Source organism: Bidens hawaiensis, unplaced genomic scaffold (genome assembly GCF_021521415.1).
Source record: "Bidens hawaiensis isolate Kalapana, Puna unplaced genomic scaffold, B.hawaiensis_p1.1 tig00001575_1, whole genome shotgun sequence".
Lineage (NCBI taxonomy): Eukaryota > Viridiplantae > Streptophyta > Magnoliopsida > Asterales > Asteraceae > Bidens > Bidens hawaiensis.
Genome location: NW_027491088.1, coordinates 1,662,875 through 1,730,523, shown reverse-complemented (window position 1 = coordinate 1,730,523; position 67,649 = coordinate 1,662,875). Strand labels below are relative to the sequence as shown.

The window sequence follows — 67,649 nt, the reverse complement described above, 5'->3', positions numbered from 1 at the left end:
CAAACCATCATTCATTCCATCTATTTTCTAACACTCCAAGACACACACCACACACCAAACACCGCTGGCCGGCCGAGGAGAGGAACGGACAGAACCGGGAGAGAGAGAGAGAGAGCGTTGGTTGTGATTAAACAAGTAAACGAGATCCAAACAAGCTCAAAAATGTATGATTCTTGATCTTTGAAGTTTAAAGATCCAAGTTTTATAGTGTAGATACGACCGAAAATGGTTGGGTTGGGTGATGTCGAACCATAACAAGGGTGTTAAAATCGCCCAAAATGCTGGACAGAAATCAAAGCCGTGGCTTATCTGGGCAACTTCGCCTGCAACTGGGCAACTTCGCCTTCAAAGTGATAACTTCGCCTTCAAAGCGATAACTTCGCCTTCAAAGCGATAACTTCGCCTTCAAAGCGATAACTTCGCCTGAGGCCAAGTTCGCCTAATTGATAACTTCGCTTACGGCCAAGTTCGCCTAACTGGTAACTTCTCCTAAAGCCAAGTTCGCCTGATAACTTCGCCTAGAGCTAAGTTCGCCTGAGGTTTAACTTCGCCTAAAGCCAAGTTCGCCTGATAACTTCGCCTAAAGCTAAGTTCGCCTAAGGTTTAACTTCGCTTAAAGTCAAGTTCGTTTAGAAAATAAATTAAAAATCTAATGAAAAATGTGTTAAGACAGTTAATGGAAATAAAATTTTCCAAGCTGACCTGGCAGCTCGACCCCAGCCAGGGGCTCTGCCCCTTAGACCCTGCTAGGGGCTGCCGTCCCTAGACCCCGCTGCCAGGGGCGCTGCCCCCGGACCCCCGTTCGTTGTGGGTCATATAAAGATAGAAATACATTATGAGAAGTGATAGTTAATTGATACGTATACTTGTTATACAGTCAGCCGTGCACAACTGAATAAAGGGATTACGATTAACGGTGAACGTAACCGTGTTCAGGTGAGTTTCTAGCCCCATTTATGTGTTATGTTTTCGGGGCTGTATGCATACTCGATATGTTTGTTAATACGCTTATCCTAAGAGATAAGTGTATGCCTTATGTGAATGATGTGATATGTATGAATGATTGCTTGATGGTACGTGAACGATCTTCGGATATTGCACGTACTGTCAGGTTGTAACGCTAAGTATAAGGTAAGTATGATATGTATGCTTATGTGTATGAATGTGATAAAGTTAATAAAAGAAGGAAAGGATGGTTGTATGGTAACGAAGAGGGAATCGAACCCTACTAATATTCGAGAACTAGGGAACCGAACCCTACTAATATTCGAGGAAGGAGGGTACCGAGCCCTAATAATACTCGAGGAAGGAGGGTACCGAGCCCTAATAATACTCGAGGAAGGAGGGTACCGAGCTCTAATAATACTCGAGGAAGGAGGTACCGAGCCCTAATAATACTCGAGAAATGTAGGGCGTAATGCTCTTTATAACGTAAGATATGAAAGTAAGTTAATACAAAAGAAAGTATGAAAGTAAGAAAGTATGAATGAAAGAATATAAGTTTATGTGTATTGTATAGTGTACGATTAACTAGAACTCACTCAGCGTAGCTGACTTTTAGTATGCACACAGGTGAGTAGGATGAGGCAGCTCGCTTGAGGAGACACGTGGCATCGAACAAGAGTCTGGCATCTGAAGACTTATGATGTTTTAATTTTAATGCTTTAATGTTGAAAGACAAAGGATGTTTTGAGACAAGTTATGAATTATGTAATGTTTTATGAAAGTTTTATATTCCGCGTAAATGTTTTAATTAACTCTGATATTTAGAACTGTGTTTATGAGTAAATCCAACACGAAAGTAGGGCTACCGGTAACGGGGCCTTACAAAGAGCTACTGTTGAAATATGTATTTACTTTCAATTCAATGTCAAACATTTTGTTTGCATAAACACTTACTAACATTTATTTTTGCTATTGTATTTCAATATGTTGCAGAGACACTATGGACTTTTGGAGTGTTATTGGGCTGATTGGCTGGATGGCTACTTATGGGCTTGAATTCTGCTTGGACCTAAAACCGAATGGATGCTAGCTTGGACCTAAAACCGGAGATGAGAAGGCCCAGCCCATATGGGTTTATTAAAACGAAAGTTATTTTCTATTTCGTGTAGAGTTGTTCATCTTCTTGTTTCCAATTAGGGTTTCTATTGTTAGAGTTGTTTCTGTAATCAGTTTGGCGTTTAGAACATCACAATGATGGTCTAAGTTCTTTTATTTTCTTATCTATCTTCTGTTCTTCTTTGGGCTGATTTGTTTAAGAGTGTTTGTTCTAATTTGTGAAGTTTCTCATCAATTGATAAAGAAGTATGATTTGTGACAGCTACAATTTCTGTCAACCAGTCTAGTTTCAATAACTTTTTATGCCCAACATTGTTGTTCACATTTAGTTTTAATTGGTTTTTGCCTAATATGTTTGTTCGTTGACATTCGTGAATTGCTCGTTTGCATTGTTATTGAACGAACATAAACGGAAATGAACAAGTTATTTTTCTAAACGAAGGAAACTTTGTTCATTTAATGTTCATGTCGGATTGTTTGTCGTGTTAATGTTAAAACAACCAAACACATACATTTTTCTATATACAAAAAAAACATTAATTCACAAGTCCGTTCGATTAATATGAAATAGTATCAACATGTAGGAGAAAATTTGTTAACTACAAAATTATACGGGCCATATTAACAGGCTTAAACCTTTTGTTCGTGTCAGATATAATTCATGTCTAAATTTACTCGCTTGGTGAGTTTGGAATATATATTATGCCCCGAATCGGCGTACTTACCCGTAGATGGGCACAAAATTACCACTATTGGTATAAACAAAGTAAACGCATTAATAAAGATCTAAAATAACTCGTTTGTTTTCAAAATTCAAACAAAACAATACTCAGTTATACATGTGAGTTGTGATCATAGTCCTGGATCTAAAATAATAGTAACGGACGACCAGCACTTATATTCTTCCATCAAAAGGAAAATAGCTCATTCTAAAAGCTTTATACTTATAATTTCCCTGAATAAAAAATAGTCATTTCTAAGAGGCTCAATGCTTACATTTTTCCCATATGAGACATAGCCCCTTCTAGGAGGCTCGTTACTTACATTCCCCCCAAATGAGACATGGCCCCTTCTAGGAGGCTAGTTACTTACATTTCGCGAGAGATTAGGGGTGACGAACATAGCAGACAAGATAAGAGAGTGGAGATTGAGATGGTTTGGACATGTAAAGAGAAGACAGACGACGAATCCTGTTAGATCCGTAGAAAACATTACTATAGAGGGGAGGAGGGGTAGAGGACGACCGAAATTGACTTGGGATGAGAGGATTAGGCATGATTTGATAGACCTAAACCTCTCCGAGGACATGGTTGAGGATAGGAATTCGTGGAGAAGTAGAATTAAAGTTAAGGATTTTTAGAGAGAATTGAATACCTTAGGGCTTAGACTTAAGTTATTTAGGCCACATACCATAATGGTATTTCCCTTACATATATTATTATTATTATAATTATTATTAGCTTTTATATTGCTGTTAAACTGTGATCTTATTATTAATATTATTATAATTAGTAGTAGTTTTTATATAACTGTTAAACTTTGATTTCCTTTATTTTGCTTTATTTTCCTTTATTTTGCTTCATACACATGTACTTAGAGCCGAGAGTCTCTTTGGAAGCCACCTCTTTATTTATTTGGATAGAGGTACGGTGTGCCTACATCCCACCCTCCCCAGACCCTACTTATAGCTTTGCTGTCGGTGGGAATTTACTGGGCATGATTGATTGATTGATTGTTCAATTCAAGTTTTTAGAAAACTAAAAGTTTGTTTACATGATTATTATATCTCACTCTAAGCTTATTTATAATAAAAAATTACAGTATATTACATGTTTGTCTAAAAACTACTAATTTATTTATAAAATATATTATTTACAACATTTAAATTTGTTTCTTATTGAAGTTTTTAAAGTGAAAAATAAATAAATAATGCTCGAAATCGCTCGATGTTCGATCGAAAAATGCTCGATTCGATTTTGGCTCGTTTCGGTTTTCGCTCGGTTCGAATTTCAGCCGCTTGGTTCGGTTCGGTTGTAAACGAGCCAAGCAACGAGCAACCATTCGCTCGGTTCAGCTCGGCTCGTGAACAGCCTTAATTGGGATTAACATCATCGCCCAAGGCCTATGCCCATTGGGTTTTTTTTTATTTTAATGTTGGGCCTTTTGTATCCCTTTTATAATGCTAGTTTTTATCCCCCGTATTATAGGGGTTGTGTTACATTATTCTTTTATAATATTTATATAATTTTAAGTTTATTTATTATATAAAAGTTAATAATATACTTAATATTTGATGATGAAAGGGTTTCACAAAATGAGATATTATAACCCGGTTTAAAAGTTATTTGTGTTTGGTGAAACCCATGACCCGCTTACTTTTTATAATATAAAATTGTTTTTTAATTATAAATAATATATATCTTTTTTTTTCAGAAATCATATATTAATTTTTAGTATATCCCTATTTTATATAATTTTCATATCAAATATTTGATAAGAGTAATTTTTAGTTTAATGAGATGTTATAACCTGTTTAAGGAATATATGGGTTTGGTGAGACCCATACCCGTAAATAATGGAATCTGGTGGCTTGAGAAAAATGCAGAGATCAACCAAAGAGCTTTTAAATGTTTATTTATATATATTACTAGCTTTTATCTTATTTATTACAGGGGTTGTTTTATATTATTTGTTTTTAATATTTAGATATTTTGGATTTTAATTTTATTTATTGTAAGTAAAGTAATAATATACTTAGAATTTAATGATAAAATGGTTTCACAAATAAATGAGGTATTAAAACCCGGCTTAAAAATCATTTTGGTTTAGTGAGACCCACGACCACTTATTATATTATTATAAAATTGTTTCTTAGTTATAAATAATATCTTTTTTACAAAATCATATATTAATTTTTAGTATATCCTATTTATTAGGATTTTCATATCAAATATTTGGTGATAATAATTTTTAATTTAATGAGATGTTATAACCCGTTTAAGAGCATTTTGGGTTTGGTGAGACTCATACTCGAGAATTCAGATCAAATGCATTAGTATCCTTCATTTACAAATAAAGCAATATAGTGGATTAAGATAATGTAGAGAGAAACCATAGATTTTAAATGTTTCGTTTATAAGTATTTAAGATTAAAACATGTCTACACTCTACCACTAATACTGTTGTCGGTAATTTTCTTATAATAGGCCTATTTGTGTAGGTAATCGATTGAGATTTAAGTCAATTTCTTGTTTATAATGATACAAGAGTATTCTAAAATTATGTGTTTGTTTTTGTTTTAATATCCCAATTCAAGTTATTTTGCTCAAATAATAAACCCTGAATACGACGACAATATTTGTTTCACAAATTCATCGGTATATGTGTTAAAACCATTTCGTTCAAAATACTAATTTACGTTTTCCTGTTTCATCATAACTTAGAATTAAGTAATGTTTTCGCATGTGTTCCTTATTTTTAATCCACAATATTAAGGTGGATTCACTCATTGGCATATTCTCAAATGCTGGGTTGAAAATCCACATCTTAACCAAGAATGTTCGTGACCATTGAGACTTGTTTATATATTTTGTAATTGCACATGCTTCTCATTATATATTCCCTATACTTCTAGCATAAAACAATGTGTACCTAACATACGAATCTCCATTTTTACTTCGTACATTCAACTTACTGTAAAATCTCAGTTTGAGTCGTATGAAATAAGGGCCGTTACAAGTTACATACCTAACCTCGTAAATATAATTTTTTTTAAAACTAGTAACCCTCAAGTTTTATTAAGTTACACAAACAATTTTGTAAGTTTTTAATACGGTATGAACCAATATTGTAACAAACCGATGTCGATCTAGTTTCCACATTGTCTCTCCTCTAACCCGTGTTTAAAACAACTAGTTTAAAATTATAATGACATAAATATATAATAACATGCCTTCAAATTTCAAATGCTATTAATTTTCTTAAATAACAAAAGTTAATATATCATCCATTATTTGGGTTGCCGACAATTGAAGCTCCACGGACCTTTTCACACGTCGCCATCTTCTTTAATTAGCATTTGAGGGCCCTTCTAAGATATTTTGTATAGTATAGTATGTTACTATGTTATAGTTTAGTTGTTGAGTTGATTTTTATAATACATAAATCTAAAGTTAAAACAAGACGGGTCCAATTGTATGGACCAATTTTTATAACCTTATTTTTATTTTCATTTACAACGACAGGAAAGGCCAATCAAACATTCAAATAGATTTTTCTTTTAACCTTATTCACTTAACATATTCCACTTTTTAACTTTTTCACTAGAACATGACACGAGTTTAGTTATAAACTTTTCTACAAACTTGGATATCTTATTAGATGAATTGGTGACACCAATCTTTTCATGGGCATATTAGACCATGGAATGAAAACATCACTAGTTCGGTTAAGTGTTTTTTAACTGTTATCGTTTGAACTTTGAACCGGATGGTTTTTACGCGTGACGGTTGAACCACCGAATCATGATCAGAGGTCGACCCATCATTATTCAATACTGATAATCATATCTAGTGATCTTACTCAATACAGGTTGTTGTATAAAATGCCGAGTATGATGGCAAATAAATTTATAGATTATGTATCCGTAGATCTCACTCGTATCGATCGAAGGTAGCTTTCAATCTACGTTTGTCTATGCTCATACGGCGAGTGTGTAGAATATTGACACCTTCTATGAGGCACGATGAGTTACAATGTAATTGGTATAGATGAAAGCAGAAGAAAAGAGATCAATTGTAAAATCGATTAACAGATAGAAGAAGGTAAAAGTTGTGGCGTAGAGGGGGTGCTATCTTTCCATCTAAATCAGTTTATTATTTTAACCAGCTAATATTTAATTCCATAACAGTAAGCTAAAAAAGAGTCATAACTCAAAAAACAATATAAAAAAAAACATCAAGACAGTTAGATTGATGTTTTTTTTTCTAGTATCTAAAAACTAGTAAGACAACGGATTTATTACTGGTCCGGTTTTAAAAACATTTAATGACCCTCAATCGTTCATTCGTCAACCCAATAGTCCAAAAACCGATCTCATATTCGATCCACCCTAAAGAAATTATCATGAATAACATTTAAATAGGTTGAAAAGTTGACCTTGTTAAAAATCGTAGAATCGTATCCAAATATTTGAAATATATTTATTTAAAGTATTTCTTAGATCCGTCTGAAATACAAAATTACACGTATGATGCCGACACATTGCCAAATGGACAAAGTTAAAAGATAAACCAGTGCAAGGACAACACGTCTGTCATGTGATTAATACACTTGTAGGACACGTATCAGACTCCATAAGTCCAACACTAGCTGCTGCTTCGTCAATCAAAACCCATTTTGTTAAATTTAGGGGTTTTCATGTCCGTTCACTAATCCAAAATCTGTTTCTGGGTTCCATTCAAAACCTTAAATAGAGTGTTTTTTGAACTGGGTTTGTTTTAATTCTTTGATTTCATGGTTTAAACAGCTAAATTCGACAAAACGATAGAAAAGTCAAAAAGTCAACTCCATGGATATAACGGAGGTTTCGATTATTCATCATGTGGGTATTGTGTTCTTGGTGATATGGTTGCTTTCTGCGTTCAATTCTTGCCACCCATTGGTTTACTTCATCTCTTTCATCTATCTTTACTTGGTAAGTAAGCAAGAAAGCAAGCTAGATTTTTTTATTATGTTTGCATAGTTTAATTAGTGTTCTGTGTTACAAGGTTCATGAGAATTTTGCAATAAGATTCAGAAGAAAGGTGAGGTTTGAAGAAAGAAGACAAGCCAATCAAAAAAGGGTAAATCTTTGTTTTATATTACTTTGCAAGATATTTATACAAAAAGCTTTAATGATGCTCTTAGATTATAGATAATTAATTTAGTAAATTGTTAGGCTTGTGAATTCTTTCCCTTTTTACTTGTAAATTTATTATTATTATTATTATTATTATTATTACTATTATTATTACTATTATTATTATTATTGTTATTATTTATTTATTGTAATAAGGTTAATAATTGCCCAAAAACTGAAATTTATCAAATTATTAATTCCCTTTTTGGTTTTGTGTAGGTATTATCTGATTCAGAATCGGTTCGGTGGTTGAACCATTTGGTTGAAAATATTTGGCCAATATGTATGGAAAATATAGTCTCACAGAAGATTCTCCTCCCTATCATACCTTGGTTCCTGGAGAAGTACAAACCGTGGACCGTGGTACGAATCTGATCCTAATATTATTCATTTTAATCTTGTATGATCGAATCTGCACTCTTTATAGTTTCATGTTTGTATGTGACGATATATACAGAAAGAAGCTATGGTTCAGAATTTGTATCTGGGAAGATCTCCTCCTATGATTACAGACATGAGGGTCTGTCGTCAATCTACTGGTGATGATCATTTGGTAAGTTAACTTTCTTTTTTGGGTTGTCATGAGAACCCGTTAGGTAAGACTCACGCACCCCACCTGTTGGTCTGGTAAAGTACAGCTTACGTGACACGTATCCTTCAACGGGTTAAGGCAGAAAACCAGTGGAAGCTTTATTTAAATCTGAGACCTGTGTTAGAAGGGAATCATAGACATACACTTACCAATATCTTTTTGGTGATTTCTAATTCTAATTTGGTTTCTAATATATTATGTTTAAGGTTTTGGAACTGGGATTAAATTTTAAGACGGCCGATGACATGAGCGCGATATTAGCAGCGAAACTGACCAAAAGATTGGGTTTTGGGATGTCAGCTAAAATGCATATAACAGGAATGCATGTCGAAGGAAAGGTCGGCTGTTTATTTATTAATTTTTTTGTCTTAAACTCAAGATTTACTTCTTTAATTATGTAATTTGTTTAGGTATTGGCGGGAATAAAATTTCTCCCAAAATGGCCGTTTCTGGGACGCATGAGGGTCTGTTTTGTTGAACCACCATATTTTCAAATGACAGTGAAACCGATCTTTTCTCACGGTGTCGATGTAACTGAAGTTCCTGGGATTGCAGGATGGCTGGTTAGTACTCGGTTAACTTGATCTACTAGTGAGTGTATTACAGATGAACACAATCTAATGTGTGTCATCTGTTGTTTTACTTTATTAGGATAAGCTTCTGACAGTTGCATTTGAGGAGACACTGGTGGAGGTAACTTTCTTTTGTTTGACCCATATAACGTTTTTGGCCTGATAAGGATGAACTATAACCCAAATGGTGGTTACTGTTTTTGCAGCCTAATATGTTGGTGGTGGATGTTGAGAAATTTGTGTCACCCGAACAAGGTACGAAAGATTTTTTGACTCGAAATTTACAATGAAATTTATTTCTTAACGCGTATTGTAATAAAGTTTAAATCTAATTATTTTCTTTTCTTTGTTATGTTTTAGAAACTTGGTTTTCAGTTGACGCAAAGGAGCCGGTTGGTTATGCATTAGTGGAAATTGTGGAAGGATCAGATATGAAACCATCAGACATAAACGGTAAATTTACTTTAAAAAGTTCATTAATATTCCTTGCCGTGTAGTCAACACGTGGATTATGGGCTAACCGAACCGTGTTTCAGGGTTGGCTGATCCTTACATAAAAGGCCAGTTCGGTGCGTACCGGTTCAAGACCAAGACGCAAAAGAAGACACTATCTCCAAAATGGCTTGAAGAGTTCAAAATTCCTGTCACTTCATGGGATTTGCCTAATCTTCTTGAAATTGAAGTCCATGATAAAGATCACATTTATGACGACGCCCTCGGGTTCGTTTTTATTCAAAAGTTCCTGACCATCGGTTTAAACTTTGAACTCGTGTTCATATGATTGCAATGCGCATGTTTTATACAGGGTTTGTTGTGTAAAGATTAATGATTTTAGAGATGGCGAGAGACATGACATGTGGCTGCCCCTTAAAAACATAAAAACGGGAAGATTGCATATTGCAGTTACAGTTATTGAAGCTAAAGAAGATATCGACACACCTAAGAACGAATTCCAGAAAGAAAACGGGTCACAAAACCCGCCTGAAAGACCTAATAAAACAGAAACCGATCATCTTGAACCGATTGATGTCGAAGGGCAAAGGGAGACTGGCATATGGGTTCAACGCCCGGGTGCTGAGGTGGCACAAGTTTGGGAGCCTAGAAAGGGGAAGAATCGGGTGATCAATAAAGACAGTGAGTCGGTGATTAGTAGCATTGGTTCTGAACCGTTCCCACATGAGTCGAGCAGCACTGATGAAAGTGTGGAGGAAGCCAAACCGAAGTCCAGAAACATGGTTAAGAGAGGGTTCCATAAAGTCGGCTCGTTGTTTCAAAGAAGCCCGAAACCCGAGGATGATAATAAATCAAGAAACTTTGAGAAACAAGAAGACGCAGACACTGAAATTCTGCATAAAAACGTGCGTGCGGTTAATGAAAAGGGGGTTAACGTGAAGTTGGTGATGGTGGATAAACTTGAAGTACCTGGTCGGGACCCGCAAGTCCGGTTTGAAGAGAGCCCAGATGGAAGTGAAGTGAGTAATAGTCCGGATAAGAGGAAAAGAGAGACGGTCAAAGGTTTTATGAAGCAAACCGGGAACTCAGCTCGTGGTTTGATGCATGCGGTATCACGTAAGGTGTCTAGTAAAGGGAAAGATAATGATATAGGTGTGAAGTCAGACACTTCGAGCGAGGTTGGGCCTGTTGGTTCACCTGGATACCGAGGTGACGGTGAGGCAAGCCCGAATGGTTTGTCTGGTCCGGGTCAGGTGGATTCACAAGAAGCTGGTATGAGTCCTGTCAGGTCGGGTGAAGTTAATGCGGATGATCCAGATAGAGTCAGAACCGACGTTGCGGATATAATTGATGATTCCAGAAGAGCAGATCAAGAAACATGTTGAAAGTTCACTGTGAAGGAGATAATATATTGTCTTTGATGTGGTTGTACTTTGTTTCAATGGATTTGTTATATGTAAATGGAAAGATTTGCTTGTTTATAACTCGGTATGGTGAATCTACTTAGTTATTTTGCTCTAAAATTAGATGGATTTGTGGGTGGAATTAGAGTAATCCATGAAAGGACATAAACCATAGCGGTTTTATTCGTTTTCGCTATATCAAGATTGTGGCACGTTTATTCTAAAATCAGTAATATATTAAGAACTGTGCAACCGTATGATGTACTTGTACATATTGTATATGACATAATTAAGTCGTGGGAGGTTACATGTACAAATGCATTATGCGATTCTTGTGGTTCTCAAACGCATTATATAATATATAGTTCCCCGAAACTGAGGACCCACAGTGTTTGTAGAGGAGCCTCCCTGTTTCCGGCAACATGTTTAAATCCCTAATTTCCGGCAGCGCCCAACCGTCAAGGTACGCTTTTTGATGCTTACTGATTATCTGAGATTTAGGTTTACTGATTATGAAACACATGATTCTTTTTGTTGATTTGACAATTTTTGTCGCAGAATGGAATCACTCAGAAGATGTTGTATGTAAGCAATTTCAGCGCTTATTGGTCAATCTTTTAAGTAACATGATCACTATTGTTTTATATAACTAGTCAGTTGCCCGCGCGATGCAGCGGTGTATGCGCAAACGCAACCGGTATTAGTACGTTTGTAACCTCGCAACGGTATGTGTGTAACCTGAAGGTGATATGCATTTAACGTGGCTTCAGACGTGTAACTAGTGCCAGTAAGCGCGCCACATAATGCCTATACGCGAGCAACCTGGTATGTATAAACAAAGTCATACTTAAACGCGCGTAACTGGTGGCGAAAAGCAAGAAGCAAAGATTAAATGTACAATTCAAAACTCAGTCCGTTTCGACGGACCTATTCCGACCCGAAAACGTTTTGACATGAACCCTTTCGATCTAAACTCATCTCGACATGAACTAAATTAACCCTTTTAGTATTAACATGTTCCAACCCTAACATGTTCCAACACCATTAGCCGAACCTGATCGACCCGTTGTCGGTAATAACTGATCACGTAACATGCTAGTTTTTTTAAAAATTAATAAACTATAGCAATACTATACTCAAATTAAAGAGAACAGAATGCTCGTTTTTATGGTGTAATTTTTTACAAAGTATATTAACGTGTGAAAAAGTTACGGCCGTTAAAAAGTCGTGGGGTAGGTGGTTTATAATTAGGGGGAAATGTGTAACTATTTAATATATTAACAAAACTTGATTGAAGTTGAAGGACTATTATTGTATATTATTTTGGAATAAGCAAAGACTATTTTACCCCTACATTCTTAAATTTTATGCATTGTTACTTGTATTTCATGCAACAAGAGTGGTACCTCTTAAAATTTAAGAGGTCCCTCACTCTTATATTATATATACTTATACTACTTATATAGTTAGATTAATGACATTGTTAATCCACGTATACCTCCAATTTTGTAGAGATAACTTAGGCCACACATTAAAGTTAAGAACGGAGGTGCATTCACCGGTCAGATTAGCTAGGTTTAAAGGAATCTTTATTCATTTCAAAATCATTTAATAACTCTAATATATACAAGTGATGAGCAACTTGAACATGACCGTTGGATGGCTTCCCCATATAATGTGTTTTGCAGGAACGTACAGGATGCATTTGGTAAGGATCCCGATTTGAATTTAAAGAAGCATAATGGATCAACACATCATAAAGACGCTAGGCACATGGTATTCTCTAGGTATGCTCTGTTTGTTTTTCAAATAATCCCACTAATGATGGCAATGAGGCTATAGAGTAAAACCTCACATCATCAATTTTCAAGGATCAAATAGTTATAACGCATACATGGCAACTTATTACTGATTGAAGGTAATTTGACCTTTATCTTTGAAATTATTTCAAGTTATTAAATTTTCTTTTATAGTGTTTTAATAACAAAAATGTTCGTTATTATTAATATAGGTGATCGAAAGAAAATGGTTCTATGATAAGTGATATGGATCTGGTTCATCATATAGACCACATGAATGTCCTCGTTAGTATAATGGAAAGGTCTTAACATGTTATATAAATTATATTTCACATTTTCACCTTATTGTATTTTGTGTGATATATAGGGTGAAGATTCTTGGCATGTTTCAAAATTAAAATCCATTCCAAATTCTTAAGTGTTCATCTGAATCTCTGAATAAGGTATTATGTTATAACAACATTTCATTTGATGTTTTTTCCTTGTAGTTTTTAAGTTACATTTGTTTTGAAACAGGGTATGGATGGTTTTAATAGTAATTCAGTTACAACTGTACTTGGTGCAAAAAACCTTGCTCATGTATTAGATGCAGCCCTTCGCGACCTTGGAGTTTCAAGTGTACGGTGGTTGAGAAAGGGATTAAATGTGGCCAATCTAAATAATTAAATTACATTAATATATCATCGGACGGATTTTTCTTGCTTACATTTTCTAATAATGAAGTTTGTAACTTTTTACTTATAAGTTGAACGAGTTTTACTTTGATCTTATTCAAATATCGTTTTTGATTGAGAATGCAAACAGAGATAGTTGTGCCATACTGTCATTATGACGTTAACTACCCGTCCACCGGACGGGTATAAAACTAGTTTTTTTTATTCTAAATGAATGCGTTTCTTATTGGTTTTTGTTAAATAACTCGAAAGAAACAAGCATATCATTCACTCGAAACCCCAACCCCAAACCGAATGGTGAAGTCATTCTAGTTAATCATACCACCAGTATTGTTGGATAAATCCATATATCCGTATTGTTGCAAACTTGCAATCATCTTCTCCAACCGTAAAAGTACCAACACACGTTTACTTAAAAACATAAATTAAAACAGACGGGACTACTCAATCCTCACTTATTTAATAATGTTTCTATTAAATATAAGTTTAAGTAATTTGTGTAGATGAGAATTACTACCGCATTTGTAAATGACTCGGCATTTATTATTAATACTTGGACTAAGTTGTGTGTACGTTTTTCCTATTGTATCTAGTCACTGGTTTCAGTTTTGATTTTAATATATTCGGCATCTAAAAAAACTACTATTAATACTTCAAAGGTAGATAGTTTCCCATACACCATTTAGAGGGAAACGGCAAAGAAAATTTGTGTTTATACACACAACACAATGGGACATTTGACATACCATAAATGTATTTAATGTGGTATTTTTGTAAAACCAAAAAACCTTTCGGAACCGTATCTAAAACCATGAAGAAAAGTTCAAACATGTGACTCTTGAGGAACCGACCTGTGAAACCCATCTTACCATCTGCAAACCCGAACCACCAATGCATATACAAGTTTGTTTTGGGTCTGAGATTCGTAAGAATTCGATCCCAGTTCCAGGTCGGTTGCCTAGTAGGGCCGTGTCAGAACCGGTGGCCTACAGACTACAGTTCAGCTAATTGATACCCTCGTAAATGTAAATTAGCCGAGAGCTCGCGCTTTGCAGTGGGTGTGAAATATGACACAAACTAATGTTGGTTACTGGAAATTGAAGAGTGTAACATCCTAAAATTTATAATGTTGAATAAAGAAAGTTATGTTTAGTGATTTCGCGTTATTAATTATTTAATATCGAGTAAGGAGCGGATCATGGACTTGGATTAATTGAGATGGGTTAAATGAGAATGAGCCTTAGGTCCATGGGATTTAAGGGATATAAATATCCCCTAAAACCCCAAACCATCATTCATTCCATCTATTTTCTAACACTCCAAGACACACACCACACACCAAACACCGCTGGCCGGCCGAGGAGAGGAACGGACAGAACCGGGAGAGAGAGAGAGAGAGCGTTGGTTGTGATTAAACAAGTAAACGAGATCCAAACAAGCTCAAAAATGTATGATTCTTGATCTTTGAAGTTTAAAGATCCAAGTTTTATAGTGTAGATACGACCGAAAATGGTTGGGTTGGGTGATGTCGAACCATAACAAGGGTGTTAAAATCGCCCAAAATGCTGGACAGAAATCAAAGCCGTGGCTTATCTGGGCAACTTCGCCTGCAACTGGGCAACTTCGCCTTCAAAGTGATAACTTCGCCTTCAAAGCGATAACTTCGCCTTCAAAGCGATAACTTCGCCTTCAAAGCGATAACTTCGCCTGAGGCCAAGTTCGCCTAATTGATAACTTCGCTTACGGCCAAGTTCGCCTAACTGGTAACTTCTCCTAAAGCCAAGTTCGCCTGATAACTTCGCCTAGAGCTAAGTTCGCCTGAGGTTTAACTTCGCCTAAAGCCAAGTTCGCCTGATAACTTCGCCTAAAGCTAAGTTCGCCTAAGGTTTAACTTCGCTTAAAGTCAAGTTCGTTTAGAAAATAAATTAAAAATCTAATGAAAAATGTGTTAAGACAGTTAATGGAAATAAAATTTTCCAAGCTGACCTGGCAGCTCGACCCCAGCCAGGGGCTCTGCCCCTTAGACCCTGCTAGGGGCTGCCGTCCCTAGACCCCGCTGCCAGGGGCGCTGCCCCCGGACCCCCGTTCGTTGTGGGTCATATAAAGATAGAAATACATTATGAGAAGTGATAGTTAATTGATACGTATACTTGTTATACAGTCAGCCGTGCACAACTGAATAAAGGGATTACGATTAACGGTGAACGTAACCGTGTTCAGGTGAGTTTCTAGCCCCATTTATGTGTTATGTTTTCGGGGCTGTATGCATACTCGATATGTTTGTTAATACGCTTATCCTAAGAGATAAGTGTATGCCTTATGTGAATGATGTGATATGTATGAATGATTGCTTGATGGTACGTGAACGATCTTCGGATATTGCACGTACTGTCAGGTTGTAACGCTAAGTATAAGGTAAGTATGATATGTATGCTTATGTGTATGAATGTGATAAAGTTAATAAAAGAAGGAAAGGATGGTTGTATGGTAACGAAGAGGGAATCGAACCCTACTAATATTCGAGAACTAGGGAACCGAACCCTACTAATATTCGAGGAAGGAGGGTACCGAGCCCTAATAATACTCGAGGAAGGAGGGTACCGAGCCCTAATAATACTCGAGGAAGGAGGGTACCGAGCTCTAATAATACTCGAGGAAGGAGGTACCGAGCCCTAATAATACTCGAGAAATGTAGGGCGTAATGCTCTTTATAACGTAAGATATGAAAGTAAGTTAATACAAAAGAAAGTATGAAAGTAAGAAAGTATGAATGAAAGAATATAAGTTTATGTGTATTGTATAGTGTACGATTAACTAGAACTCACTCAGCGTAGCTGACTTTTAGTATGCACACAGGTGAGTAGGATGAGGCAGCTCGCTTGAGGAGACACGTGGCATCGAACAAGAGTCTGGCATCTGAAGACTTATGATGTTTTAATTTTAATGCTTTAATGTTGAAAGACAAAGGATGTTTTGAGACAAGTTATGAATTATGTAATGTTTTATGAAAGTTTTATATTCCGCGTAAATGTTTTAATTAACTCTGATATTTAGAACTGTGTTTATGAGTAAATCCAACACGAAAGTAGGGCTACCGGTAACGGGGCCTTACAAAGAGCTACTGTTGAAATATGTATTTACTTTCAATTCAATGTCAAACATTTTGTTTGCATAAACACTTACTAACATTTATTTTTGCTATTGTATTTCAATATGTTGCAGAGACACTATGGACTTTTGGAGTGTTATTGGGCTGATTGGCTGGATGGCTACTTATGGGCTTGAATTCTGCTTGGACCTAAAACCGAATGGATGCTAGCTTGGACCTAAAACCGGAGATGAGAAGGCCCAGCCCATATGGGTTTATTAAAACGAAAGTTATTTTCTATTTCGTGTAGAGTTGTTCATCTTCTTGTTTCCAATTAGGGTTTCTATTGTTAGAGTTGTTTCTGTAATCAGTTTGGCGTTTAGAACATCACAATGATGGTCTAAGTTCTTTTATTTTCTTATCTATCTTCTGTTCTTCTTTGGGCTGATTTGTTTAAGAGTGTTTGTTCTAATTTGTGAAGTTTCTCATCAATTGATAAAGAAGTATGATTTGTGACAGCTACAATTTCTGTCAACCAGTCTAGTTTCAATAACTTTTTATGCCCAACATTGTTGTTCACATTTAGTTTTAATTGGTTTTTGCCTAATATGTTTGTTCGTTGACATTCGTGAATTGCTCGTTTGCATTGTTATTGAACGAACATAAACGGAAATGAACAAGTTATTTTTCTAAACGAAGGAAACTTTGTTCATTTAATGTTCATGTCGGATTGTTTGTCGTGTTAATGTTAAAACAACCAAACACATACATTTTTCTATATACAAAAAAAACATTAATTCACAAGTCCGTTCGATTAATATGAAATAGTATCAACATGTAGGAGAAAATTTGTTAACTACAAAATTATACGGGCCATATTAACAGGCTTAAACCTTTTGTTCGTGTCAGATATAATTCATGTCTAAATTTACTCGCTTGGTGAGTTTGGAATATATATTATGCCCCGAATCGGCGTACTTACCCGTAGATGGGCACAAAATTACCACTATTGGTATAAACAAAGTAAACGCATTAATAAAGATCTAAAATAACTCGTTTGTTTTCAAAATTCAAACAAAACAATACTCAGTTATACATGTGAGTTGTGATCATAGTCCTGGATCTAAAATAATAGTAACGGACGACCAGCACTTATATTCTTCCATCAAAAGGAAAATAGCTCATTCTAAAAGCTTTATACTTATAATTTCCCTGAATAAAAAATAGTCATTTCTAAGAGGCTCAATGCTTACATTTTTCCCATATGAGACATAGCCCCTTCTAGGAGGCTCGTTACTTACATTCCCCCCAAATGAGACATGGCCCCTTCTAGGAGGCTAGTTACTTACATTTCGCGAGAGATTAGGGGTGACGAACATAGCAGACAAGATAAGAGAGTGGAGATTGAGATGGTTTGGACATGTAAAGAGAAGACAGACGACGAATCCTGTTAGATCCGTAGAAAACATTACTATAGAGGGGAGGAGGGGTAGAGGACGACCGAAATTGACTTGGGATGAGAGGATTAGGCATGATTTGATAGACCTAAACCTCTCCGAGGACATGGTTGAGGATAGGAATTCGTGGAGAAGTAGAATTAAAGTTAAGGATTTTTAGAGAGAATTGAATACCTTAGGGCTTAGACTTAAGTTATTTAGGCCACATACCATAATGGTATTTCCCTTACATATATTATTATTATTATAATTATTATTAGCTTTTATATTGCTGTTAAACTGTGATCTTATTATTAATATTATTATAATTAGTAGTAGTTTTTATATAACTGTTAAACTTTGATTTCCTTTATTTTGCTTTATTTTCCTTTATTTTGCTTCATACACATGTACTTAGAGCCGAGAGTCTCTTTGGAAGCCACCTCTTTATTTATTTGGATAGAGGTACGGTGTGCCTACATCCCACCCTCCCCAGACCCTACTTATAGCTTTGCTGTCGGTGGGAATTTACTGGGCATGATTGATTGATTGATTGTTCAATTCAAGTTTTTAGAAAACTAAAAGTTTGTTTACATGATTATTATATCTCACTCTAAGCTTATTTATAATAAAAAATTACAGTATATTACATGTTTGTCTAAAAACTACTAATTTATTTATAAAATATATTATTTACAACATTTAAATTTGTTTCTTATTGAAGTTTTTAAAGTGAAAAATAAATAAATAATGCTCGAAATCGCTCGATGTTCGATCGAAAAATGCTCGATTCGATTTTGGCTCGTTTCGGTTTTCGCTCGGTTCGAATTTCAGCCGCTTGGTTCGGTTCGGTTGTAAACGAGCCAAGCAACGAGCAACCATTCGCTCGGTTCAGCTCGGCTCGTGAACAGCCTTAATTGGGATTAACATCATCGCCCAAGGCCTATGCCCATTGGGTTTTTTTTTATTTTAATGTTGGGCCTTTTGTATCCCTTTTATAATGCTAGTTTTTATCCCCCGTATTATAGGGGTTGTGTTACATTATTCTTTTATAATATTTATATAATTTTAAGTTTATTTATTATATAAAAGTTAATAATATACTTAATATTTGATGATGAAAGGGTTTCACAAAATGAGATATTATAACCCGGTTTAAAAGTTATTTGTGTTTGGTGAAACCCATGACCCGCTTACTTTTTATAATATAAAATTGTTTTTTAATTATAAATAATATATATCTTTTTTTTTCAGAAATCATATATTAATTTTTAGTATATCCCTATTTTATATAATTTTCATATCAAATATTTGATAAGAGTAATTTTTAGTTTAATGAGATGTTATAACCTGTTTAAGGAATATATGGGTTTGGTGAGACCCATACCCGTAAATAATGGAATCTGGTGGCTTGAGAAAAATGCAGAGATCAACCAAAGAGCTTTTAAATGTTTATTTATATATATTACTAGCTTTTATCTTATTTATTACAGGGGTTGTTTTATATTATTTGTTTTTAATATTTAGATATTTTGGATTTTAATTTTATTTATTGTAAGTAAAGTAATAATATACTTAGAATTTAATGATAAAATGGTTTCACAAATAAATGAGGTATTAAAACCCGGCTTAAAAATCATTTTGGTTTAGTGAGACCCACGACCACTTATTATATTATTATAAAATTGTTTCTTAGTTATAAATAATATCTTTTTTACAAAATCATATATTAATTTTTAGTATATCCTATTTATTAGGATTTTCATATCAAATATTTGGTGATAATAATTTTTAATTTAATGAGATGTTATAACCCGTTTAAGAGCATTTTGGGTTTGGTGAGACTCATACTCGAGAATTCAGATCAAATGCATTAGTATCCTTCATTTACAAATAAAGCAATATAGTGGATTAAGATAATGTAGAGAGAAACCATAGATTTTAAATGTTTCGTTTATAAGTATTTAAGATTAAAACATGTCTACACTCTACCACTAATACTGTTGTCGGTAATTTTCTTATAATAGGCCTATTTGTGTAGGTAATCGATTGAGATTTAAGTCAATTTCTTGTTTATAATGATACAAGAGTATTCTAAAATTATGTGTTTGTTTTTGTTTTAATATCCCAATTCAAGTTATTTTGCTCAAATAATAAACCCTGAATACGACGACAATATTTGTTTCACAAATTCATCGGTATATGTGTTAAAACCATTTCGTTCAAAATACTAATTTACGTTTTCCTGTTTCATCATAACTTAGAATTAAGTAATGTTTTCGCATGTGTTCCTTATTTTTAATCCACAATATTAAGGTGGATTCACTCATTGGCATATTCTCAAATGCTGGGTTGAAAATCCACATCTTAACCAAGAATGTTCGTGACCATTGAGACTTGTTTATATATTTTGTAATTGCACATGCTTCTCATTATATATTCCCTATACTTCTAGCATAAAACAATGTGTACCTAACATACGAATCTCCATTTTTACTTCGTACATTCAACTTACTGTAAAATCTCAGTTTGAGTCGTATGAAATAAGGGCCGTTACAAGTTACATACCTAACCTCGTAAATATAATTTTTTTTAAAACTAGTAACCCTCAAGTTTTATTAAGTTACACAAACAATTTTGTAAGTTTTTAATACGGTATGAACCAATATTGTAACAAACCGATGTCGATCTAGTTTCCACATTGTCTCTCCTCTAACCCGTGTTTAAAACAACTAGTTTAAAATTATAATGACATAAATATATAATAACATGCCTTCAAATTTCAAATGCTATTAATTTTCTTAAATAACAAAAGTTAATATATCATCCATTATTTGGGTTGCCGACAATTGAAGCTCCACGGACCTTTTCACACGTCGCCATCTTCTTTAATTAGCATTTGAGGGCCCTTCTAAGATATTTTGTATAGTATAGTATGTTACTATGTTATAGTTTAGTTGTTGAGTTGATTTTTATAATACATAAATCTAAAGTTAAAACAAGACGGGTCCAATTGTATGGACCAATTTTTATAACCTTATTTTTATTTTCATTTACAACGACAGGAAAGGCCAATCAAACATTCAAATAGATTTTTCTTTTAACCTTATTCACTTAACATATTCCACTTTTTAACTTTTTCACTAGAACATGACACGAGTTTAGTTATAAACTTTTCTACAAACTTGGATATCTTATTAGATGAATTGGTGACACCAATCTTTTCATGGGCATATTAGACCATGGAATGAAAACATCACTAGTTCGGTTAAGTGTTTTTTAACTGTTATCGTTTGAACTTTGAACCGGATGGTTTTTACGCGTGACGGTTGAACCACCGAATCATGATCAGAGGTCGACCCATCATTATTCAATACTGATAATCATATCTAGTGATCTTACTCAATACAGGTTGTTGTATAAAATGCCGAGTATGATGGCAAATAAATTTATAGATTATGTATCCGTAGATCTCACTCGTATCGATCGAAGGTAGCTTTCAATCTACGTTTGTCTATGCTCATACGGCGAGTGTGTAGAATATTGACACCTTCTATGAGGCACGATGAGTTACAATGTAATTGGTATAGATGAAAGCAGAAGAAAAGAGATCAATTGTAAAATCGATTAACAGATAGAAGAAGGTAAAAGTTGTGGCGTAGAGGGGGTGCTATCTTTCCATCTAAATCAGTTTATTATTTTAACCAGCTAATATTTAATTCCATAACAGTAAGCTAAAAAAGAGTCATAACTCAAAAAACAATATAAAAAAAAACATCAAGACAGTTAGATTGATGTTTTTTTTTCTAGTATCTAAAAACTAGTAAGACAACGGATTTATTATTGGTCCGGTTTTAAAAACATTTAATGACCCTCAATCGTTCATTCGTCAACCCAATAGTCCAAAAACCGATCTCATATTCGATCCACCCTAAAGAAATTATCATGAATAACATTTAAATAGGTTGAAAAGTTGACCTTGTTAAAAATCGTAGAATCGTATCCAAATATTTGAAATATATTTATTTAAAGTATTTCTTAGATCCGTCTGAAATACAAAATTACACGTATGATGCCGACACATTGCCAAATGGACAAAGTTAAAAGATAAACCAGTGCAAGGACAACACGTCTGTCATGTGATTAATACACTTGTAGGACACGTATCAGACTCCATAAGTCCAACACTAGCTGCTGCTTCGTCAATCAAAACCCATTTTGTTAAATTTAGGGGTTTTCATGTCCGTTCACTAATCCAAAATCTGTTTCTGGGTTCCATTCAAAACCTTAAATAGAGTGTTTTTTGAACTGGGTTTGTTTTAATTCTTTGATTTCATGGTTTAAACAGCTAAATTCGACAAAACGATAGAAAAGTCAAAAAGTCAACTCCATGGATATAACGGAGGTTTCGATTATTCATCATGTGGGTATTGTGTTCTTGGTGATATGGTTGCTTTCTGCGTTCAATTCTTGCCACCCATTGGTTTACTTCATCTCTTTCATCTATCTTTACTTGGTAAGTAAGCAAGAAAGCAAGCTAGATTTTTTTATTATGTTTGCATAGTTTAATTAGTGTTCTGTGTTACAAGGTTCATGAGAATTTTGCAATAAGATTCAGAAGAAAGGTGAGGTTTGAAGAAAGAAGACAAGCCAATCAAAAAAGGGTAAATCTTTGTTTTATATTACTTTGCAAGATATTTATACAAAAAGCTTTAATGATGCTCTTAGATTATAGATAATTAATTTAGTAAATTGTTAGGCTTGTGAATTCTTTCCCTTTTTACTTGTAAATTTATTATTATTATTATTATTATTATTACTATTATTATTACTATTATTATTATTATTGTTATTATTTATTTATTGTAATAAGGTTAATAATTGCCCAAAAACTGAAATTTATCAAATTATTAATTCCCTTTTTGGTTTTGTGTAGGTATTATCTGATTCAGAATCGGTTCGGTGGTTGAACCATTTGGTTGAAAATATTTGGCCAATATGTATGGAAAATATAGTCTCACAGAAGATTCTCCTCCCTATCATACCTTGGTTCCTGGAGAAGTACAAACCGTGGACCGTGGTACGAATCTGATCCTAATATTATTCATTTTAATCTTGTATGATCGAATCTGCACTCTTTATAGTTTCATGTTTGTATGTGACGATATATACAGAAAGAAGCTATGGTTCAGAATTTGTATCTGGGAAGATCTCCTCCTATGATTACAGACATGAGGGTCTGTCGTCAATCTACTGGTGATGATCATTTGGTAAGTTAACTTTCTTTTTTGGGTTGTCATGAGAACCCGTTAGGTAAGACTCACGCACCCCACCTGTTGGTCTGGTAAAGTACAGCTTACGTGACACGTATCCTTCAACGGGTTAAGGCAGAAAACCAGTGGAAGCTTTATTTAAATCTGAGACCTGTGTTAGAAGGGAATCATAGACATACACTTACCAATATCTTTTTGGTGATTTCTAATTCTAATTTGGTTTCTAATATATTATGTTTAAGGTTTTGGAACTGGGATTAAATTTTAAGACGGCCGATGACATGAGCGCGATATTAGCAGCGAAACTGACCAAAAGATTGGGTTTTGGGATGTCAGCTAAAATGCATATAACAGGAATGCATGTCGAAGGAAAGGTCGGCTGTTTATTTATTAATTTTTTTGTCTTAAACTCAAGATTTACTTCTTTAATTATGTAATTTGTTTAGGTATTGGCGGGAATAAAATTTCTCCCAAAATGGCCGTTTCTGGGACGCATGAGGGTCTGTTTTGTTGAACCACCATATTTTCAAATGACAGTGAAACCGATCTTTTCTCACGGTGTCGATGTAACTGAAGTTCCTGGGATTGCAGGATGGCTGGTTAGTACTCGGTTAACTTGATCTACTAGTGAGTGTATTACAGATGAACACAATCTAATGTGTGTCATCTGTTGTTTTACTTTATTAGGATAAGCTTCTGACAGTTGCATTTGAGGAGACACTGGTGGAGGTAACTTTCTTTTGTTTGACCCATATAACGTTTTTGGCCTGATAAGGATGAACTATAACCCAAATGGTGGTTACTGTTTTTGCAGCCTAATATGTTGGTGGTGGATGTTGAGAAATTTGTGTCACCCGAACAAGGTACGAAAGATTTTTTGACTCGAAATTTACAATGAAATTTATTTCTTAACGCGTATTGTAATAAAGTTTAAATCTAATTATTTTCTTTTCTTTGTTATGTTTTAGAAACTTGGTTTTCAGTTGACGCAAAGGAGCCGGTTGGTTATGCATTAGTGGAAATTGTGGAAGGATCAGATATGAAACCATCAGACATAAACGGTAAATTTACTTTAAAAAGTTCATTAATATTCCTTGCCGTGTAGTCAACACGTGGATTATGGGCTAACCGAACCGTGTTTCAGGGTTGGCTGATCCTTACATAAAAGGCCAGTTCGGTGCGTACCGGTTCAAGACCAAGACGCAAAAGAAGACACTATCTCCAAAATGGCTTGAAGAGTTCAAAATTCCTGTCACTTCATGGGATTTGCCTAATCTTCTTGAAATTGAAGTCCATGATAAAGATCACATTTATGACGACGCCCTCGGGTTCGTTTTTATTCAAAAGTTCCTGACCATCGGTTTAAACTTTGAACTCGTGTTCATATGATTGCAATGCGCATGTTTTATACAGGGTTTGTTGTGTAAAGATTAATGATTTTAGAGATGGCGAGAGACATGACATGTGGCTGCCCCTTAAAAACATAAAAACGGGAAGATTGCATATTGCAGTTACAGTTATTGAAGCTAAAGAAGATATCGACACACCTAAGAACGAATTCCAGAAAGAAAACGGGTCACAAAACCCGCCTGAAAGACCTAATAAAACAGAAACCGATCATCTTGAACCGATTGATGTCGAAGGGCAAAGGGAGACTGGCATATGGGTTCAACGCCCGGGTGCTGAGGTGGCACAAGTTTGGGAGCCTAGAAAGGGGAAGAATCGGGTGATCAATAAAGACAGTGAGTCGGTGATTAGTAGCATTGGTTCTGAACCGTTCCCACATGAGTCGAGCAGCACTGATGAAAGTGTGGAGGAAGCCAAACCGAAGTCCAGAAACATGGTTAAGAGAGGGTTCCATAAAGTCGGCTCGTTGTTTCAAAGAAGCCCGAAACCCGAGGATGATAATAAATCAAGAAACTTTGAGAAACAAGAAGACGCAGACACTGAAATTCTGCATAAAAACGTGCGTGCGGTTAATGAAAAGGGGGTTAACGTGAAGTTGGTGATGGTGGATAAACTTGAAGTACCTGGTCGGGACCCGCAAGTCCGGTTTGAAGAGAGCCCAGATGGAAGTGAAGTGAGTAATAGTCCGGATAAGAGGAAAAGAGAGACGGTCAAAGGTTTTATGAAGCAAACCGGGAACTCAGCTCGTGGTTTGATGCATGCGGTATCACGTAAGGTGTCTAGTAAAGGGAAAGATAATGATATAGGTGTGAAGTCAGACACTTCGAGCGAGGTTGGGCCTGTTGGTTCACCTGGATACCGAGGTGACGGTGAGGCAAGCCCGAATGGTTTGTCTGGTCCGGGTCAGGTGGATTCACAAGAAGCTGGTATGAGTCCTGTCAGGTCGGGTGAAGTTAATGCGGATGATCCAGATAGAGTCAGAACCGACGTTGCGGATATAATTGATGATTCCAGAAGAGCAGATCAAGAAACATGTTGAAAGTTCACTGTGAAGGAGATAATATATTGTCTTTGATGTGGTTGTACTTTGTTTCAATGGATTTGTTATATGTAAATGGAAAGATTTGCTTGTTTATAACTCGGTATGGTGAATCTACTTAGTTATTTTGCTCTAAAATTAGATGGATTTGTGGGTGGAATTAGAGTAATCCATGAAAGGACATAAACCATAGCGGTTTTATTCGTTTTCGCTATATCAAGATTGTGGCACGTTTATTCTAAAATCAGTAATATATTAAGAACTGTGCAACCGTATGATGTACTTGTACATATTGTATATGACATAATTAAGTCGTGGGAGGTTACATGTACAAATGCATTATGCGATTCTTGTGGTTCTCAAACGCATTATATAATATATAGTTCCCCGAAACTGAGGACCCACAGTGTTTGTAGAGGAGCCTCCCTGTTTCCGGCAACATGTTTAAATCCCTAATTTCCGGCAGCGCCCAACCGTCAAGGTACGCTTTTTGATGCTTACTGATTATCTGAGATTTAGGTTTACTGATTATGAAACACATGATTCTTTTTGTTGATTTGACAATTTTTGTCGCAGAATGGAATCACTCAGAAGATGTTGTATGTAAGCAATTTCAGCGCTTATTGGTCAATCTTTTAAGTAACATGATCACTATTGTTTTATATAACTAGTCAGTTGCCCGCAGCGATGCAGCGGTGTATGCGCAAACGCAACCGGTATTAGTACGTTTGTAACCTCGCAACGGTATGTGTGTAACCTGAAGGTGATATGCATTTAACGTGGCTTCAGACGTGTAACTAGTGCCAGTAAGCGCGCCACATAATGCCTATACGCGAGCAACCTGGTATGTATAAACAAAGTCATACTTAAACGCGCGTAACTGGTGGCGAAAAGCAAGAAGCAAAGATTAAATGTACAATTCAAAACTCAGTCCGTTTCGACGGACCTATTCCGACCCGAAAACGTTTTGACATGAACCCTTTCGATCTAAACTCATCTCGACATGAACTAAATTAACCCTTTTAGTATTAACATGTTCCAACCCTAACATGTTCCAACACCATTAGCCGAACCTGATCGACCCGTTGTCGGTAATAACTGATCACGTAACATGCTAGTTTTTTTAAAAATTAATAAACTATAGCAATACTATACTCAAATTAAAGAGAACAGAATGCTCGTTTTTATGGTGTAATTTTTTACAAAGTATATTAACGTGTGAAAAAGTTACGGCCGTTAAAAAGTCGTGGGGTAGGTGGTTTATAATTAGGGGGAAATGTGTAACTATTTAATATATTAACAAAACTTGATTGAAGTTGAAGGACTATTATTGTATATTATTTTGGAATAAGCAAAGACTATTTTACCCCTACATTCTTAAATTTTATGCATTGTTACTTGTATTTCATGCAACAAGAGTGGTACCTCTTAAAATTTAAGAGGTCCCTCACTCTTATATTATATATACTTATACTACTTATATAGTTAGATTAATGACATTGTTAATCCACGTATACCTCCAATTTTGTAGAGATAACTTAGGCCACACATTAAAGTTAAGAACGGAGGTGCATTCACCGGTCAGATTAGCTAGGTTTAAAGGAATCTTTATTCATTTCAAAATCATTTAATAACTCTAATATATACAAGTGATGAGCAACTTGAACATGACCGTTGGATGGCTTCCCCATATAATGTGTTTTGCAGGAACGTACAGGATGCATTTGGTAAGGATCCCGATTTGAATTTAAAGAAGCATAATGGATCAACACATCATAAAGACGCTAGGCACATGGTATTCTCTAGGTATGCTCTGTTTGTTTTTCAAATAATCCCACTAATGATGGCAATGAGGCTATAGAGTAAAACCTCACATCATCAATTTTCAAGGATCAAATAGTTATAACGCATACATGGCAACTTATTACTGATTGAAGGTAATTTGACCTTTATCTTTGAAATTATTTCAAGTTATTAAATTTTCTTTTATAGTGTTTTAATAACAAAAATGTTCGTTATTATTAATATAGGTGATCGAAAGAAAATGGTTCTATGATAAGTGATATGGATCTGGTTCATCATATAGACCACATGAATGTCCTCGTTAGTATAATGGAAAGGTCTTAACATGTTATATAAATTATATTTCACATTTTCACCTTATTGTATTTTGTGTGATATATAGGGTGAAGATTCTTGGCATGTTTCAAAATTAAAATCCATTCCAAATTCTTAAGTGTTCATCTGAATCTCTGAATAAGGTATTATGTTATAACAACATTTCATTTGATGTTTTTTCCTTGTAGTTTTTAAGTTACATTTGTTTTGAAACAGGGTATGGATGGTTTTAATAGTAATTCAGTTACAACTGTACTTGGTGCAAAAAACCTTGCTCATGTATTAGATGCAGCCCTTCGCGACCTTGGAGTTTCAAGTGTACGGTGGTTGAGAAAGGGATTAAATGTGGCCAATCTAAATAATTAAATTACATTAATATATCATCGGACGGATTTTTCTTGCTTACATTTTCTAATAATGAAGTTTGTAACTTTTTACTTATAAGTTGAACGAGTTTTACTTTGATCTTATTCAAATATCGTTTTTGATTGAGAATGCAAACAGAGATAGTTGTGCCATACTGTCATTATGACGTTAACTACCCGTCCACCGGACGGGTATAAAACTAGTTTTTTTTATTCTAAATGAATGCGTTTCTTATTGGTTTTTGTTAAATAACTCGAAAGAAACAAGCATATCATTCACTCGAAACCCCAACCCCAAACCGAATGGTGAAGTCATTCTAGTTAATCATACCACCAGTATTGTTGGATAAATCCATATATCCGTATTGTTGCAAACTTGCAATCATCTTCTCCAACCGTAAAAGTACCAACACACGTTTACTTAAAAACATAAATTAAAACAGACGGGACTACTCAATCCTCACTTATTTAATAATGTTTCTATTAAATATAAGTTTAAGTAATTTGTGTAGATGAGAATTACTACCGCATTTGTAAATGACTCGGCATTTATTATTAATACTTGGACTAAGTTGTGTGTACGTTTTTCCTATTGTATCTAGTCACTGGTTTCAGTTTTGATTTTAATATATTCGGCATCTAAAAAAACTACTATTAATACTTCAAAGGTAGATAGTTTCCCATACACCATTTAGAGGGAAACGGCAAAGAAAATTTGTGTTTATACACACAACACAATGGGACATTTGACATACCATAAATGTATTTAATGTGGTATTTTTGTAAAACCAAAAAACCTTTCGGAACCGTATCTAAAACCATGAAGAAAAGTTCAAACATGTGACTCTTGAGGAACCGACCTGTGAAACCCATCTTACCATCTGCAAACCCGAACCACCAATGCATATACAAGTTTGTTTTGGGTCTGAGATTCGTAAGAATTCGATCCCAGTTCCAGGTCGGTTGCCTAGTAGGGCCGTGTCAGAACCGGTGGCCTACAGACTACAGTTCAGCTAATTGATACCCTCGTAAATGTAAATTAGCCGAGAGCTCGCGCTTTGCAGTGGGTGTGAAATATGACACAAACTAATGTTGGTTACTGGAAATTGAAGAGTGTAACATCCTAAAATTTATAATGTTGAATAAAGAAAGTTATGTTTAGTGATTTCGCGTTATTAATTATTTAATATCGAGTAAGGAGCGGATCATGGACTTGGATTAATTGAGATGGGTTAAATGAGAATGAGCCTTAGGTCCATGGGATTTAAGGGATATAAATATCCCCTAAAACCCCAAACCATCATTCATTCCATCTATTTTCTAACACTCCAAGACACACACCACACACCAAACACCGCTGGCCGGCCGAGGAGAGGAACGGACAGAACCGGGAGAGAGAGAGAGAGAGCGTTGGTTGTGATTAAACAAGTAAACGAGATCCAAACAAGCTCAAAAATGTATGATTCTTGATCTTTGAAGTTTAAAGATCCAAGTTTTATAGTGTAGATACGACCGAAAATGGTTGGGTTGGGTGATGTCGAACCATAACAAGGGTGTTAAAATCGCCCAAAATGCTGGACAGAAATCAAAGCCGTGGCTTATCTGGGCAACTTCGCCTGCAACTGGGCAACTTCGCCTTCAAAGTGATAACTTCGCCTTCAAAGCGATAACTTCGCCTTCAAAGCGATAACTTCGCCTGAGGCCAAGTTCGCCTAATTGATAACTTCGCTTACGGCCAAGTTCGCCTAACTGGTAACTTCTCCTAAAGCCAAGTTCGCCTGATAACTTCGCCTAGAGCTAAGTTCGCCTGAGGTTTAACTTCGCCTAAAGCCAAGTTCGCCTGATAACTTCGCCTAAAGCTAAGTTCGCCTAAGGTTTAACTTCGCTTAAAGTCAAGTTCGTTTAGAAAATAAATTAAAAATCTAATGAAAAATGTGTTAAGACAGTTAATGGAAATAAAATTTTCCAAGCTGACCTGGCAGCTCGACCCCAGCCAGGGGCTCTGCCCCTTGGACCCTGCTAGGGGCTGCCGTCCCTAGACCCCGCTGCCAGGGGCGCTGCCCCCCGGACCCCCGTTCGTTGTGGGTCATATAAAGATAGAAATACATTATGAGAAGTGATAGTTAATTGATACGTATACTTGTTATACAGTCAGCCGTGCACAACTGAATAAAGGGATTACGATTAACGGTGAACGTAACCGTGTTCAGGTGAGTTTCTAGCCCCATTTATGTGTTATGTTTTCGGGGCTGTATGCATACTCGATATGTTTGTTAATACGCTTATCCTAAGAGATAAGTGTATGCCTTATGTGAATGATGTGATATGTATGAATGATTGCTTGATGGTACGTGAACGATCTTCGGATATTGCACGTACTGTCAGGTTGTAACGCTAAGTATAAGGTAAGTATGATATGTATGCTTATGTGTATGAATGTGATAAAGTTAATAAAAGAAGGAAAGGATGGTTGTATGGTAACGAAGAGGGAATCGAACCCTACTAATATTCGAGAACTAGGGAACCGAACCCTACTAATATTCGAGGAAGGAGGGTACCGAGCCCTAATAATACTCGAGGAAGGAGGGTACCGAGCCCTAATAATACTCGAGGAAGGAGGGTACCGAGCTCTAATAATACTCGAGGAAGGAGGTACCGAGCCCTAATAATACTCGAGAAATGTAGGGCGTAATGCTCTTTATAACGTAAGATATGAAAGTAAGTTAATACAAAAGAAAGTATGAAAGTAAGAAAGTATGAATGAAAGAATATAAGTTTATGTGTATTGTATAGTGTACGATTAACTAGAACTCACTCAGCGTAGCTGACTTTTAGTATGCACACAGGTGAGTAGGATGAGGCAGCTCGCTTGAGGAGACACGTGGCATCGAACAAGAGTCTGGCATCTGAAGACTTATGATGTTTTAATTTTAATGCTTTAATGTTGAAAGACAAAGGATGTTTTGAGACAAGTTATGAATTATGTAATGTTTTATGAAAGTTTTATATTCCGCGTAAATGTTTTAATTAACTCTGATATTTAGAACTGTGTTTATGAGTAAATCCAACACGAAAGTAGGGCTACCGGTAACGGGGCCTTACAAAGAGCTACTGTTGAAATATGTATTTACTTTCAATTCAATGTCAAACATTTTGTTTGCATAAACACTTACTAACATTTATTTTTGCTATTGTATTTCAATATGTTGCAGAGACACTATGGACTTTTGGAGTGTTATTGGGCTGATTGGCTGGATGGCTACTTATGGGCTTGAATTCTGCTTGGACCTAAAACCGAATGGATGCTAGCTTGGACCTAAAACCGGAGATGAGAAGGCCCAGCCCATATGGGTTTATTAAAACGAAAGTTATTTTCTATTTCGTGTAGAGTTGTTCATCTTCTTGTTTCCAATTAGGGTTTCTATTGTTAGAGTTGTTTCTGTAATCAGTTTGGCGTTTAGAACATCACAATGATGGTCTAAGTTCTTTTATTTTCTTATCTATCTTCTGTTCTTCTTTGGGCTGATTTGTTTAAGAGTGTTTGTTCTAATTTGTGAAGTTTCTCATCAATTGATAAAGAAGTATGATTTGTGACAGCTACAATTTCTGTCAACCAGTCTAGTTTCAATAACTTTTTATGCCCAACATTGTTGTTCACATTTAGTTTTAATTGGTTTTTGCCTAATATGTTTGTTCGTTGACATTCGTGAATTGCTCGTTTGCATTGTTATTGAACGAACATAAACGGAAATGAACAAGTTATTTTTCTAAACGAAGGAAACTTTGTTCATTTAATGTTCATGTCGGATTGTTTGTCGTGTTAATGTTAAAACAACCAAACACATACATTTTTCTATATACAAAAAAAACATTAATTCACAAGTCCGTTCGATTAATATGAAATAGTATCAACATGTAGGAGAAAATTTGTTAACTACAAAATTATACGGGCCATATTAACAGGCTTAAACCTTTTGTTCGTGTCAGATATAATTCATGTCTAAATTTACTCGCTTGGTGAGTTTGGAATATATATTATGCCCCGAATCGGCGTACTTACCCGTAGATGGGCACAAAATTACCACTATTGGTATAAACAAAGTAAACGCATTAATAAAGATCTAAAATAACTCGTTTGTTTTCAAAATTCAAACAAAACAATACTCAGTTATACATGTGAGTTGTGATCATAGTCCTGGATCTAAAATAATAGTAACGGACGACCAGCACTTATATTCTTCCATCAAAAGGAAAATAGCTCATTCTAAAAGCTTTATACTTATAATTTCCCTGAATAAAAAATAGTCATTTCTAAGAGGCTCAATGCTTACATTTTTCCCATATGAGACATAGCCCCTTCTAGGAGGCTCGTTACTTACATTCCCCCCAAATGAGACATGGCCCCTTCTAGGAGGCTAGTTACTTACATTTCCCCCAAATGAGACATAGCCCCTTCTAAGACTGTCCTCTATGGTGAGGGGCTTCGAAGCCCCTCCCCAGTTTCACATCAGCACCACGTGAGCACTGGGGCTTCAAAGTCCCACCCAAAAATGCCCTCTATAGTGAGGGGCTTCAAAGCCCTTTAATTTTTTTTTATTTTTTTTTAAATTTAATAAACAAACAAACTTTAATAATAAAATACTAACTATATTAAACTAAATAATAAAAATCAAAGTTAATTAAACTAAAAAACATAAAAAAAACATACAAATAGAAAAAAAAAAATAGAATTAATATTCGGCGTCCGGCAGTTGGAACCACCCAACCTTCGGCGCTCTTGGTTGGACCGCGCCCCACCGCGGTGTTCCGGGCCCATCGACGCCCGCCAGGTCAGCCGTTGGAGCCCCATAGTGGGTGGTCTAAGAGGCTCTTAATTAAACCCCCCCCCCCCCCCCTCAAGATGGGACATAACCCCTTATAAGAGGCTCTTAATTACATATCCCCCCCCCCCAAAACACACACACACACACACAAAAGATGAGGCAGATCCTCTTCTAAGAGGCTCGTTATTTACATATTCCTCATATGGGACATAACCCCTTCTAAGAGTTCGTTACTTACATTTCCCCCAAATGGAACATAGCCCGTTCTAAAAGGCTCATTACTTACCTTTCCCCAGATGCTATATAGCCCTTTTAGGAGGCTCGTTACTTATATGTTTCCCGCTAAATGAAATTCCATACGTATGCATCCCCTCTAATGGGAAAATGACATCAATTCTCATTCACAATGAGTGAAAGGAAGGCCCGACCAAGGGGCTTGAATCCACATACAAATTGAGAACTATCATACTACATTCACATCACAGGCTAGGAATCTCATAATACACTCATGTACACACTTCATGTGATAATATAATTTAAGGTGATTAAACTATGGGGGCTATCATGATATAATACCACCACGAAAATATATTTACATTCAGATAACCTTAACATTTTTGAATTAGTTTCTTATACTGTTAGTAGATATTATTGTCGCAATCTCCGGTCCTCTTCGATCACTTTGACATACCTTATAAAGAACTTTCCAGAAGCCACGTTTAGATACAAGCGCTCATATAATTTATTTGACATCAGTCACATCACCCAACAAGTTCAAGACCACAACATTAATGGTCTTGGAACTTGTTGGGTGATGTCAAATAAATTATATGAGCGCTTGTATCTAAACGTGGCTAGGAGGGATAACATGGCATAACACCATGCCGACAAGTTGGCTATACATTGCCTTAGGCCTTTCTAAGCGGCAAAGAACAATATCACATATCAGAAGAAGATTTTATTAAATATGTACCAATAATAGCTCTTCTGCAGAGGTTACTTTATATCTACCAAATTTGGCCATGATCACTGGATGTAATTACACAAATTCCCATTGGATGGGAAAGAGCTCTTTAAAGTGGCCTTTTAAAGTGGCCATATTGTCTCATATTTGCATACTCGAGAGGAACAACCCCCTTTTACGGATTACATAACCATTGGTGTAAAACTACTAGTGATTTCTTCGATTGGCCTACATCTGAATCGCATTATGGTCATTGTTGGGGACCCAAATCCTAGTCACTTCTTAGAATGACACTTTCACCAAACCTCTATCGAACCGTTTTACATAGGTACTAACCAATTGAAACATAACACCAAATAGCCGATCTATGTGATGCTTACAAAAATATTTTAGTGAATACGTTGTTGTTTTACTTTTCCTTCACTTCCCTTAAAATACCTTAACTGCAAAACATCTTCAGGCCGCTGACTCTAAATGAGCACCACATGCTCCATATATTATCATATCCATATCATGTTCATTGTCACCATCTTCGTATACTCATTCGGACATTAATGGTTTAACCTTCGTTTTGGGAAGTCATGCCTTAAGACATGGCATACCTCCACTTGACGCCAACTCGTTTCCTTGTATTAACGGTTTCAACTTGCACAACCTAAGGTTTGTTCTTATTATACCACAGCCGTTTTAATTCATCATCATGTGAGATATAACGTAAAAATTTCTAAATCACTGCCACATCAACCCGTTACTCTAAGACTTCGCCTCACATTCAAACTAGTTGTGTCATGAGTTTGGGTTTTCTTCCTGACTCTGAACGTTTACTCCATAAACCAATTTTAAATATCATAATCTCATTAATTTCATTTCACTTATCTTTTCATTGATCTCAAATTTCTTAACCATCTTTGTTATTTAGAATTCTAAATGTAAAGCTACATCAAAGATTACAAACTCGGGAAATCCAACATAATCGGGCTCAAAGAAAGGGATTATCCCCAACTTTGTCATGGTCGGGGAAGTTAAGTTTGGAGTCTCTTATACCAATCATAAATAATTAGTATAAGAGACTGGAAGGACTTGAAAAGGTAACTCATAATTTAGCCTAATACACCACCATACCACCATGTTACCCAAAGAGCCATAGAGTTAACTCATTTTCAGGCCCAGCATATCATGCAATTGGCTAAAAGCCTAGAGTAGGGGAAACATATGACCAAGTTGTGTTCTAGATAAAAAGTCAAAAAGGAAGGAAATAGTCATATTGAGGAAGGTAATCCACATTTAGTAAGGTGGCCCTCGTTAGTCAACATGTTTTGATGAGATTTCGGCCACATTATATCAAGAATATGAAGACCATTGCATATATGTAAAACCTTCCAAAATATCAAAGCGTCAAAGATATCTTCACAAATTAGAAGAACGCCCTAATAAATATGCATCGAGAGTAGATATATTACAGGAGTGACTATAGACTTGGCAAATCTCGTGGAGATCATTGAATTTCATTACATATATTTGTTGGTAATTCCGAACCGTATTCACAAATCAGTGAGTATGGAAAGACCTAATTAAGTTGACAAGCCGGTCTAGTTTCCTAATTGTAATATGATTATTATGGTAATTTCTTGGTCACCAAGTTAGAGTTAGATTATAAATATGGGGGCTTGGTTAGAGGCTTTAGATGTGTGATCAATATAGTATTATTGTGACTAATTTTTGAGTCAGTTTTCTTTTGAAATAATAAAGTGTTTGATCGATCCTGTGCCTTGGTATCAGAGCTTGGTGTAATCGTGGCCGAAGCTCGAGCTACCCAGGATGGATATATAGATCCACCCGCTGCATGAAAGCATGTCGCCGTCATGAAGAGATCTAAGGCGGATAATTAAACATGTCTCAAATGAGACTAGAACCCATAACCTTTTGGTTGAGAAATACCTCTTTGACACTAGACTAAACTAGTGGTTATGTAATTGAATTTAAACACTAAATATACATATTGTTTTGATAAAAATACATTTAATATAACAAAAAAATCCGGGCCTAGCAGGGTGTCAGGCCTGTGGCTGTCGACCACCCTGCCACACCTTATGGCCGGCCTTGGACTGTCGACCGATTACTTCAAGAAGTTGTGCTAGATCTTGTTTATTAACTCCAGGAACCGTGGAACCAAAGTCGAGTTATATTTGTTGCCCAAGTTAGTGAAAAGAAGACCTTTGTTTGATTTTCTTGGTTAATCGATTCATATTTCCATTTCAAGTTGGAAATCATATCTGAACCGTGATCCGAAGGACTGGATCAAGAAGCGAAGATGATCGATGGTCGATGAACAAGAAAAATCGAGTTACGTTTACGAAGTTACGGGGGGTGATTGTTGTTAATTCCGGACCATATTCACAGTCGATGAATATGGATGGACCTAAGTTGACAAGTCTGTCAAATTGGTTTAGTTTTCTAATTGTAATATGATTATTGTGATGTCTTGATCAACAAGTTTGGGTTATATTATAAATATAGGGCTTGGTTAGAGGCTTTAGATATGTGATCAATAGAGTATTATTGTAATGAGTTTTTGAGTTAGTTTTGTGTTGCAATAATAAAGTGTTTGATCGATTACGTGACTTGAATATTCACTTTCCACATATATTCACTTTCCCTCTCAGTTACTCTCTCTACCTCCTACTAACTTAAGATTCTTCTTGCATACACTTTATATTTATGCACACGGAGAAAACAATGATGGCTATGATGAAAACAGACCTAAGCCGAAGGATTCTCCCCATCCACGATAAGGCCCGAGTCCATTCCGAACCCAGGGTAAGGATGGAAATGGGTCGAGTTTATATAATCCCAAACTCATACCCGGTTATTAAAGCCCGTCCTAAACTCGTCGGGTATTTATCGAGTAATTACCCGTCGGGTTTCAGAAACGCCCACCGGGTTTCGGGTTTTCTGTCAAGTTTTAACATAATACCCGTCCGGTATACCCGGCTCCATACCCATGATTACATAAATTAGAAAATAGAAACTCCACATTCAAATTTCCACTAATTTGAAACTTGTAATTCACTTTATGAGGCGGGCTTTGTAATTTGTAATTCACCATAAGTTAATAGAGACATAAAAGTTACTAGGTTACAGAAAGTTAGAAACATAAACTCCAAGTTCAAGTTTCACATTATCTTATAAAATAATTGATTTAACATATAAAAGTTATAATATACTACATATAAAAATATATTTGTATATTTATTGAATAAAAATAAGAATGATGAGAAGGATTTGAACGAGAATAATGGCGGAAACATTTTCGTTTTTTAATTTTATTTTGACCTTTTGAGTTATGATTTTTTTATTTTTTATTTGAATTTATTTTTAAGAGATTTTTGTGTGTAGTCACAAATCTGTCCTACACTTCTTATTTTTGTATCCTTTTGTATTTGAACTTTACCCTTAAAAATAAATACATAAAAAAAATTATATGGTTTACATTGGGCATACAATCGGGTTAACGGGTTGGGTAAGCAGTTGATTTACAAATCCCAAACTCATGAAAATTTTAAAAACAAATCCCAAATCCATCCCGGTCCCTAATAGGACGGGTATACATATCCCTGTTTTGTTGGGTTTCGGGTTTTATAATCGGGATCGGGTTTTACTGTCATCCCTAACCCGGGTGTATTCGCGTTTCAACAACGTCCAATTTGAATAGTTTAAAGACGTACGCTAACATTATACTATTTATTTTGTATAGTAAAAGAGAGCCACAATTAAGTATAAATTGCACACCTAAAAATATAGCAAAACGAGAAGAAATTTAATGGTAGATATTCATTTGGGACCAACTGAGAAATCTTTGGTGTTATTCTCACGATCTTATCAGAGTCGGTCAATGCAAACAATTTGAAAAGTATTTATCTGAACCATAATAGACGTAGAGTCGGTCAATGCAAAATCAGTTTGAAAAGTTTTTCACTGGTCTCGACGGGTTAACTTAATTGATCCATTAGTTTTCTTTTTGAGTTAATAAATACTTCTAAGTTCTAAATCACTTTAATTATATAGAAAACCTTAAAATTTTACAATAATTCGATTATTCGTACACTTTAAATGTTTGATATGTATATTTTTTAAAACGTGTTAATTTGTATTTTAATTAATTATATATTATGACTTCATTTTAGAAACTCTACCTGTGTGAGGGTATAACATTTAATTTTCAAGCTTTCACGTTACGGGTATGAGTTGACAATTAACACTACCTTGCAGCCATATATTCCTATAAATAGATATAACTGCAAAAGAAAGCACACATACAAAAAGATACAAGAGAAACATGCTTTTTCGTATTTTGTTTCTCTATCTTTTAGCATTTCCTTTTGCAATAGCCTTGGGAACTCTTCAAGGCTCCACCAATATTAACAATATATCGAAGCCAAACTGTCCAACCCACTGCGGGAATGTGAAAGTTCCTTACCCTTTTGGTATCGGTAATGATACGGAGTGTTCCTTAGACGACACGTTCCACGTTACCTGTAACATGACCTCCGGGGAGTTGTTCCTCCGTTCAAGCGACATAAAAATATACAATATTTCAGATTCCGAGCTCCGCATTGCCACTAATGTTGTATATAAGTGCTACAACGAAAATGGAACAATAGATAACCAATTTGAAAATTGGTGGGATAGCTTAAGTGCATTCACTTTCTCTGAAAAGAACAGGCTCACAGTCCTTGGGTGTGATGATTATTCTTTGATGAGAAACAGTATATACGGTCCTAGCAGTGGCTGTATGGGAATATGTAGAAGTAAAGAAGATGTGCCTGATAATGGGCAGTGCTCAGGAATCGGTTGTTGTCAGACATCTATACCAAAGGGCTTTCGCTATTACAATGTTACACTTCACACCTTAAGAAACCACAGGGATGTTTGGTCCTTCAACCGTTGTGGTATGACGTTTCTTGGTGAGGAAGGTACTTTTGTGTTTGGTGGAGCCAATGATTTATCTAATGCCAATGATGTTTGGTATAGGGTAAAGTCCAGTGTCCCTGTTGTCGTAGACTGGGCAATTGCATCCAACACTCGGAACTGCGCCGAGTCTACCACCGCATGCAAAGAAAACAGCTCCTGCTATGACGCAGATGGCGGTGGCTATCGTTGTAGATGTAACGATGGTTATGAGGGCAATCCCTATCTTGATCCAGGCTGCCAAGGTCAGTTTTCACCATAGGGAACAATCTATATCATAGGGGTGTTCGGTATTCGAATCGACTCGAATAACTCGAAATTCGATTCGACTCGCATTCGAATTTAAATGTTCGAATTCGATTTTCAACCATTCAAATTCGATTCGAGTAATCGAATACGAATTTATGATTTGAAATTTGAATTCAAATTATACATTTTATTTTTATTAAATATATACATACTTATGAAAAGATAAACAAAACAAATATTTTGAGTTATACAGATTACAAAATTGAAAGTTCATCATTTTGTTTAATAATTCATGTAATTAGTCATTACCATTTTTAATATTTAGGATGTGATAACTTTTAATAATTTATTTATTTCATAGACTTGTACCTTTTGTTGTTAAAAAAATCAAATTTATAGTGGTTTTGAAATTGAAATATATTTTTTAACTAAATTCGAATTTGAACTTCATTTTCGAATTAGCTATTTTGAATTCAAATCGATTCGTTAAAGCTATTTTTAATTCAAATCCAACTTCAAAATTTCAAAATTCGAACATGAGAAATTCGATACGTTGAACACCCCTACTGTACATGCTATGAGAGGGATTATACCGTCTATGTTTATTCAATCTCAATAGTAGTAACAACTAACTACTCAAGTCCCAATCGATATTCAAACACGAACTAACCGAATAACTCTCGTTTAATAATAAGAAAACATAACTCAAAATTGATTACAATCTCTCAAACACTAACTCGATTTGACTCTTGATGAACCCTAACTCGGTTGCATCTCGTATTCCTCTTGATGAACCCTAACTCGGTTACATCTCATGTGTTCTATAATGTCTAATCATAGCTCGGTTTAGATAAACTAACCCTAACTTGCTAGCTAAGACATTATCAATTATAATTACTAAACAATTAGGAAGCATGTTTTAATTAGAAAATATAGCCAACTATGATCGATTTGTGATAATTTTTCCATCAACTTCATCAACTTGTGACCTAGAGTCCGAAATTATGTCCAATAATGACCCCTTAATTTCCGACTCAAAATACGTGGCTTTTCAACTCTAAGCATGTCTCTTTTTCCGATCTTGACCATGTCGGCTTTCACAACCATCTTGGTCCTTTGCATCTCGGTCTTGATCTCCAGGAATTTCTCTTGATCCACGAATGTATTCTTTCGACTCTCCCGAACTCGACTACCTCTATGACCTTGCCCCAGACTATTCCCTCGCCGTATGAACTTGCATATTCGCACTTCTGGTTGCGATTCTTATCATCTAATCAAGCGAACATCAGTCTTCCTTGATCTTCTTTTGTTCCCAAATCAAACAAAAGTATGTCATTCATATCAAAATTTTGGTCAAAACATAACTCGTACAACTCATATAAAGCTGAACTCTGAATTAAACTGACTTGTTCAATCCAAATAAAAAACCCCAACAAGAATGGTTAAACCAACTTATTTAACTGAATAGTAGTCAACCAAGAAAAAAAATAACAGACCAACTTTTGATCTTATTTTTCTTCTTTGAATTCCTTGTCACCGCCAAAAAGACGCCTATAGAGGTAGGGTAGCAAAAAGCCTCTTTTACCTATGAGATAACACCCGTGGGTCATTCAGGACTCCCTCAGAGGAAATTCGCGGATCATTTGCGGTACCTGCATAATATGCGGAAGGCAAACACCAAAAGAACACAAGTTCAAATAGTTATCTTATAGGATAAGGAACCTCCCGCAGATGTGGAAGCCCCCAAATACGGGAGAAGGATTGGATGACGTCGGTAAAAGCAGTTGTAACCAACTTCCTTCTAGAAGATCGATTGAAATATTCCCTGAAAGAGACATTCCCTCTTTCGTGAAGAGGATGTGACAGTGCGATCAATCAGAGAAAGACAGCTAGACAGTTTGTTATAACAATGCACATGGCCAGTTGTTATCTCTTATCAGACTTCACCACGTGTCCATTCATGTAGAAAGAGCATCTTCTAGATAGTGACAGTTGCACCAATCACAACGCCGACTATAAATATCTAACTCATCATCATGAGGTATTCATTCACACTCCACATATTACATTAATCACTATACTCTATCTCTCTCAAGAGCCGCACTTATTCTCACGCTAGAGGGTGGTTACAGGAAGACCCCCACTCTTGTCCTTCCCGTAACGATCTCATGATGGTTCTGTTTTGCAGGTCATCTCCGCCGGAATTGATTGGTTTTAGACTTTAGTTAACCTAATTCTCATTTTATAAACCACACCCGGCGGAAATATAGATCTAACCTAATCGGGTTTGGATCCTTGTTTCTTCAACTCCTTTGACATTTTATAACAAAACAACCAATAAGATAGAGAACTTATTTTTTCCACCGAACAGAAAAATCAATGTTTTCAGTCCCAGTCTGGGCGTTGAAACGGATGACGTCATAAATAATCTCTCTCTCTCTCTCTCTCTCTATATATATATAATTATAAATATAAATAATAATAATAATAATAATAGTAATAATAGCAAGTTTCATGTGCATTTACACATATTTTTTAAATCTATTGCATTTATATTTCATCTATACTAATATAAATTTTGTTTTGTTGATTGGTTGGTGGAATAATCAACAATACTTAATCTTGGTCATGCACCCGGGTTCGATTTGACAAAAACACGAACAACTTTTGAAACCGCCAAAATCATCGGAAACGTACCAAACGACCGAAAGAATTAGGATCACGACTTCGAGCTCCAGCTTCTTCTTTGCTTTAATCGACTATAAATTTTTTTTCTCGGAACTGTTGATTGTCTATCTCCTTCTCGATCACGACTTCTCCAAGAATCAATCCCACCTTGCTGATAACGGCTTTGATCGATGTCATAAGTCTCTTCTTGATCGGTCACGTCTTTGATCAATAAACACCAAGAGCTTATCCGATCTGATACCAATTTAAGTCCCGATCGATAATTAAACATGAACTAAACGAATAACTTACATTTATAAATAAGAAAATATAACCCAATAATTGATAGCAATCACTCAAACCCTAACTCTACTTGACACTTAATGAACCCTAACTCGGTTGCATATCGTATTCCTCTTCATGAATCTAACTCAGTTACATCTCATGTATTCTATAATGTCTATGCATACCTCGGTTTATATAAACTAACCCTAACTTGTTAGCCAAGACATTATCAAATATAATTATAAACAATTAGAATACATGTTACAATTAGGAAACAATGACGGACTTGGCATTATTGGTCCCTCAAGCAGTCAACTTCACCGACTTACTACTTAGAGTCTGAAATTACGTCCAACAACGGAAACTTAATTAAGTGACGTGTGATATACAATTGCTTAGATGAAACTAAACATAATGGATTTTATTGTTTGATAAAATAATTTTATTGTTTGCTTAGAGCCTGAAAATATTTTGTTTTCTATGATTAATCATTCCTTACATATCATCTTTAGCAAATGTAATGTTACAAAATTACGTATCTCTCAAGGGTTTATGTCACAAATATAGAATGTCAACAATAATACTCTGAAACTCCAACAATACATTCTGTAAGGCCCCGAGCCCGGTGTCCTAAATTATCATTGGATTTACTCATAAACACAGTTTTAATTATCAGAGTGAATTAAAACTTTTTGCGGAAGACTTAACATTCAGCCATATATTACATAAATATTAAATCTTGTCTTAACGAAATTCAAAATTTTCTTAAACATAACAATGAAACACCATAACATTTCTTCTCAAGATGCTAGCCTTTTCATTCCAATGCCATGTGTCTCCCTCAAGCTAGCTGCTTTAACCTATTTGTCTGCGTGCATACTAAAATTAAACTACGTTGAGTGAATTCTAATTAATCAAGAAACATACATTACATTCACACACACACACACACACACACACACACACATATATATATATGTATGTATGTATGTATGTATCCGAAGACACATATTGCATACTTAACATGTTTACCTTTCATACATGCATACATACATACATACATACTTTCTTACTTCCTTGTTTTAATACTTACTAATACATACATAATTATCTCTACGTTTTAAAGAGCATTTCACCCTACTTCCTCAAGTATTATTAGGTCTGGTTCTCTTCTGCCTCAGATATTATTAGGGTCCGATTCCCTTCTGCCTCAGATATTATTAGGGTCCTGGTTCCTTTTCTGCCTCAAATATTAGTAGGGTTCGGTTCCCTTCTGCCACAGATATTATTAGGGCACGCTTCCCTTCTGCCTCAGATATTATTAGGGTCTGGTTCTCTTATGCATCGGATAACCATACAACCATACATCAACCTCGAATATTTTTAGGGTTCGGTTCCCTTATGAATCGAATAACCATACAACCATACATCTGCCTCAGATATTATTAGGGTCATGTTCCCTTATGCATTAGATAACCATATAACCATACAATAGCTATATGTTCATATACGTTTACTTGTATAGTTTTAATTCTTTCTACATTCATTCATTATTTCAATATCATTCATAGACATTCATATAGCATACACTTACCACTTAAGGTAAGTGTATTAACTAACCACGTTGGAGTATGCACACAGCCCCGAAAAACATATGTAAGGCTCGTCTCAAAAACAAATAAATATAACATCTTTAACGAGCAAATTTAAACAAACGATAAGCGTACGATAATATAAAAAACGTGAACTACTACAATGTAGAATTAATCCTTATCCAAAATACAAGCCCACTAGTTCAAGTACAAAATACTTAAAGAACAACGGAAGCTAAAGAACTTTCGGGAAGTGTTCGGTTCTTGACATGGCTCGATCTTCATCCGGGGTCTAAAGTGCATAATTACCTATCATACAATTTCATTCAAACGATTAGAAATCAAAGCATTTGAACAAATATATATATATATATATATATATATATATATATATATATATTATTTTATTTATTTACTTTTCTTTTTCTTCCCGACCCGTCCGTGTAAGAATTCAACCCGCCCGGGTCACCAGGATATGTTTTCTTTCAAAACATTTACCCGGCCGTGTCAGTTTTCAACCCGACCGAGTCACTTGGGCATGCTTTCTTTCAGAACCTTTACCCGGCCGGGTCACCTGGGCATGCTTTCTTTTCACCTAATTTGCATCCAAATCTATCCAAACTCAATTTAATCACTAGAAAATCATGTCTAACATATCTAAGCCATAATCCATTAACCGGATTCAAATTTCTTAGGTTTTTTACGCACCCGTTACCCGGTTTGCGTTTTCGTTTATTTAACCCTTTTTGACATTTAAGCATTATAACTTAAATCGTCTGCAATATTTTTATAGGTTTATTTCTCTACATTTACAACCCATTACCCGGGCTTATTAATCTCGTGTTCCACGCTTCCGTTACCCGGTTTGCGTTTACACTAATTTGACCCGGTTTATGTTCAAGTACTTGAACTTGATTCATTCATATTCTTTTCAAGAATTATTCTTTTTTTTTCCAACTGTAACCCATTATCCGGGTTAATTATTTTATGACCCACGCTCCCGTTACCCAATTTGCGTTTATATTAAATACAACCCATTATCCGGGCTCATCGTCCTTATTAATCACGCTTCCGTTACCCGGTTTGCGTATACATCTCTTTGACCCATTTGGTTTGCTTTGTGAATATTATCACTTATGAGCAAACCATTCACACTTATAAACATTTTAAAGACAAATCCTTTGAATTAACAATATTAAATAATTGAAATAAATAACGAAGCATATAGCCACGTACCTTAAGCTTTTCCTTTCAAGCGTGCGTCCGTCCCGGCTTGACCTCCCGAAGCTTCCCCCGAGTTGCCTAAAGAGCATAACCCAATTATAATTAGAACCATTCCGGTCCTTGTCTAAAGCAAGTAATTTGCCAAATCACATTATTATATGTTTTATTAACAACTCTCATTCATTATTCATAACTAATAACCCACTTAGGCATTTTGTCAAACACCTTGTGGGCATAACATTTGGCTAGCCATAATAGTTCAATTTAGAGGTTTCTAACCAAGTGATTTAGACCCAACTAGTAGGTATGTTCTCTATAATCATTAGATGGAAACTAATCCAACTAAGCTACAATAATTTCATGGATTTCTTGTTTCTCATAGAACCCATTTCCTCCTACACTAAGATGATACTCTAACACTTGATTATTGCTAATTCATTTACAATTTCAGTTAGAATTAAGGCCATGGGTCTCAATAACACCCTTCTTAGGCCATACTAACATCAATTATCCAAGAACTCAATCTCCCAAGTTCATGTGTACAAAATTAATCAACCAAAACGAAAATTTCAACATACCTTAGGTTAGATATGTATGGGTGATTGATTATCTCTACACATGCATTAGTTCTTAGCCCGATTACCCTTTCAATTTGTTGATTTTAGGATTTGAGAAGGTATCTCCTTCTTCTCTCTCTCTGGTCGTTCTATGCGCACACACAAGTGTGTGTTTGTTTTAAAATTTTCCATTTAGAACTCTAGGTTTCATTTAAAATTTTACTTTTTAATGGATAGAACCTATCCTTTTATTAGAATTTTTTTTCATGAATTTAACTAGGTTCAAGATCTTCTGGTTACCATATCGTTAATAACCGATAATCGTGTGCGTGCGTGTGTGTGTATATATATGTAGTTATATAAATTTAATATTTTTGGGGTGTTACAACATAACAAAGAAATGGGGTAGAAACTCACCTGGTTTATGTTCCTTTCTGAATTGATTGTAACACATTTTTCAACTGAGCATGACTAACTATATAATGGATATAGGTGTTAATTAACTACTTCCTATCTAAGTCTTAGTACTCAAGTCGTCAAGCTAATTTGTCTTAAGGCCAAACAAATCAAATCGAATAGGCCAAATGAATCGAATCGAATCGAGTTTAGCAAACGAATTGAATCGAATATTCAAACGAATTGAATCGAGTATTCAAACAAATCGAATCGAATATTCAAACTATTCGAATCAAATATTCAAACGATTCGAATCGAGTATTTAAATGAATCAAATCGAATATTCAAACGAATTGAATCGAGTATTCAAACTAATCGAATCCTATTTTTCTAACGAATCGAATTGCATTTTTTAAACGTATCGAATCCTATTTTTATTTTTCTAACGAATAGAATCGCATTTTTCAAACGAATCAAATCCCACCCAATAACTCTTTAATCACCAAGTTTATGTTTTTCCTGCATGTTAGGGTCTGATTTACTATCTACCTAGTTTCATGCAAAACCAACTTCGTTTACCCATCCTTTTCACGAACCGAACACTACTCGTTTCACCCGAAACGAGCCAACTAACCCATTTACTAGCAAGTTCATTAATTTATCAATAATCGTGACCCGATCTACCATTCTACCAATTTCATGCAAGTTCATACATGAAAAGTAAGTTTTTTTTAATAAAAACGTACCTCTGAGGTTTATGTTTGAAATCACTCGAGAAGACCAAAACTATATCAAACTAACTCGGAATTGAGTGATTCAAGCGGCGACAATACCGGGTCGCTAAGCTCTACCAGTGTCGCCCACTTCGGCCGCCGGAATCCGCCGCTACAGTTGCCGGAAACCGGAAAACTCACTTTTCCAATGTTACGTTTTATATGGGTTACTCAGATCGAAGATCCAAATGATGGAAATCTTCATTTATATGCCATGAACACTCAATTAAATTTGTTATCTATTCGACGGTTGATCTTCAGGAATCGTCCGATCTTTATGGGTTGCTCTCACAAAAACGAGATTTTGGTAATGAATGAATTTGGAGTCTAAGATGGTTATAAATGAGTTGGTGGCTACATTTATGGGAAGGGAGTAGGGTTTCATGTTTAACTTTTCATCTAATGACACTTAACCCCTTCATACTTTATATAATTATATTTAACTTTTATAATTCAATTAAACCAAATTCATGTAAATACTGAACGAAACTTGGGATGTTACACATTCAATCTTCAATCTCCACTCTCAACACAAGATTAAAGTATACAACCTGAAATAATCTCAATAACAGAAATATATATAACACCGATTTCAACATGATGCATTGAGACATGTTGGAGAAGCAAATTGGATCTTGAATCTTTAACTTGAGTTTTGTTCTTGAAACTTGAACACGAAAGATACGAAAATTGCCGTGGTGATATTATGGCTTCATCGGTGGTAACCAAAAAGTAACGTATGCGTGGCTCCAAAAATGATTTTTTTAATGGGATTTTTAAGAAGGTAGAAATGGTTTCTAGGGGAGAGAAAGAGTGATAATGGTTTCTAGGTAATCCGTCGTACGTTTGAAATGACGGATCTTTGATTATATCTAGGCCCTGTCATTCATGTCGTTTAATAAAAAAACAAAAAAAAAAACAATTTTTTAGAAGTACAATGTTGCTATTTCCGTGTCCATCATGCAAGCTTCAATGATAGTTTACTAAATAATAAAAGATTAAAATCATTATGCAATGTAAAAGTTATTTTTCAAGTCTATAAGATGATAAAAATTAGTCGTTCATAAAAAATACTACTTTGGTTCTTGTAATTCAAGTAATACAATATATATGTGTGTTCTCACACTATTTTCATTTTATACTTTCAAAATCCAAAATATGTAGCCCTTCAACTCTATTGAAGTTTCAATCAACGTACACAAGGTCTTGATGTTAAAATATTACATAATATAATGTTTTATGCACTTAACAATGTTATTTACTTTTTTCTTTGTATAGACATCAACGAGTGCCACTATCCAGGAACTCACCCTTGCTATGGTGATTGCGTAAACATTCCTGGGAGTTATAACTGTACTTGTCCGTCGGGATCTTTTGGTGATGCAAAAATAGAAAATGGTTGCCAACACCTTAGCAATTCAAAGTCCTCTTCATTCATATTCCTTATTATAGGTAATTTCTTTCTTGAAAGTATATGCGTAGGCCAAATTAATAATGTGTAAATATTTTCAAGATGTTAGTTTTCAAAGACCACATACTATCACTAATTGCAGTGTTTTTTCTTGTTAATTCACATGAAGCAATTGCATTTGGTCTATTAGCAATACTATCTGGTTTATTGGGGATTTTCTATGGTATAAAGAGGAGGAAGCTAATAAAGCTACGAGAAAAGTTCTTTGAGCAAAACGGGGGCGTGTTGCTAAAACAAAAGATCAATTCACAAGGGTCCCATGAAGCGATGACTTTGTTTAGCATTGAACAACTTCGGAAAGCCACTAATAACTATTCTCATGAGAATATTATTGGCCGAGGTGCCTATGGCGTAGTCTACAAAGGTGTTTTATCTGATAAACGTGTAGTTGCAATAAAAAAGTCTAAAATAGTTGATGAAAGTCAAGCAGAGCAGTTCATCAACGAAGTCTTGATTCTTACACAAGTCATCCATCGAAATGTGGTAAAACTTTTAGGGTGTTGCCTGGAAGAGGAAGTCCCCTTATTAGTTTATGAATTCATTTCTAATAACACTCTTTCCCATCACATTCATTCTCAATTGGGGGGAATGAGTTGGTTACCATGGGAAAATCGTTTGAGAGTAGCTGTTGAAGCTGCTAGCGCACTTGCATACCTTCATTCAGAAACTATCATACCAATTATACACCGAGATATTAAGTCTACAAACATACTACTTGATGATAACTTTATCGCAAAAATTTCAGATTTTGGTGCATCAAGGTTAGTCCCATTAGATCACCAACATGTAACTACTCTTATTCAAGGCACACTAGGGTATTTGGATCCAGAGTACTTTAACACAAGCCAACTAACGGAGAAAAGTGATGTATATAGCTTTGGGGTGGTTCTTGCAGAACTCATAACCGGGAAAAAAGCAATTCTTATTGACAGTTTCAATGTTAAAAATAATTTATCAACATATTTTGTCAATGCAATTAAAGAAAACCGGTTATATGGAATTGTTGAACCTCGAGTATTGCGTGATGGGACATTTGAGCAGATACAAGCTATGGGTGATCTAGTGAAAAGATGCCTTAGTTCACTAGGTCGGGATAGACCTACAATGAAAGAGGTGGTAGTAGAATTGGACAATTTGAGGAAATTAACTACTCATCCTTGGATTCAACAACAAACTTTTCGTAGCAATAGAAACTTAGTTTTAGAAGTTGAACAATCTGATCTTTATGAGGTCCCGCTAGTTTCCTATTGTGGTACTGATATGGAATCTTACACGCAGGGACGGATTTATACACATGAGTACCGGGTCAAGCGAACCAGGTGTTTTTCGAACCGTAGTGGAGCATTTAATAGCGACTTTTTTAGCGAACCATGTGTTTTCTGGGCTGAACCATATATATAATTTGTTTCAAATATATACATAAAACATATACTGGCTTAGTGGCAAGGCGTGCATTGTGTTTGAGTGCAGACCCGGGTTCGAGTCTCACACAACCTTATTTTTTTTTGCCTTTTTCTTTTGTGCTCTATTACCTTTATACACTTTTCTTAAAAACCCTAAACACCCCCAATTTCCCTCCCTGCTCCACCTCTACCGCTTCTGCGTAGAGAAAGAAAGAAGAAGGTGCTATTAAAACTCAAAACAAAATATAAACAAGAGATCCACCATTGGGAACTTTTGTCGAGCACCTTAAATGCACTGCAAAACCTTACATAAGACCCGCTGCGCTGCCGGTGCCAGATCAGACGGTCAACATTGACACATTGTGCACGAGAACTCTTCGATTTCTACTTACCAGAAACTCGCCGTCGCCGATACCCTCCGCGTTCAGGTGCGTTCCCGCCCCTTTTGTAGTTCGTTAGTTAACCCTGAGAAAAATTGATGTGGGTAATTGTCAAATTCCAGATTTTTTTGATGCCAAATTTCCACCATGAATCTTATACTATTTTTCACTAGTTGTCGATTTTTCATTATAATTCAGAGGTTCAATACAATTTCAAAACCTACTAGAATGAGACTTTTGATGATTGAGTGTTCAAAAAAGATGTTAGTTTTTTAGGGCTTTGAATTTTATTTTTGCTTTTACAGAACTTAAATTTGATAGATTATGGACCGTTTTTTTATCGAGAAGGCCACGAGACCCTTCACCATCTAGTAGTAATAATCTGGCAAGAGTCGAATTGGATGATCTTCCATGGGATCCTTCAGATCGAAAGCCGATTTCATCATATCATCCTAATCAAAAAGATGAAATTAGAAGAACATATTTGCTAAGAGGGCCATGTCAACCTATTGGGCATAATTTTCCGCAACGAGAGTTTAGTGGTTGCTTAAGAAAATTTCGTCCCGAGTGGTTTAAGACACATGAAAATTGGTTGGAGTATAGTGTTAAAACGGATAAAGCATATTGCTTGTTTTGTTATTTGTTTTCAGAAACTGGTCAAAAAGATGCGTTTGTGACCGATGGATTTGGTAATTGGAGCCATTCTGATAGAATATCCTCACATGTTGGTGGTATTAGAAGCCTTCACAACAAAGGACGTAAAAAAGGTGAGGACTTACTTAAACAAGAACAATCCATACATGTTGTCTTTGACAAACAAACTAATAAACAAAAAAGGGACTATAGACTCCGTTTGAGTACCTCAGTTAGACTTGCAAAAGGTTTGTTGAATGGTGGATTACCTTTTCGTGGTGATGATGAATCTGAAAGTTCACTCTATAAAGGACATTTTATAGAGTTTTTGAAATTGTTGGGAGAAATAAATGAAGATATTGCTAAGGTTATATTAAGTAACGCTCCGGGGAGATGCCAAATGATCGCTCCATCCATCCAAAAAGAGATTTGCAATTGTTTTGCACAAGAAGTATTAAAAAAGATATTCAATGAACTTGGTGATGATGTTTTTGCAATATTGGTTGACGAATCGAGAGATATTTCTAAAAAGGAACAAATGGCCATAGTTTTAAGATACGTTGATCAATTTGGAATTGTAAAAGAACGATTCATTGGCCTTGTCCATGTCAAGGAAACAACCGCGTCGTCTCTTAAATCTGCAATTGATGATTTATTTGCTCGTTACAACTTGAGTTTGCGGAAGGTTAGAGGCCAAGGATATGACGGTGCAAGCAACATGTCCGGTGAGTTTAATGGATTGAAAGCTTTGATTTTGAAAGAAAATTCTTCGGCATATTTTATTCATTGTTTTGCTCATCAACTTCAACTTGTTGTTGTAGCTCTTGCGACAAAGCATCATGACATCTATAAGTTTTTTGATGAAGTGTCGGATTTAACGAATGTTGTTGGTGCTTCTTGCAAACGAGTAGATTTGATTAGAGAAAGTCAAAGAGAGAGATTACATTTGAATCCGGAAATTGAAACAGGGCGTGGAAAAAGTCAAGAATTGTCACTTGCGAGAGCTGGAGATACACGTTGGAGTTCTCATGAAAAAACTCTTTTGCGTTTGCTTGCTTTATATCCTACCGTTATTGATGTGCTCGAGTACATAGAAAATTGGGGAGAGATACGTGCTCAGAAAAGTCAAGCACATGGCCTTCATGTATACATGAAATCTTTTAATTTTGTATTTTATCTACATTTGATGAAGTACATCTTGGGAGTTACAAACACATTGTCTCAAGCTCTTCAGAGAAAGGATCAAGACATCATGAATGCAATTGAGCTGGTTAGATCAACCAAAAAAGCTCTTGAAAACTATCGACTTGAAGGTTTTGACTCTCTTTTAAAAGATGTTACATCTTTTTGTGACAAATATGAGATTGAAGTTGTTAACATGGAAGATGAGTATGTTGACCCAAAAAACCGAAGAAGAAAAACAAACATCACTAATCGTCTCCATTATGTGGTTAATAATTTCAATACGGTTCTCGATATGCAAATTCAAGAGCTTGGAAATCGTTTTAATGAGGTAACCACGGATTTGCTTACGTTTATGAGTTCTTTGAGCCCGTGTCGTGATTTTCGCGCCTTTCATAAGCTAAACTTGCTAAAGTTGGCCGAGATGTATCCGTATGATTTTAGTTTTGATGAAAGAGACAAACTCATGTTTGAACTTGGCCACTACATTGCTAATGTGAAAGAAGATTCGAGGTTTGACAATCTTAAAGGGGTAAGTGATCTTGCAAAAATGATGGTGGAAACAAGAAAACACATTGATTATCCGTTGGTTTATCGTTTAATAAAATTGTCACTAGTTCTACCGGTTGCAACGGCTAGTGTTGAAAGAAGTTTTTCTTCAATGAAGCATGTGAAGACGGAACTACGTAATAGGATGGGTGACGGGTACATGAATGATTCTTGCATTTGCTACATTGAAAGAGAGTTTTTACTACAAGTTTCGATCGAAGATGTAATGCAACGCTTTCAAAAGATGAAAACTCGTAAAGAACAACTATAAGGTTAGTTTTTTTTTTATTTCGAAAGATTATCGTTTTTAAGTCCCGTGTTTTTTTAGTTTCTAATGATGATGTTTTTTAGTTATTATATCGTTTTTTATTATATGATTAATCTTACTTGACCCGAACCGTTAAACCAATCCGAATCGTCAACCCGACCCAATTTTTTTATACGCGTTCTTATATATTTAGAGCATCTTAAAATAGCGAACCAGATAAAAAAAAATTCTAAATCCGTCACTGCTTACACGAGCAGCACAGACAAGACATTTGAAGAACACAAACCACGTTAAAACTTTTTTTCTGCTTTCTATAGTGTTGATTGTCTGAGCATCACCACCTTGTTTACACCACTTACGGCTAGTATGGTTATATTGTTGTCTTTAATGTTTTCCTACTATAGTTCCTTGTAACACTTTGTTAATTTGATACTTTCTAAAGTTCTATTCCATGACTAAAGGGTTTTTAAAATGGATGGAGCACCTCCAAGCATAATTTTTCTAAAGCTTCAGTTCATTTTCTTTTAGATTAACAATGGAGTTAAAAAAAGAAGGTAACGTGGATTACTAAGGCTATGTGTAGTGGAGAGACTACAAAATGGGACGACTTGCGCCATATGACGTCCAGTTAGCAAATGATGAGTTTTTGTATTAGGGGTGTAATGGTGTTGTAAACCATATATATTTACATACTAGGATAGTACCCGTGTGTAAAATAGATAAATAACAAAATCAATATAGACAACCATAAAATTTTATAAATAGACAACCATATATTAAATCAGGATGACCTAAACAAAATATTAGAGAGTAACATTGTCAAATAAAAAGTTAATAGTTACACAAACTTGTCTATATTAGCGAAGTTATGAAAATATTTCGTATTATCCCAGTATAAACTTCAAAAATTTCCTTCAAAAAACAAAAGCATTTTGCTATAGAACTTGAAAAACAAAACAAATCATGCAACCTGATTAATTAAGTATTAAACTAAAATGTTAATGTATTTCATAATGAGTTTATGTTAACGTTAATATCTAGAAGATTATGTAAAACTAAAAACAAAATGTATGAATGTAATAATTACCATATATATATAGACAATCATAAAATTTCACAAGAAAACATTTAGAAAATCATAAAATTAAACATAACTTTATAACCACAATATTCGAAATTCATATGCTTTTTTAAAAAAATTTGTCACACCCCGGCTTAGGGCCTAGGCGTATGACCAATAGTTGGTACCTGTTTTGTAAATATATCAGAGTTGCAGTTTATTTTAGCAGAAGACTTTGGTTTGAATATAATATTAATTTATTTGAAAACTCCTTGGGTAATAAATATCCGAGCGTTTGATTTATAAATCATATTTTTAAATCTTGTTTATAATATTTTAATAATTTAAAATTGAGCCATCTATACCTTGCGAGCGTCTATCATCATCAATGATTATGTTCCTTGCTACCTGTGCTAATATGTTTCCCTGAAATGTTGGGAAAATACGTCAGCTATATGCTGGTGAACACGTATGACTCTATAAAATATTTTGAATGACAATTACAATACAATGATAGTTTTCTGTACACTCAGCAGATGCACGACCACATCTGGGATTTGTACCACTCTCCTACACACACATAATTGTTCCCCCGAGCTATATATGTATAGCCTATGCAAGGAGAACTAGTTATGACTGTTAGCCCGCGGCCACCCCGACCATTGATTGATGGACTGAACAGTTATGTTTGGATCCAGACACATGTGTACTCGGTCTGAGTTGCTTTTATTGTCTATATTGTATTATAATGTTTTAGAGAACATATAATCTCATGCAAACATTGACTGACTCGTTAGACAAACATCCGTTTATCTTATCGAGTATAAAATATGTTTTAATTGATTGAAAAGGTTAACGTATTCACCTGTGATTGTCTGTTCTGAATGAATGGTGATATCGTCTGAAACCTTGACTGTGAATGATTGATTGATTGATTGATGATTGACCTATTATAAAATAGGTTTATATAAATATCCAGATCGTTACTTGATCTGGCTACAGACCCTTAGTCTGGTTTTGATAGCTTTAAACCTTGATTGATCATTTGTTTGAATAAAATATTGAGACATAGAGTCTTTTTATTTATTTACCAAATTGTATGCTGAGTTTCTTCTTCATGAAGAAACATCTATAATCTGTTTCTTCTTCAAGAAGAAACATTCATTGACTGCTAGTATTGAATGTAAAATCTTATGTTTCTTAATCATAAAGAAACAATATTTTAATTATATTCCATAAATATAAAATGCTATGTTTCTTAATTGTGAAGAAACTATATTCTGACTATATCCTTATGAATGAAAAATTATGTGTTTCTTAATTGTAAAGAAACATTATTATAATCCTTTGTATGTTTAAAGCTTATGTAAACATAATTATGATCAAAGTTGGGCTATACCCTCGACTATGGTCTAAGCCATATAATATAATAATAAAATAATAACTTAGGCAAAACTCCTACCTTACACGGGTATTCAAAGTTCTATTACTAAGGTTGATCGAGCAGCACGTCCACTCTCTATCGCATTCTACGGCTTAAACTATCAGAACCTCAGAGCTTGGCACGCACTACGATGCTTGGCACGCAAAACGAGGCGACATATGGCGGTCGTCGTGTTGTGCACGTATTTCGAGATATATTGTAGGGTTATCTTCGGTGGCATGCACTTCGAGATTTCGTCGGTGTATGGCACGGATTACGAGGTGACGATTCTCGGGTCGGCACGGAAACCAAGGTGGTGAGAAAGTAAATCTAGAGAGAGAAAGAGTTTGGTGTGAGAAATGAATGTGCCATGAACCCCCCCCCCCCTTTTGTCACACCCCAACCTACGGCGGAAATGCCAGAGCGAACTGATTGCTCACAGCTTTTCAAAGGTTACTATTTTGCATTATTAAAATGACAATATCTATTAATTAAATTAAGTTTTCAAATAAATCAAATACAACAAATACATAATCCAAAATCATGCATCAATACAACTTATATCACAAATGATCTTGATTAATTATCTTATAACTTAAATTCTTCACTAAGTCTTCACCAACCTGCATTAAATTTCTACGATAACCTGCATATGGGTTTAAAATAGGATTTTGTCAACAACACATGTTGAGTGAGCAACACACCAGTTTAGTTGTACATATAGTATATATAACAAAATACGTAGCTGCAACAAGTCATATGAGAATAACAAATTAACCAAATGAGCAAGTGTAACTGAGATGTCGAGAAAGACAAGGCTATAACGACTGGCGTATGATCATACTATTATGAGATTATAATCCCATGCATCAACAATCATCAAGCAATGGATAAATAACATGATTATGGAAACTGATTTCTAAACGTATTCATCAAATAAACCCTAAGGACCTTTGACTGAATCAAATGAAATCCCAAAGAACAATTATTAGATTATTAAGCAATCAGTATTATTGATTTCTGCAAAGTCATCAATTAAGGTTAATTAATAGTATCTATAACAAGCAATCTTACGAAACACTAAACCTTAGATAACTTGATAAACTAACATGACATCATGAACATGGATCAACACAATAAGCAAGAATATTGTCACTACTATCATAGCATGCAATTGACCAAGACACATGAACAACTCCTCACCTTACAGCTATTGGAATTTAGCAAAGCATTTAAAATCCTAATTAACGATTAATAAGCTTCTATGATCTAATAGGCCTATTCAACCATAACAATCAAAACACCAAGTAAAGATTAAACATGAACCTTAAGATCTAAAGAACACAATCAATAGAAAGCAAGATCCATGTGAAGCAATAGTTAATAATCAACCAAGATAATAAACACTTATATGCATCATGAAAGGAAAATCAAGTCTTTTACTATTAAATTAACGAAACCATAATCAAACAATAAGTCCAAAGCAAGAATCAAGTCTCAAACATGTTCATCAAACCTAGGTAGACATGAAGTCTAGCCTAGAATCATTATTAAAAACAATCCCAAACAAAGAAAACAAAAGAGATTCATGATAAATAACAAGAACGAAGAAAGTAGAGCGATAAAACCCGTAAAACTTCTTTCTTGATCGATTAAACGGAAGCCCCTTGATCTCTTAATGATTCCTAGCTTCAAAACAACTTGAAAACCTTGAAAACCTTCTCAAAATCGGCTGCCAACAAGTCTCTCCTCGGCTGGGTTTATAATGATGTTTATATATCGAAATATCGGGCTTGGACTTGCAAAAACGGATGAGCAGGGGACCCTAGGCGCCGCGCGGAGGCCTTTGCCCCTAGCCGTCGTGCGGCGCGGCGTGCCTAGGGAGGACCAACGAGTTTTTGTTGTTATTTTGTTGCTTAATTGTTGCTAGATATTGTGTAATTCTTTCTTGAACTCCAAGCTACAATAAGAACCTTCTAGACCTTCTTTCCCTTAATCACCAAGCCACCATCTACATGAACATAAATCAAAACTCGTAAGTGAAGTAATCATGTAACCAATGATAAGCAATACGGGCATAAACTTTGCACGAAAAGATAGAAAGAATTAAGTTTAACATGCAAGACACCAAACGAACTAAAACACGATAAATATATATAAACTTGACTCAAAACCTTAAATAATAAAAGATAAACAAAACACGAACTAAAACGAACTCAAATCATTAAAGAAACACAACTTTACAAGGAATTCAAGATGTATAAATACATGTATATCAAATATCCCCACACTTACTCTTTTTTCGTCCCTGAAAAAGTCTTATGCAGTTGGATCAGAATCGGAAAATATAGTCTAACAAACATATAGGTTAAATTTTAAAGCTCAGAAAAAAATGCATAAACCGCGATCACCGATATTGTTGTCGACTTAAACCCATGCCTTAATCTTTACCGAGACAAATATGATCTGACAATTTTTTTACTCAGTGGTTTACACAATTAAGACCCGCTTATTTTCAGCTTTTACCGGACCAGACCACCCCAACTTGACTTAAACCTCAAAATTAGCAGATTTAAAACTTTTGTTGCTCTATTTTTTTTTCATGAATAGTTAAGACGATCAAGGGTATTGTTTATCCACCTAAGCTTAAGCATCAAAGTCTACCAAGCAGCCATTAGATACGATTAAGGTTCAATTATTTTATAGTTAGTGTTCCCCACAACATCACATACCCCCGTTATCAAGCAACACCCCAAACCCATCACCATAGGTGAGTATGCAAAATTTCACCTGTAGGGCTTACATGTAGCGTGTCCCTTGTGGTCCGTTTCTTAATGGTAATGAGACGCAAGCAAGGGGACCCCACATGGCTAACAACGTAGATGATCAAGTCTGTAGTGAATTTTGTACTTTTGTACTCTTGTGATCATGTTTATAAACTTATAAGGGTTTGTTCTTTTTGGCTTTATTTAAATATTCACAACCCCATTTGGAATTGTGAATACCCAGATGAATAGTCGGCATACAGACCCATGGTCTCCGGACCCGAAGCATCCCATCAATACAGGATTTAAGGTTATAAAACCATACGCCAATGAGGTGTAAAACACTAAACTAGCAATTTTAAGATTTATATCACAGGCTACACGACATACTCTAACGTTAAACCTACCCAAGCATCATATGATAACTTATTCAAATTTTAAAACTTATAATATTTCCACTTTTTCATACCAATAATTGAGGCTTGAGTATGGTCCGACCTTTCATTACTTATTTTCCACGGACAAAACGCTTTACCCACAAAAGATTTCCGTTTTAACCATTTTATCAAATGTGCCCTTTCATTTTCAAGGCTGAGCCTACCGACACATCCCAGGTTAAGTGCGTTTTCTTTTATTTATCTCATATTATTAGTAGTTTGAAAAACCAATTTCCGATAAATATCATCATCTCCCAATTTAACGTAAAAAAAGAAAATCAAGGGACATTTTTTTAAAAACCATATTTCAATTTTTTTTTATTTATTTTTTCAAACAAAAACTCAATTTAAACTACGACTCAAATATCCTATCCCCACATTTAAATTTTGCATTGTCCTCAATGCAAGGATAAGGACGACTCAAAATAAAAATTAAAATTAAGTCGGACTACAAAAATCTAAAAATCTAAAAATAAAAGCAAAATAAACAGTTAATAAGCTAGATAATGGAAAAGACTTAGCTGGTAATATGCGAATGGAACATGATGCTAGAGTCTTCTTCCATGAATGCCCTTCAACTACGAACGTGCTCAGCAAATGGTAACTCCTTCTCTCACGAACGTAAGTGGCCAAACAAAACAAACATATCTAAAAATGTATCTTATCATAATGATAGATATTATGCAATTAAAGTATTTCACAACCAACAAATAAATCATGAATAATTAGCAGCAAATAATAATAAAACATAAAGTATACTGCTCGGCTGCTCCATCCCCACACTTGTCTTTTTCAATAAATTCTTTCTTGGGGATCGCCTCTCTAGCTCATTCAGTCTTCAAACTCGCAAAACTTAAATACACAAAACAAAATCGAAATACAAAAAACTACGTTAGCAACTCAATGACTCGTACAAGACTCGGACAACTAGACTTAAAAAAAACATGACTCGAAAAACCAAACTAAACACAAGGAATCACACCCGAATGATAAAACAGGGAATTGGTGAAAAATTGTGAAATAATGGAAAAATAAAAAAAATTTCGGATTTGGCTGGCAGAGGGCGCCGCGCCGCGCGGAGGGCAAGCCCTCTTGCGGTCGTGGGCCGCCTAGGCGAAGCTGTAGGTATTTTTTTTTGTTTGCTCTCCGCGCACGCCTAGGCAGAAAAAGACCCCCGTCGCGCGCGCGACGGGGTGTTTTAACATAAAGTTTTGAAGTTTTGGTGCCTCTTTTTGCCTTAGAAAAAATTTAGAAAATTACCAACTCTGTCCTATGCTCATTTTATGTTATTTCAACGTGTAAAACTTACCTGGAACCTCCTGAATTATCGTAAATTCCTCTCTCCATGATGGTGATAATTCCTTGGAACGACCCGACGACGCAACGAAACAAAGAAAATAAAAATTAAAGTAAAGGAAAAATCTACAAACTCTACACTTGAGTTTTCACTCAGGAACCCATGCTATGTGAATCACGTGGCAGACCGAGTGGAGCTTCCTCCACCTCGGTAAAACTCCAATGCCCTCAAAGATACCAAATCATGATCCGACCATTCATCAACCTTGATCTTCTTCTTTCTAACTCCACGATTCTTCTCAATCTTTCGCATACCACCACCTTTTTCTCCAACATGCTTCACCATTTCCCGAGAGCTAGAAACCGCTCGCTTCTTCCCCACACTTAAACTTACAGAACGGGAACAATCAATACTAGGATCCATGCCCGAGATAAATGATTCTATCGAGTAAACTGGGTGACATGGATCAATGAGACCGTCTTGACCACTAGGATGTCTCATGGACTTCGCCAAATAAGTAGCACTATCATCACCAGCTCTAAGAGTGATCTTGCCTTCAAACACGTCAATGACCGCCCTAGCGGTACGTAAGAATGGACGACCCAAAATAATAGGAACTCTCTCGTCGGCCTCCATATCTAAAACAATAAAATCTGCGGGAAAAACCAAATTATCTACCTTAACGAGCAAATTCTCCACGAAACCCCTCAGATACTTAACGGAACAATCGGCTAAAGACAACGTCATACGAGTAGGGGTGAGCTCTCCTAGGTCTAGTTTTTCATACAAAGAATATGGCATGAGGTTTATGCTAGCTCCGAGATCGACCAATGCTTGACATGTCATGTCACTTCCGAAAAGGCATGGAATGGTAAAAACACCGGGGTCGGGTAATTTCTCCGGTACTTTATTAAGAACCACCGCAGAACACTCTCCATTTAGCGGTACAGTCGACAGCTCCTCCAACTTATCTTTTCTTTTAAAAAGGTCTTTCAAAAATTTGGCGTATTTAGGCATATGTTGGAGGACTTCGATGAACGGAATGTTGACATTCAATTGGCTAAATATATTAAGAAAATGCCCGTAATCTTTCGTATATTGTTGATTTTTCAGACGAGCGGGATACGGGACATAGGCAGGGTTAGTGATGTGTGGTGGTGGTCGGGCTCCAACCGGCTTCTTCTTAACGAGTGGCTCTATAATTGATGTTGTACTTTGAGACTTACCCGGAGCCTCCATCTCTATCTCCTCATCCACCAACTCGTCATCCCCATCTTTCTCAACTTCTCTACTAACTACTTCCGGACTGAAAACCCTACCACTTCGAGTGGAGATGACATTCAATTGAGCAGCCAGATTAGTTTGAGGGATACCCGAAAACTGACCTGGGGGCCTTTCTTCTAAACGACGAGCAATATCACCAACAGTCCTTTGAATATCGAGAATAGAAGATTGTTGATTCTTGAAGAGCAAATCGTGTTCGGCTAACTTTTTCTGTGTAACTTGATCTCTATCCAAGATTAGCTTCATCATCTCTTCCAAACGCCCAAGTCCACCGTTCGAATCCTGCACATTATTTTGAATATTAGTACCATCGGTGTTATTATTATTAAAATACTGACCTTGTCCTTGATTATAAGAGTTTTGAAATCCGGGTGGTGCACCCGACGGACGCCAGTTAGCATTATTCTGATTCAGGTTCTTGTAAGTGTTCCAATTCTGACTGTTGTTGTTGTAATTGCTGGGAAACCTACTCTGACCAGCAACAAAGTCGACCTGTTGATTCATCACCGGGAACTCCAACGTACCATGTCCACCTCTACAAAACTCACACCTGTCCACCTTGGCCTTAAGTTCCTTAACCTCTCGGGTTAGTGATTCCAAAGCAGCAGCCACACTAGTATCCAGATTAACCTGGTGTACACCTCGAGCGGATGAGGATGTACTGCTGACGGGAGTGGAATTCCCGCGTCGTGGCCCTTTGGCGAGGTCAGATTGAGCAAAACTCTCAAACATCTCGTTACATTCGGCAGCATTCTTCCTCGCCAGTAGACTTCCTCCCGCGGCCGTGTCGAACCGAACTTGGGTTTCGTAATTCAACCCATTGTAGAATTTCTCCACGAGAGCCCATGGTGTGAGACCATTCTGTGAGCATCGATACAACAAGCTCTGAAAGCGCTCCCAAGCATGACAATATTGCTCATCCGGCTCCATGTGAAACGAGTGAATCTGATAGCGAAGAACAGCTGCTTTAGCCGGTGGGAAGTATCTCTTGATAAATGCAGAACATAGTGCTTCCCAAGTGGTGAACGTGCCAGGTGGCTGCGTGTCAAGCCAAATAGCTACTTTACCTGTGAGTGAAAAGGGAAAAAGATGTAAGAAAATTGCATCTTCAGTAGCACCTTGCAATTTAAAAGTTTTCAAAACGCGGTAAAGTCGGTTAATATGAGTCGGCGCATCCTCGTCATCGTTCCCATGAAACTGATTAGTTTGAACGATGTCGTTTATGACGTATGACGAAATCTGCCACGAGTTGGAGTTGTCGATTGCGGGGACAACGATGCATGACTGGTTTCCGGTTAAGCCATCGAAGGCTTGAGCAGCAATTGTTCTGTCGTCGGCCATTTGAACGTCTGGCTGACTTCTCGGGCTTTCTGGTGGTGAACTTTGTGGTGACGATTTTTGTGACGAACTAGCCTCGTTCTTCAACGGGGACAAATTCAGATTATCCAACGGCGGTTCTTGCGAACGGAGATGTGGCATAAACCTGAAAAACGCAAAAGACCAAGTGAGTAGACTCGAATACTTAAAAATAAACTAAAATAAACTAAAACTTAAATTAGACTCCTACAACTCAAACGCAATCGCCAAGAGTCCCCGGCAACGGCGTCAAAAACTTGATGTGTTTAAAACAGTCAATTAAATATTAACTAAATTAACAAGTAATAAAAACTAGACTTAAGACTCAACTACACAAAACACCGGCAAGTGAACCGGTCAATTGTACTAAAGCTAAGTAAGTCCGGAATATCGAACCCACATGACTCTATAAATTACGTTAATTAACTAATTAGACTCGACGTACGACACGACTATTTATTATTAATGTTTAAAGGGGGTTTTTTAAACTAAGATTAAACTAAGAAAAGCAAATAAACAAGTAAACAAGAAACGAGCAATTAAACACAAGATCGACATCAATCAAAGAAGGAATCTACCTAGGTAATAATCCCATGCATCAACAATCATCAAGCAATGGATAAATAACATGATTATGGAAACTGATTTCTAAACGTATTCATCTAATAAACCCTAAGGACCTTTGACTGAATCAATTGAAATCCCAAAGAACAATTATTAGATTATTAAGCAATCAGTATTATTGATTTCTGCAAAGTCATCAATTAAGGTTAATTAATAGTATCTATAACAAGCAATCTTACGAAACACTAAACCTTAGATAACTTGATAAACTAACATGACATCATGAACATGGATCAACACAATAAGCAAGAATATTGTCACTACTATCCTAGCATGCAATTGACCAAGACACATGAACAACTCCTCACCTTACAGCTATTGGAATTTAGCAAAGCATTTAAAATCCTAATTAACGATTAATAAGCTTCTATGATCTAATAGGCCTATTCAACCATAATAATCAAAACACCAAGTAAAGATTAAACATGAACCTTAAGATCTAAAGAACACAATCAATAGAAAGCAAGATCCATGTGAAGCAATAGTTAATAATCAACCAAGATAATAAACACTTATATGCATCATGAAAGGAAAATCAAGTCTTTTACTATTAAATTAACGAAACCATAATCAAACAATAAGTCCAAAGCAAGAATCAAGTCTCATACATGTTCATCAAACCTAGGTAGACATGAAGTCTAGCCTAGAATCATTATTAAAAACAATCCCAAACAAAGAAAACAAAAGAGATTCATGATAAATAACAAGAACGAAGAAAGTAGAGCGATAAAACCCGTAAAACTTCTTTCTTGATCGATTAAACGGAAGCCCCTTGATCTCTTAATGATTCCTAGCTTCAAAACAACTTGAAAACCTTGAAAACCTTCTCAAAATCGGCTGCCAACAAGTCTCTCCTCGGCTGGGTTTATAATGATGTTTATATATCGAAATATCGGGCTTGGACTTGCAAAAACGGATGAACAGGGGACCCTAGGCGCCGCGCGGAGGCCTTTGCCCCTAGCCGTCGCACGGCGCGGCGTGCCTAGGGAGGACCAACGAGTTTTTGTTGTTATTTTGTTGCTTAATTGTTGCTAGATATTGTGTAATTCTTTCTTGAACTCCAAGCTACAATAAGAACCTTCTAGACCTTCTTTCCCTTAATCACCAAGCCACCATCTACATGAACATAAATCAAAACTCGTAAGTGAAGTAATCATGTAACCAATGATAAGCAATACGGGCATAAACTTTGCACGAAACTTAGATATGTTATGTTGATTTTTATATATAACTTAAGGATAAGTTAGAATTTAAATCGATAATCGATAAGTTGATTTGATGAGAGAAAAGTTTTATCAAAATTTAATATGTTTTTAACGAATTAGAATTTGAGGTTGAATGCTTAAAATATGTTTAATGGTTTATGTATATGATATCATGAGTATTAAATTGTGCTATATTATTTAAATCACTTGAGGTATTGATATTATAATAACGCGATCAGATGAATATGTGAAAATCTATAGAGTGTAAATTGTTTTGATTGGCTTATGATAACCGGGTTTTGATAAATGGAGAATTTGTATCTGATCAGGAGAATAAAAATGTTGAGTATATGAATGGATCGAATCAATAGATCTTGATTCAAAAATTATTTAGTAAGTAAGGAATTGATAAATTGCATAATTGAATAATAGAATAATTGAGTAATTAAATCAAGTCATAAATCATTTCATATAAAATCAAATAAACAAATAATGAATGTTCTTCGATGTGTTGGGTTTCCCATGAGCTTTCCATGGCATTTTGTTTCCCCAACTTATTAGCATACCAAAACCAAAACAAACATGTGAGTTGACCTCCCAAGAGCATTACATGGCAATTTGAATGACCCAACTTAATTAACGAATTCAATGAATCAATTAAGTTTGTCAGCCAATGAGCGTTACATGGCGATTTAAACGATCAAACTAAATAACGAATAAACGAACTCAAGCATAAGTAGTTGAAACACCTTGTGTATCATAACGGATGATAATTTTCCAATAAAATATCTCAAGTATAACGAATTGTGCAAATGCATAGTTGGCGTATCCATGGCGTCCCATGGATTTTACACCCGACTAGACATTTTAAAAACAATAAATGCAATAAAGGGTGTAACCGTTCAGCCGATTACGTTGAATGCTTAAAGTAGGAGCAAAAACAAAGCTAAGAAATTCTCAAGAAAATTTCCAATAATAAAAAAAACAATTTAATAAAATTAAATAGAAATATTTTGAGGTCGAGACATGGTCTCCGAGTAATAAAATATTTTGAGAGTGAATCATAGCTTCGGAGTTGTGTGTGTGTGCATGACGAATAAAATAACCAATTAAATAAACAGTTAAATAAGTACTTAATCTAGCAAGTAATTACATAAGCTATAAACAATCAAATAGAACACATCAGGTAAACAAATACGCACGTATGGGGCTCCTAAGCATGTTACTAAGGCACCACTAACGACCTATCTTAAACCTTCGGCTCTGATACCAATCTGTCACATCCCAACCTACGGAGAAAATGCAGGGGCGAACTGATTGCTCACAGCTTTTCAAAGGTTACTATTTTGCATTATTAAAATGAAAATATCTATTAATCAAATTAAGTTTTCAAATAAATCAAATACAACAAATACATAATCCAAAATCATGCATCAATACAACTTATATCACAAATGATCTTGATTAATTATCTTCTAACTTAAATTCTTCACTAAGTCTTCACCAACCTGCATTAAATTTCTACGATAACCTGCATATGCGTTTAAAATAGGATTTTGTCAACAACACATGTTGAGTGAGCAACACACCAGTTTAGTTGTACATATAGTATATATAACAAAATACGTAGCTGCAACAAGTCATATGAGAATAACAAATTAACCAAATGAGCAAGTATAACTGAGATGTCGAGAAGCACAAAGGCTATAACGACTGGCGTATGATCATACTATTATGAGATTATGTTGGACCTCTCCGAATGCGGTTCACGTAAAGCATGTAAGCACATAAACAAGTAAGGTATAAGTTGTTAACACATAAGACAATAGTTGCAGTTTTGTGTATAAGTATATATGAGAAATATAATTTACGTGTATGTCCCCAAAACGTGAGAAAACAAGTAAAAGAGAGGAATGTGGTACTCACCTCAATAGACGAACAAAATTGAAAATTGAATATTAAGATTGATGGTTGCGGAGCACGTGTTGACAATAAAGCCTAATAAGGATAATAGAATTATTAAGAAAGCTAAGGTAATGAACTAGATCGATATTTATAATTATCATTAAGCCATATTATATTCTTTTAACTCATAACTAAAATAATGTTTTATTTTTTTATATAAAGATCTATATGAAAAATTATTAGTTTGTTAATTTATAAATAAAGTATGTTATAATATAATATAAGTAAAACACATCCTTAAAATATTATTAGTTTATTTATTCGTTTAAAAGTATATTATAATATTTAAATATATAATATATAAAAATATCACGTGAATGAAATATATCTTTAAAAACTATAAGTTTATTAAATTATATAAATATAAATATATATAAGATTTCCCTTATTGCATAAATATTAAATCATAAATATTAGTGTGTGTGTGTGTGTATGTATACTTATATACATATATATACACATGGGTGAAACAAAGTTACGGGGAAAACACAAAGTATATTTGTCGGTTTTATAAAAATATACTTTAATTTCTTATTATTATATATAATATTCATTAATATAGCGTAAAGAAAAAAGAATTACCAAAAATAAATAAAAAACGGGGTGGCAAGGATTCGAACCCGCGACCTGTCACTCCGCAACCAAGTTTCCAACCAACTGGGCTAACCAGTTCAAGTGTTAATTTAGAAACAATTATTTATAATCAAACGGCCAAACAAGCCCCAATTGAATACAAACCCTAACAACCTTAATCGATCAATCGGTTGGACGTTGGTTAAAATTGGTTTAGGGTTAAGATTAGTTGACTCAAAACGATCTGAAAGCATGTAAAATTTACCAGAAACAACGCGCTATGAATAGTGAACGGTGATATGAACAGTGGCGGCCATATACTAACAACTTTGATGATCTGCAGGTTGTTACAGTTCAATTAAGCGTAAGGTTATGTTCGACGAGGGTTAGGGGATGGCGTCTGGAAGTCTAATTGTGTTATTATTATCGTTTACATATATATACTGAATCTGATCTAGGGTCGGCTGGTGTAATACGAGATGCAGATTTGATTTTGATACAATTAGCATATAACGAGTGTCTGTTAGGTCGAATTTGGCAAGAATAATAATATCTCTGATTAAGTTTCCAAGTTAACTACGAGAATTAAGGCACAAGTTAGCAGATTTGGTATGCGGGTTCATTAAACGGGTCACGGTTTTGGGTTATGTTCATGGGCAAACTGGTTAGATGGTTAAAATTTATAGACATTGCACTTTAGTCATTGGAGGATGAAGAGGGAAACAGAAATAGTTTAAAGTTTAGTTTTGGGTTAATAATATATATTTTACAAAGTTAAATATATAATAAACAATTAAAAATTATTTTCTTGATAAAATTTTCCGAACTTAAAAACGGGTCGGGTTATGGTTATTAAATTAATAGATTAAAATCTTGAGTTGTTACACTTTTATAGCTGATTTTGCAACCCGTCGCGATACGCGATGGGTCTTGGGAATCCCGTCGCGTATCGCGGCGCCGCAATTCCTCCGCCGCCATACTAGAAGCTGCCACGTGTCCGCTGACTCATCAAGGTCCATCGCGATACGCGATGACCTGTGTTATGGGCTCATCGCGTAGCGCGATGGGTCCTTGAACTTAATTTTTCATTTTTAATC

General features: G+C 35.4%; 3 protein-coding genes and 1 long non-coding RNA gene across 4 annotated transcripts; 3 read left to right on the top strand and 1 right to left on the bottom strand.

Moving 5' to 3' along the window:
* Positions 1 to 7,450: 7,450 nt before the first annotated feature.
* Positions 7,451 to 11,104, top strand: LOC143587515 (C2 domain-containing protein At1g53590-like). Its single transcript, XM_077068787.1, has 12 exons — positions 7,451 to 7,756; positions 7,830 to 7,904; positions 8,180 to 8,323; positions 8,418 to 8,513; positions 8,759 to 8,890; positions 8,963 to 9,115; positions 9,204 to 9,245; positions 9,331 to 9,379; positions 9,485 to 9,577; positions 9,661 to 9,844; positions 9,930 to 10,865; positions 10,905 to 11,104. The coding sequence occupies exons 1-12, from the start codon at positions 7,631 to 7,633 to the stop codon at positions 10,960 to 10,962; spliced, it is 2,088 nt and encodes a 695-aa protein (XP_076924902.1). The 5' UTR covers positions 7,451 to 7,630; the 3' UTR covers positions 10,963 to 11,104.
* An 11,083-nt stretch (positions 11,105 to 22,187) lies between these two features.
* LOC143587504 (C2 domain-containing protein At1g53590-like) lies at positions 22,188 to 25,840 on the top strand. The gene is made up of 12 exons (XM_077068780.1): positions 22,188 to 22,493; positions 22,567 to 22,641; positions 22,914 to 23,057; positions 23,152 to 23,247; positions 23,493 to 23,624; positions 23,697 to 23,849; positions 23,938 to 23,979; positions 24,065 to 24,113; positions 24,219 to 24,311; positions 24,395 to 24,578; positions 24,664 to 25,599; positions 25,639 to 25,840. Exons 1-12 carry the CDS (start codon positions 22,368 to 22,370, stop codon positions 25,694 to 25,696), a joined length of 2,088 nt encoding a protein of 695 aa, XP_076924895.1. The 5' UTR covers positions 22,188 to 22,367; the 3' UTR covers positions 25,697 to 25,840.
* Positions 25,841 to 38,302: 12,462 nt separating this feature from the next.
* On the top strand, positions 38,303 to 39,196 carry LOC143586448 (wall-associated receptor kinase 2-like). Its single transcript, XM_077067993.1, has one exon. The coding sequence runs from the start codon at positions 38,303 to 38,305 to the stop codon at positions 39,194 to 39,196; it is 894 nt and encodes a 297-aa protein (XP_076924108.1).
* Positions 39,197 to 43,920: 4,724 nt separating this feature from the next.
* On the bottom strand, positions 43,921 to 45,629 carry LOC143585554 (uncharacterized). The gene is made up of 3 exons (XR_013144559.1): positions 45,530 to 45,629; positions 44,964 to 45,029; positions 43,921 to 44,036 (listed from the first exon to the last, which is right to left on the bottom strand). It is a non-coding gene; the product is annotated as an uncharacterized LOC143585554 (long non-coding RNA).
* Between the last annotated feature and the right edge of the window lie 22,020 nt (positions 45,630 to 67,649).

What these genes read in the sequence shown, in the direction of transcription:
- LOC143587515 (XM_077068787.1), top strand. Translation starts at nt 7,631, where the DNA reads ATGGATATAACGGAGGTTTCGATTATTCATCATGTGGGTATTGTGTTC. An exon ending in TTGAGGAGACACTGGTGGAG is followed by an intron (nt 9,246 to 9,330) that starts GTAACTTTCTTT and finishes CTGTTTTTGCAG; the next exon opens with CCTAATATGTTGGTGGTGGA. An exon ending in GAAACCATCAGACATAAACG is followed by an intron (nt 9,578 to 9,660) that starts GTAAATTTACTT and finishes ACCGTGTTTCAG; the next exon opens with GGTTGGCTGATCCTTACATA.
- LOC143587504 (XM_077068780.1), top strand. Translation starts at nt 22,368, where the DNA reads ATGGATATAACGGAGGTTTCGATTATTCATCATGTGGGTATTGTGTTC. An exon ending in AGTACAAACCGTGGACCGTG is followed by an intron (nt 23,058 to 23,151) that starts GTACGAATCTGA and finishes CGATATATACAG; the next exon opens with AAAGAAGCTATGGTTCAGAA. An exon ending in TTGAGGAGACACTGGTGGAG is followed by an intron (nt 23,980 to 24,064) that starts GTAACTTTCTTT and finishes CTGTTTTTGCAG; the next exon opens with CCTAATATGTTGGTGGTGGA.
- LOC143586448 (XM_077067993.1), top strand. Translation starts at nt 38,303, where the DNA reads ATGCTTTTTCGTATTTTGTTTCTCTATCTTTTAGCATTTCCTTTTGCA.